Source organism: Miniopterus schreibersii, assembly GCF_964146895.1.
Source record: "Miniopterus schreibersii genome assembly, chromosome: 2".
Classification (NCBI taxonomy): Eukaryota; Metazoa; Chordata; class Mammalia; order Chiroptera; family Miniopteridae; genus Miniopterus; species Miniopterus schreibersii.
The window spans coordinates 176,143,741-176,195,861 of NC_138102.1; the positions used below are offsets into that span (position 1 = coordinate 176,143,741).

Genomic DNA, 52,121 nt, shown 5'->3' on the forward strand with positions numbered 1-52,121 from the left:
TAGGGACCTGGCAGCTGAGTTGCCTTTGCTTTGGGAAGAGCTGCTTCTGAAATCTGCCGGGATGACACCCCTTGGCCTGAGTTACCTGTCCAGAGAGAGTCTGAAACGTCCCTGCCTCAGGAAACAATAGGGCCACCTCCTGCCCCCCAAGTCAAGATGCTCAAAGTAGAAACTTGACTCTCTTGCCACCTCTGTCCAGGTAGCACCTGCTTCTCTGAACCTCAGCTTCCTTCAAGCAAGTAATTTATCACGAGGTTAAACTTTTATTTTACTTTGGATGCCATACATTTAATAAGAGAGGCAACTTTCACTATAGTGTGGGAAAGTAACGCAATTTTCTTCAGTATTTACTCCCAAGGTGTATTCTGAATGTAAGGCCCAATCCCATTTGCAAATTTACAACTAAAACTTTTCCAGATGAAAGGGAAGCTTTATTCAGGGCTAAAAGTATAACGTTAAACAGACATTCATTGTATAGTTTTCAAAAACAAAGAACTCCTGCCCTGGCTGGTGTTGCTCAGTGGTTGGAGCATCGGCCCACGTACCAAAGGGCCATGGGTTCAATTCCCAGTTCAGGGCACATACCTGGGTTGCAGGTTTGCTCCCCACCCCTGGTCAGGGCACGTCCTGGAGGCAGCCAGTTGATGTGGCTTTCTCACATCCATGTTTCTTTCTCTCTCTCTTTCCCCTCCCTCCCTTCCTCCCTCCCTTCCACGGCCTCTGAAAAAGCAATGGGAAAAAAATATCCTCAGGTGAAGATTAACAACAACAAAAAAACTCCTACGCATGCATTAAATATTAATATTAGTCAATTAATATTGAATATTACATTTAGATCTGGACATCACACAAGAAGACTTTAGACCAGGGTTTTCCATTGTTAGTGGTTTTGCAAGATGTTAGTAATCCCGTGGAGGGATATATTTGGCTACATTTCAACAAAAGCCAACCATTGTAGCTTAAATAGATAGGGTTTTGTTTTGATTTCATATGACGATAATTTCAGTGTGGTAGGCAATCCAGGACAAGCTCAGAGTAGGGATGTTTCCATAGATGCAGGATCCTGCTTTCTTTCCTCTCACCCAGACTTAGACTGGTGGCAATTTGGCTGCTATAGCTCCAGACATCACACCCTTATTCCAAGTAGGAAGAAAAAGGGGCTAAGGAAAATTTCCTGAAATGGCTTTCTCCTTGAATCAGTAAAAGAAAACTACCCTGGAGGCCTCCCAACACCTTAACACCCCCATACAGACTTCTCTTTACATTCCTATGAGCATTTATGAGCCACATGACTATCCCTAGCAGTATAGAAACCAGGATAGTGGGGGTGTTGGCTTCCCAACCATGATAGTACAGGGGGGCAAGGAAGAGGGGATGAATGTATGTCAGCTTAACCAACTCAATTTGCCTACTGCAATATGTTATATATATTTGTATTTCTATTTTTTTATGTCCTTCTGTTTGTTAATAATAAAAGTATTTTTATTAAAAAAGTAATTTTAAGTTTATTATTGTGATAACTTAATCATCAGTGAAATCATCCCTTTAACCCAAGGGTGGGGAACCTTTTTTCTGGGATGGGCCATTTGGATATTTATAACATCATTGAAGGGCCATACAAAATTATCAACTTAAAAATCAGCTATGAAAAAAGCTCCTAGATTTATTGAATTTCAAGTCCCACCTGCAGTTTCCTTGGCAGGGCCAGACCAAATGATTTCAAGTGCTGTGTACGGCCCGCGGGCCAGAGGTTCCCCACTCCTGCTTTTAACCCAATGAAAATGTCAGTATTTAAATAAATGTCATTGGTTTAGAATCACCCTTTCAACATACCCTCTACAGTAGGCATTGGCAAACAACGGCACAGACCAAACCAGCCCACCAACTGTTGTAAATAAAGTTTTATTGGAACACAGCCACACGTATTCATTTATGGCTGTTTTTGTGCTACTACAGCAGAGGCGAGCGGTTACAATAGAGACCAGGTGACCTGCACACCTAAAATATTTACTGTCTGGCCATCCACAGAAAAGGTTTGCCAACCTCTGATTGCTAGGATATGCCCTGGGGAGAAGTGAGCTCATCCTGCAGGATCTCAGGCTCCTCTTGAGGGCCTTCAGGGCTGATTGGAGCATTTTTAATGAAGACAACATCCCCATTATGGTCCTGGTAAGGCCAACATCGCCAGCTACAGAGACTGATCTGGCCTCTGTGTCTTCTGCTCTGGGCCACAGGTTTGCCTTAGTTTTAAAGAAACTCTTTCTAGTTTTCCTTTAAAAATAAGATAACACGTACAAATAACCTACTTGGAGAGGAAAATCATTTAGCAAAATACTGATTCTTTTGTATTCAGTTTTTTAAAACAATAAGCAATGAACTCACTGGCCCAGGGATCACCATCATAGCCTAACCAATAATAAATTATCCTGCTTTTATAGACTTTGCAAACAAACATTTTTTAAGAAAAAATAAATCTCTTCTAAACCAGGGCAAATAGGACATGTCCAATAAAGCTACAGAGAGTTCTAGAATCTGGGTTTTTCTCCCTCCCGCTTCTTTAAGAGCAGGGTGCCTCCACCCCTCTTGCTGGGTTGTAATTCATCCCAACAGCCTCGAGGGCTTAATTAATGGCCACCCTTTTCTAATGGAACAGTTAATCTCTCCAATATTAACTGTGACGGGTCTCAAGTTCTGGCTTTGGACAAAAATCCAACAAACTGGGATATGAATGTCCAAGAGGCTGAGCTGTCTCTGCCAACCGCACAAGGTAAAAACTCAGGGGAGACGCAGACACCCCCCGGCCTTCCCCTGCCTGCCCTAGTTTCTGAGCTGCTGACCGCAGGGCCGGCTTTGCAATGGGTCAGCAGTTGTGGTGGGCTTGGCCTGCCACGCTGCTAATTATATAAGCTATACTTACCTAGAAAGTATGGGTGGTTTCTTATGAATCTGGCTACTATGATTACAAACTTAATTCCCAAAAGTAACCCAAAATGTGGGTTCCTCCCTTTTTGTTTACCCTTGTCCCTGCCTTCTCCCAAAAGCATGCAAATATACGCAGAACAGAAAACAGGAAAGATTTTTGAACGAAAGACAATCCTTTTTTTCTTTTTCTTTTTTTGCTCACCTACGTTGTGTTTTACACGCAGTAGCTCATGTTATTGCCCTGTGGTCTGCCCGAAGGCCTTGTAAGGTCGTGACTTATTTCGCTGATGAGGAAACTGAGAGGTTAAGTGACTTGTCCAAGGTCCCAGAGATAAGTGGCTGAGCGAGGCTTGAGGGTAGGCTCGTCCTAGTCCAAAAGCCACTTTGGAGTCATTAGCTGACAAACTCAAGGACTATGAGCCAACCTATTAACCATCTTGGGCTCTGGCCTTTCAGCCAGCCTGGTGTGCCCATGCCCAGGGCCCAGGACGGTAAAGGCAGTTATCCTGAATTCATAAAAAAGAGCCAGGAGTCCAAGAACGCAGCTATGAGGGCCTGAAGCTGGAGCAGGTCAGGAAAACCTTAAGAGAATTCAGGACCCAGGCCTCACTACCTCCAAAGCCATGCCTTTCCCGTCAGCCCTGATGTGTCCAATCAGCTTCTGTTCTCAACAGCCTCACCATCACTTACAAGGCTATTAATTATATTGATCCAGGAGCAGATCAGTTTGACCTCAACACCTGGGCCAGACCAGGTCCTTTTCGATCTGTTTTTCGCTGGTTTTGTATATTTACCCCCAGCTTCCCTGTGCTTTGCCTCTACCCGCTTTTATCTACGGCTCTCTCTGGGGAGACACTCCTGAGGCACTGACTCGGTTTGCCCATTCGCACAGAGAGCCAGAAGTTCCCAGGAGTTTACATCCTGTCAAGCAACCCATAGGCCGTGGCTGACTGGTTGGGGGTACGGATCCCCGACTCCGTTGCCTTGAGGAGGGACAAACTCTCAAGATGCAATTTACGCTCCAGGTTCCCACTGAGAGCAGAACTCTGCCTGAAGCTGCGCCCTTGGCCCACTTCTTTCCCTTCTCTGACCTACTTTCCTCACTCCCTTCCCCATTTCCCCCGGAGCAGCACACTCTTAATCAATCCTTTGTGCGCAGATCTTCATGCTTCTGGTGCTTCTGGGGAACGGTCCTAAGGCAGCAGCGGGTTAGGATGACTTCCTGTGACCTTGCAGCAGGCCCCCGCCCCCGACAGTCTCCTAAGGGCCATCCCGCTGGACCTCCTCTTTTGTTCCTGACCTGCCCCAGCTTCAGCCCATTCTCTTCCAATTCTCTACCTTTGGATCTATCTTTTCTTCATGGTTAGGAAAGGAGTGATAGTCACATACAAAACAGTAAAGAAAAAGCCCGAATCCAAACCAGGTCTGTGTGATTCCAACTTCACACCTTAAGTTTTGTCTTTGCAGCTGATCTCTGGGATCCTGACCGTAGAATATCTTCCAAAAACTGTAATTGGGATTCACCCCATGGAACTTCCCCAGCTCAGACTCCCTTAAGGCTTCCTATCTGACCACTTAGAACCCAATGTGTGGCCCTGTCTGGCCCATCCATTGTGTCCCCAAATGGAAGACGTGATATCTTTGAACTTCATTCATGCATGCACACAGGCTAGAAAATATTTACTGAATGCATTCTCTATACCAGGCTCTATTTGAAACACTAGGGATACATGAGTATTGGGTTGGGGAAGGAAGGGAGGGACATTAAAGGCTCTTACTCTCTTTCTTGGTTTTAATTTTCTTTAAGGCCTTTTCCCAAACTCCACCAAAAGTTAAAAACAGTGTAACATAAAAACAATGGACTTGGGAAGGGAAAGGGGGAAAAAAGGGGCCCAAGTTTTAAAATACTCCAAGCAAAACACTAGCTCTGTGAGACTGGATAGATTCTTGTAAGGCGACTCTTCAACAGTGGTTCTCAGCCTGGGTGCAGCCAGGAGATATTTGGCAATGTCTGGAGACATTTGTTCACTGTCACAACTGGGGGATGGGGTCCTACTCTAGTAGACAGAGGCAAGAGATGCAGCGAAGTACCCAACCTTGCACAGAGCAGCCTCCCACGGCAAAGAAACCATTTGGCCCAAAATATCAATAGTGCTGAGGCTGAGAAACCTTACTTTATAACAATAGCTCCAAACCCATGAGGCTGGTGTAGAAACAAATGAACAACTCCTTCCCCCTCCATTTGAGTCCCCCCACTTTTCCTCCCTCTCTCCCCTGTAGCACGGAACAGCAACACATTCTCAGATCTGGGGTTTTGCTGGGAAACCTGAGGCCTGACCTAACTCTCCCCCCTCCCCAGCACACCTCACCCCAAGAGAATTGCCTACATTCACAAGGCAACTTTTCTCACTTCAAAGGAGATATTCTGTTCTCTCTGCAGTGACAGAGATTAAATAGGTGCTTATCCTCCTAGCATATGTTGGGAGGCTAAGGCCTCTTTTCTTGTTTTAAGAAGATGGAAGCCACAAAAAGATCATATAGCAAGTCTAATGGTAACCAGATTTCATCCTGTGTTTTACTGTAAAAACCAAGCTGCAGGCCTTTGCCTGCATGGAAAGCACTGGCAAGACCCAGCCCAGGTAAACTGGACTAGGAGCCTCTGGGGCTGATTGCACTTTGCCCTTTTCACAAGCTACAGCATTCTTAGCAAATGTCACTTCCTTCGCAACATTAATTAGAACTCACCCAGACTAGGAAATTGTGGGCATGGACTCAGCCATTCTTAATTAGAGTCTCAGCTGAGTCACTCCTGCACGGTCCAATATGGTAGCCTCTGGCCACAAATGGCAATTTAAATTTCAGTTAATTAAAATGTTTAAGAAACTAGAAATTCGGTACCTTAATCACACTCACCACATCTCAAGTGCTCATAGCCCCTGTGGCTAGTGATGGCCGTATTGGACAATCTAAATACAGGATTTTCCCACCATCACAGGAAGCTGGGCAGCCCTGCAGAATGATGTTGGGAAAACACTTCATTTCCCTGAGTCCTCATTTCTTCAGTGGTAAAATGGGGACCATGTTTGTTGACTAGCCCCTTTTCCAGAACTATTAGGAAGGTGAACCAGTGGAGTACATGTGCTTTGTAAAATGTAAACCAGGACGAAAATGTAAGGATTGTGGTAAGAGAGCCAATCATTTCCTTACCAAGGATGATCGGCTTTGCTTTATTGACAAGAAGCCAGAATGCTTCTCAGTACAGACGTTTTATTTCTGAATCCATCACTTACTGCTCAGGATGAACAGCTTCAAGGTGAGGAAGTTTTATGAGTACGTTTCCTTTCCTTTATAGCTAAGGTCTCTGGCTGTGTACACAGTAAACAGACTGATCCATTCAAGAGTCTTGCAGGTCAGGAATCTTCCCTTTGCCTTCTTATGAAGTGTTCGCTATGGCTTTGCATTTTTCTTCTTCCAAAAAAATCAGCCCAGCTCCTCCATCCTGAATGGGGTAGTCGAGCACACTGAGCCTCTGAGCTTGAGGGAGTCTTAGGATTTTTCTTATTTAGGATCAACAAAGCCTTCCAAATCAAACAGAAGGAATGATTCCCATTAAGCCCCGGCTCGTCTTTGGTGTTGTCTCTGCTGTCAGCTTGGACACACTCCTCCAAAAGAGCAAATCTCTGTTTTTACTTAGGCTTGTCCTGATCTGTTGTAAGTCATAACTCGATGAAAGCATTATAAAGCAATAAGAGTATGCATGTCAAGTAATTGCCTAAATTATGTCTGAGAGGGCTCAAAGCGTGCCAACGGGGCAGCTCAAGCAATCTAGAAGGTGCCATTGGAGCCTGGAAGGTTGAGCCGTTCCCAGGACTCTCGGGGGCCCTTGTGTTTTTCTAGTGGTAATAAGCTCAGCATTTGCATGAAGCTCTTCATGTTCTTTGGGGTGAAGATGCTTTTTCAACGTCAGCTGTTTAGCCGTAACATTCATTCCTCCTTGTGCAAGGAGACTGGAAAATGGAGTCATGGGACCGGGCAAGCAGGAGGTGTTGCCTTGTCACTCCTTCTCCATATCACGACTACCCCAGTGAACAAGGCAGACAAAAGTCCAGGCCTTGTGGAGCCTGTATTCTAGTGTGGAGGGGAAAAGGGCGAGGGAGAAAAGTAATAACAAACGATCAGAAATTTGTTGTATCAGAAATATATACGCGAAATGAGAAAAATATAATGGGACAGGAATTCTAGAGATGGGAGAACGAGTTGAAGTTTCACAAAACATGATCAGGAAAAGCCTCAAAAGTGGCAGTTCAGCAGGACCCGGAAGGAAACGGGGATGCAAGCCCTGGTGATGTCAGTAGGGAGTGCTCATCCGGCAAAGGAAGCTGGCAAGTGCAAAGGCCCTGGGGCAGAGGCACGCCTGGCCTCTGGGAGGAAAGCGGAGCAGATGAGAGCAGCTGAGGCAGAGTGAATGGGGGGGGGGCACAGCTGGAGATGAGGTCACAGAGGAGACATTCAGACAGATGTTCTAGGACCTCCTTCAGTATTCTCCTCGACATGACAAGGAACTCTTTGGAGAGTTTTGAGCAGAGGAGTGAAACCATCTGACTTGTTATTAAAGGATCTTTCTGGAGTCTCTGTTGAGAGTAGACAGGTGAGGGGAAGGCAAAGCCAGAATGAAAGCAGTTTATGATCAGCCAACCTCCCAGGCTTTTCCCTGACCCCTATTTTCCGTCAGCAGTTCACTGCCCTTGTCTCTAGTGCCTGCAACACTCACGCCTAATCAGCGCTCTGCTCAGTGGGCAGCTCATAGGCCGCGAGGGATTGTGCCACTGGATTCGCTCTGTTCGTCCAGCTCCCCTCGGAGCCTCATGAAACCAGAGCTCATCATTGTTGGAAGGAACCTGGACAATTACTTGGCTCAACTGTTCATTTTTTAAAGTTGTGAAATGGATCATACATAGAGAACAGTGCAAATGAGAATGATAAAGTGCTTACGACCTACTCTTCAGGATCCCTTAGGTACCCAGTGTCCCTTCCCAGTGTCATGCCCCTCCCTTCACCTTCACTCCCGCCCAGAAGTAACTACCATTCCACCTGTTGCTAATCACTCCCCAGCCTTATTTTGTAGGTCTCCCGCGTACCCATGAAGATCTAAATAATGTTTACTTTCGAAAAATGTTTAGTTTGGGGAAATGGGGTAGAGGCACAACCTATGTGTGTCCCTGCTAGCTAGAGACCCACAGAAGACCAACTGAGCAGAGTCTCTAGGTCATCACCTGGCTTCGGTCTCCCTGAGGTTTTACAAGTACTCCTTTTGGGGACGACACCGGGCAAGGTCACAAGCGAGTCACCAGAAACCTAGAACTCACTTCAGGAACACCACAGCTTGTCTGGCAAGGCTGTGGTGTGGGCCAAGAACTAGACCTATAGAAGGGGTGTAGTTATGGAGAGTGGGCTGCTCTGAATCTCCATGGTCTAGGTCCAGCTTTCTAGGTCAGGTCAAAGCAGAACATTTCTGCAGCTGATGTCAGTGTCCTCAGCTTAACCAGGAACAAGGCAAGGAGCAGAGAGCAGGGCTTTTCTCGGCCTATTGTCAAGACAAGCCAGGTATAGTTCAGAGTCCAGACCACACCCTCCTGGGAGTCCTGTCCTCAGGTGAGGTAGGAACTCGGCGTTGACGACCCTCGGTGGGTCTGCCTTTGCTCACATCTGGTGGGCTGCCCTTCGTGGGTAGACACCACTGCCTTCCTGGGCACCCGTTCCCTCTCCTCCTGGGAATCCCCCCCCATCCTCTCTTCTTTGGACTCTGCTATGTTCTGTATCCATGTCTTCTTCATTCTTCATTTATTCTTTCATTTTTTTGAAGTATACCCTCCACTTTGAGACCTTGACTATCTGAAAACGTCTCCATTCTACCCTCAACTATAATTAATAATTTGGCTAGGTACACAATTGTCACTTGGATATCGCTTACCTTTAGAGTTTTGGGAGATGCTGTTGTTGGAAAAACCTAAAGCTATTCTGATAACTGAACCTTTGTATGTAGTCTGTTTGTCCCTTCCAGAAACTCATAGAAGCTTTTATTTGGTTTCCACTATTCAGAAATTTCATAGTAATTCTTTATGTATATATTTTTTCGTCTCATGTGCACTAAGTGACAACTCTTTCAATCACTTAACCCATATCCTTCCATCCTGGGAAGTTTTCTTAAATTATTTCCTAGATTGCTTCTGCTCTTCCCTTGGCTTCTCTGATCTCTCTGTCTGGAATTAGACCAGTCCTCTCATATTGTTATAATGTTTTTCCTATTTTAATTTTTGTTTTTGCTCAACTTTTTGTAATATTTCTTCACATTTATCTTGCAGTCCTTCTATAGAGATGTTTATTGCTGTTCTCGTGTTTTTAATTTTAGAAACTCATTTTCTTCTCTCTGTATTTCACAGCATCTTTTCCTCATTTTATTCATGGTTTATCTTGTCTCTCTTGAAAACATCCACGAAAGATGTTTTGGCATTTCGTCTCCATCATGTCTGTCCCTCTCTGCTGCATTTCCTCTGCTTATTTGTTGTTGTCCTATATTTCAGAGTAGGGCCTGTCCTAATGTCTGGTAGTGCTGGTTGCTTGCTATGAACCAGAAGACTTACTGGAAGCTCTCAGCAGAGCAGTAGAGCTCATCAGCATGGACTTTATCAGACTGTGTGTCAGGAAATCCCCTTGTCAGTATCTTTTAGTCTTTCTTCTTGGCTGGGGATTAGAGTCCCCAGAAGCGACACTACCCATCTCAGGCCTGAAGGGGAAGATCCGACAGAATTCTGGGATCAAATGGGGAAGAGGGATGGAGAGTTCTTCTATAGCATTCATTGTACAGGCACTTCAGTCCCTTTGCTGTGGTTTCTACCCTGCATGCCTGGTATCCCTTAGTCCAGCGATCTCCAGCTTTACCCCTCCATAAACTAAGCTTTCAGACTTACCATTTTTTAGTTGCAAAACCATTTAAGGTAAATGATACTAGATCAGTAACAAATTCTGAAATTTCCATGGCTTAACTGAATACATTCACTTCATACTCCTGCAAAGTCTATTGTCCGTGTTCCTACTTAGTAGGCAGCTCCCAAGCAGTCATTCAGGGCCCAGTTTCTTTCCATCTTGTGACTCCACCAGGTCTCACACATTGCTCAATTCAGGTCTTGGAGGCAGAAAGAAAGAGGGATTGTGCATGTAAAGTTGTTATGGACCAAGCCTGAAAGTGGTGCATATCACTGTGCTCACACCGCAGTGTGGACTCGGTCACATGGCCATACCTAACCGCAAAGGAGCCTGGGAAATGTATCAAGCTGTGTGCGCGGAAGGAAGAGGAAGTGGGCTTTGGGGAGCACACAGCAATCACTACTCCAAAGACCCTGGCATATTGCTTAACCTCCATGAGTCTTAATGTTTTAACCTATAAAACAGTAAAATTGGAACAATACTGCTTGCCTCACAGTGTTTTTGAGAAGATTACATTTGTGAACTGCTTGGTCTGGTCCCAGGCATACAATAAACCTGCATGGAATAATTTTTATTATTATAATATACTTTCTTACCTTTCATTCATTCATTTTCTAAAAAATGGAGATCATGAGCGGTCAAATCTTTTATCTTTCAAGAAGAAATTCTTAAAGCAGAAGGCAGGATACAGAAGAATCAGAAACAAAGAAGGAGGAGAAGACCTGCAAAGTGAATGTCAAGTCCATTTAATTTCTATGTTAAACATTTTCTGAACACCTATTACACACCAAGCATTGCGTTAGAGTCCCAGAGATACCAAGATAAATAAGGCCCCGCCCTTAAGGCCACCACACTGTCTGAGAATCAAAAAGCTAAACTTCATCACTCTCTTGGAAGCTTTGGGCTATTTTTCAAGAGAAAGCTTGAGGATGTCCCAGAGAATAAAATAACCTGAAATAATTTTCCAGCTTAGTGGGCAAAACTTGAATTAGTCAAACTTATCAACCATCTCCATGTTGCTAAGCCCCGCGGCTAAGTTTCGGTCTTGATCTTCCTTGACTTGCAGCTGATCACGACCTCACCCTTGAAACAGCGTCTTCACGAGGCTTCTAGGACAACACACACCCAGGTTTTGCTTTTAATTCATCGGCTTTTCCTTATTAGTCATTTGTACTGGTTCTTCATTCTGCAGGGCTCAGTCTTAGCATCTCTTCTCAATGCACCCCTTTCCCTTAGGGACCTCACACAGGGCTAACAGCTTTCAATACCATCTATAAATTGAAGACTTCCAAAATTATGCATCCTGAATTTCAGATTCAAATATCCAATTGTCTACTCAGCTTCTGTGCCTGGGAGCCTAGCTGTTGAACTGCTGGTTTCCCCTGTTCCCATACCTGCTCGTTCCACAGCATTTCCCCATTTCATCAATTAGCAGCATCCTTCTGTTGTTCAGTCCACAAACTTAGGAGTCACCCTTGACTCCTCTCTCTCACACTTCGTTCAGCCCACAGTAAATACTATTGGCTCCACTTTCAAAATATAACTGAACCCAAATATTTTATACTCTTATTACCACTGCCCTGATCCAAGGCACCATCATCTCATGGGTTATCTCATTAGACTCCTAATTTTTCTTCCTTCTTTTTACCAGAGCATTTATCACTGCGTGTCATAATTATTGTCTGTCTCTGCCACTACAATGTAAGTTGCAAGAAGAGAAATACGTTTTTGTCTGTTGTGTTCACTGTTGTATCCCCAATAGCTAGAACATTGTATGGCACTTAGTAGGTGTTCAATATTTTTTGAGTAAATGAAGAAAAGACTGTAGACACTATTTTTAATATGCCTGCCTCAATTTACAATGGCCCCTTTCATCTTGAAAGAAATCAAGGAGCTTAATATGATATGAACAGTTCTGCAGCCTTCATCTCTTTTAGAGTGTGATCATAGTTGCCAGAGCGGGAGCTGGGGCTGGCCCCAGGCAGAAAGACGAGACCTCAGGAAAATGGCACTGGTTGAGTTATCTGGGCCCAGTAGAAATGCTACAGCCTGATGGTTTTAAAACACGCAAGTCAGCACAATGCCCCCTCCTCCTCCGCGACTCCCTCACAGGCAAAGTTAGCAGCCATTTCTTCTAGGAATCCCTGGCACTTCACTCACTGAACTTAGAAGATTCTATGGTTCATGTAGTAGACAATGCTGTTAATTCCCTTTATAGCCCCAGCACCTAGCTCAAGTGATTAACTCATCTTTGTTTTCCTGCAACTGTCCCAATTTTAAAACTGAGAGGTTTGCATCCAGAGAACCCTTCAGCCCTGGATAAATCAAGATGTTGGGTCACCCTATACTTAGCACAGCACCTGTTGCCTGGTAGACCACAATAAGCAAATGTTGGATGGAACTAATTGTGTTGCAGTTATCTGTCCATGTGCCCATTCCCACCCCAGTGTCTGGCATATGGCACAATGTTTCCTAAAACATGTTTCAGAGACCCCCTAGTTCTGTATGATATCAACAAAGGTCATTGCTGTAGCCAATGCAGGCCGGTGCCACACCCAGATCTCCCTTCCAGAGATGATGCATCCATCCCCTAGATAATCTGACTGTTGAATATTAACAACTCACAGTGATCCCCTTCACAACAACAATCACCTCAGCCTGCGGGAGGCTTGTTGCCTGGGGATTTCACAGACTTTTTTGCCTTTCTTCCCAAAGGGTTGTGGCGGTGAAAACTGTCTGATACTGGAGTAAAAAGCTCATCCCACTTTCTTAAAGATGAGACAACACCGTAGTGTCACTCACACTCTGGAGCTCCCCAGGAGCTAGATTTCAGCTGAACCTACATCTTTGTGAAGCTGCTTCTCTCACTTCCTTACAAATTTCCCCTAAGAGACATCCCTTAATAAATCACTTGCAAAATACTCCCTGTCTTTGATTCTGCTTCTAATGAGCCAAACATAAAACAATTTATTACTTAGAGTTATCTCAGGAAAATACAGATTCTGGAGTTGGGTCACCCACCTCATTGCTGCTGACAATGAGGACCCCCGCCTCTACTGGCCAGTGGAGAGAGATGGTCCTTGCTGTGCACGATAAATGCTAGGATTCTCCCCTGAACGTGGATAGAATACAGGTGTAAGGAGATGCACTGGCTTGTCTATATGTATCTCTACAAGGGAAAGATACAAGGAAAATGGTCATTATACAGATAGTGGAGTTTTGGGTAGTTGTTGAGTGCCTTTGATACACTAAAGAAAGAGAACATCATGGGTTCAGATGGCTTCCTTGTAAATTCAAACCAAAGTGTGAAATTCAATGGGCTAATGACTTTGGGAAAAATAATTTCAAGAGATTCTCCTATCCTATAGCCAGAGAGCCAATTGAGCCAAAACCAGACTCCAGACTAATTGTAATAGTAGAACTTGAAAGAAGGTTGGATTCTAATCCTTACAAAGCCTTCTAATGCCACAGTTGGGCTCTGACAGAGAAAAAGTGTGACCCTGAGGCCTGGGGTAAGGCTATGAGGGTAGATATACTCGAGAGTCTTGAACTACCAGTTTTTCTTGAACTCTCTGGGCCTGCAGAAGTGAGCCACTCCCTCTTGTTAGAAGACAGAGCCTCTTCTTCCCACCTAGCCTGAACTGAAGGTTGCACAAATAAGGCAGGTGCTTGATAAGACAATGCTTGCCCTTCTCAGGATCTGACTCCATTTCCCTTCCTAGCTACCAGTCCCATAATTAGGGTCAAGTCTCAGCTTGACCTGACTGACAAAGTGCTTGGCCTACTAAGGCAGATGAGGGGCTTCATAGCAACCGAATGACAGACATGGGTAAATGTACCAGCAGGAATTAGGAAAGAATGTCAGAGATGAATCACAAAGGTATTGGATCAAGGAGAACTGCATAAACTTGGGTAGGGGGAGTTTATCAGTATCGGGGCACTTTATTTAACACTAATCCCCAATAATTTTTGGAATACACTGATTGTTGTTAAAATACCTGACCTGGGGGCCAGTCTGATAAATTGCTGAGATGGATGTTGGAAACTTAGAAGAAACAACTGTCAATAGTAAATGAAGTTAATAACAGATCTGCTGGGCAGATTGTGCAGGAAGAGATCCAAGAGCCCATGAAAATGGGTCTACTGAATGGGAACAAAGAATTTATTAGCTGTCCCTGTTCCTCAGGAGAGCCCATAAAACATTCTGTTTACCAAGGCAATTAAGAATATGTTGGCCAGGGGAGCGCCAGCATTGTTCGGAAGCTCAGCATTGGCTGTCCTTTAGGCCGAGCTGATGATAGGAGTTACCTCGTAGCAATGGGATGGCAGAGGCCAGGAAACAGCGCTTAACTTCAGAAACCACGTAGACAGAACTAAAGAAACGAAGAGCAAGGTGGGAATGGCAGCCTGGGAGGCCTGACCTTTAAGAATATACAGAGAGCCCGGCCGGGCGTGGCTCAGCGGTTGAGCATCGACCTAGGATCCTGGCGATTGGGGTCGATTCCCGGTCAGGGCACATGCCCGGGTTGTGGGCTCGATCAATGACTCTCTCATCATTGATGTTTCTATCTCTCTCTCCCTCTCCTGTCCTCTCTCTGAAATCAATAAAGATATATATATATATAAAAGATATATATATATATAAAAAAATATACAGAGATAGCTAACAGAACACAGTGTTTCTAAGGGCAAGGCAGACAGACAGCCAACAAGAAATTAAATGAATGCTTTACTATAAGACTGCTCAAAGCTTACAATAGGTTAAGGTATACTTGTGATCCTCTAAGACAGGTGTCTCAAACTTATATGACCAGGGAATCCTTTTTTTTTTTTTTTTTTTTTAATATATCTTTATTGATTTCAGAGAGAGGAAAGGAGAGGGAGAGAGAGAGAGAAACATCAATGATGAGAGGGTCATTGATCGAGCCAGCAACCGAGCATGTGCCCTGACTGGGAATCGAACCCCGATCGCCTGGATCCTAGGTTGACCTGCTGAGCCACGCCCGGCTGGGCAGGAATCCTTTTTTTTTAAGAACCCTTCCTGGGATTGGTATTTTACAAAATAATAATGCTACACAGCTCACTGTTCAAAATATTTATGGGGTGAATGCACATATGTACGCATAATCGGTTCCTTAGTACAACTTCATATAGTCATTGGACATATCTAGGGCTCCAAAGCATTATTCCAATGCCTACATCCTAGGAGGAAAAAAAAAATGAGGAAAATATTGATCTAGTAATGAAAGAATAAAAACTTTGCTAACAGACTGGCCGGACCACAAACTCAAACAGCCCAGGAGCAGTCAGCATTTGATATGACAGCAAACCGTTCACCCTCTCCCACCCCAGAAAAAGCTGACAAAGGCAGGACATCAAGAAAAATGACTTTGGGGAAATTAATGGAACAATGTATAGAGAAGAGAAGAGAGTCAATAATGAAATTGGTCCAATTTAAACATCCCAGGCCAAGACCACAAGGTAAAAAACTTATTTTCAGTTACATTCAATGCTGAAAATAAGTCCCTCTGATTTATTTAGCATTCCAGAAGATAAAGAACAATAAACTACTACTTCAAGCGCATTACGTTATCGTCAGTTATAGGCTTCGGGGACTCAGAGCTGGGCACGATGCAATCAAGAGCACACAGTGAGCTTTGTCCCTTCCAGCTGACTGCCTCCGTGATCCCACCGCCGCATCAACAAAAAGGCTCCAACCGTCATCACAGGTAATTTCCCTTCCATCAGCAGGCAAGCCCTAAATAGAGGGGATAAGTCCAGCATCAGCATTCGTTCCGAAAGAAAGATCCACTTTTGCCCAGCATCTGTTTTCTGCCTCGGGCTCTGTTGTTCGAACTCTTCAGGAACAATCTCTACTCTGTTCCTTTGGAAGGTGTCTCGTTCACTGTGCTCCAAACCCTGCTGGCAGGACACCGTGACTCACACTTGGGAGCGCCAGTTGCTCCCTTTCCAGTCCCACTGTTAACCAGATGTAGGCTTCAGCTCACGCTCAGACGACTGCTCTAGGCCCGATTAGTCGCCCAACCTAAATCTCTTGCCATTTAATTTTTCCTTTATACCTCTCCTGCCCTGTCCTGTTTAAAAGCCACCAGCAATCTAGTGTGCCATGACTGAAGATCCATTTGATAGGATCCAAGAGGTGGTGAGGATATTTTGAGGTTTGGAGTTAGACAGACCTCAGGCCCAATCTGGGAGGCCAGCTGAGTCTTCTTGGGAAAGTGACTTCACCTCCTTGGGCCTTAGATGCCTCATCTGAAAATGGGAATAAGCTTTGATGTTGTAGGACTTTGTGCATCGTGAGAATGTACGCAGGGTGTGTGGCACCATGTGTAGCATATAGTAGGCGCTCTCTAAGAGGCAGCTTAAACACACACACACACAGGGCGGGCAAAGGTAGGTTTGCAGTTGTTAGTAGGCAAAACAGAGTTTACTCTTGTATTATGATTATTAATTATCATATTATTTTCCATACGAACAACTGTACCAACAGCTCCATCAGCTTCCAACAATATGGGCATCAACTCTCAATGAAATTTTAAATATGTGCCCTTTAGTCAAATTATCAGGGACTCAAATATGTTATAGATGCTGCTGAAACTGCAAGCATGGTCTGAAAGTCCTTTCCAGCTCTAACGTTTCCTTTCTTCTTTTTTTTTTTTTTTCTTTTTTTAAATATATCTTTATTGATTTCAGAGAGAGGAAAGGAGAGGGAGAGAGAGAGAGATAGAAACACCAATGATGAGAGAGTCATTGATCAGCTGCAGCCCGCAACCCGGGCATGTGCCCTGACCGGGAATCGAACCCTGATCGCCTGGATCCTAGGTCGATGCTCAACCGCTGAGCCACGCACAGCCGGGCACGTTTCCTTTCTTATTGGAATATAAGATGCTTTTTCCCCCAAAAGACTCCCAAAGTCACAGAACAGAAAATTAAAGCTAAGCTGTCCTCTGACATGAAAGAAGAGACTTCAGGCGAGTATAAAAGTGGGAACTAGAAAAAGAATAAAGTTCACAAGACCATTTTTTTGAGTCGTCAGAATGGACATTCCATCGGTTTAATATGAAGAGTCAGCTCTACTTAAGTCCCAGAATGTCTCCTGAGCGTCCACCATGAGCCAGGCCCCATGGTCAGCCCCGGACACCCCAGGGGAGCACTGAGACTTGAAGCAAGGGACTTACAGGGTCAGACCTGCGTTTGGGAGCGGTCACTGGAGGGAGGGGGGTTGAGTGGAGGAAAAAGACAAGGCGGGGGAAGGTTAGGAGATGGTTGAAAACGTCCAGGCAAAATCCTCTGAGGCCTGAGCTGGCTGGGCGAGAGGGAGTGGGGTGCGCGGGAAAGAGCCGCAGACTCGGGGGCTGGTCCAAAGGCACGAGCGATGGGTTTACGCTCCTACCAGCGAGGGAGCATCCGTGACAGACGGGGTGGGGGGACTAGGTGCCTCTCAGAAGCCAGTCCTATCCCCGGGGCCAGCTGAAGATTGGGGTTTTCCTTGAATCGTCCTCAGAAATCTGCGCAGGAGAAAAACAAGAGGCCGGACAAGAAGATGCATGTCTGAGGTAAAGGGAAAAACATGTTTGGTCCCAAGGGGGGGGAGGAAAGAGGAGGAATGTTCTGGAGCAATCTGCCCTGAGGTGAGGACTGGTTTGGGAGGCTGCCAGGGTCGGCAGCGAGATGTTAATGAGGGTTATCAGCTGTCCCTGACACACAGGCAGGCGGCATCCTGGCAGCCGGGAGCTGGAACCAGCCAAACCGCGGGTGAGTGTGTGTGAGTGTGTGAGTGTGTGAGTGTGTGTGTGTGTGTGTGTGTGCATGTTCCAGAAGAAATAGTAGGCTTACTGTATGCAGATGTCCTCAGAAAGCAAATGGTCATGGTGCAACCTGTGAACACCCACCTTTGGGGGGGGCGCTGGACAGTTCTCAGTGGGGCCCATTTCCATAAAGTTGCTTCATTCCACTTTCATCTCTGGCAGAAAGGGGGGCCCTTTTGCCCTCCCACAAACACACACAGCCGAACACACACAGTCACACAGACAGCAGCCCCAGAGGCCTTCTCTGCATTGAGGGCCTGTCTTTTTTTCTTGCCAATCCATCTTTGCACACCAGGGCTTATATTTAAGCCATCCGTCTTAAGTAAACTATTCCCATAAATGGTGCTCGTAGAATATGCTAAGATCCAGATAGCAAATGGAGGCGGCCCAAGGGCATCGCTCAAGCAGTATTTTGGCTTTTTACCCCATTGGACACCAGGAATCCACTTGGTGTCCTAGGTGGCCTGAAAAAGATTTGACTTCTGGAAATCTTGGTAGCAAAGACAGCAAAAGCATTAACTTTGCAATCGGGTGGGCTTTGGCTGAGCGGTGGCTTTTCCACTGGCCCAGGGCCTCTGACTTCATCTCTCTGCTTTGGTTTCCCCATCCGTAACATGGCAATAATCACCAGGAGTAGGATGACCATTCTCCCCATTTTCCAGATGGGGAAAGCTGAGATAGAAGAATTGTCCCAGATGGAGCAACTAGTAATAGCACAGCTTGAATCTGAACCCAGGTGGTCTGTCCCCTCCGTGTATTGCCTACTGTGCTTACACAAAATTCCTTCTTTAGCCCTCAAAATGACTCTGCAGATGAGAACTTGGATAAAATACTTAACTCCCTCAGTCTCCATTGGCTCAAGAGAAGCTAGGGTTTTGTTCCTGCATCCTCGCAGGATCTTACAGGTAATAACCAAGAAACGCAGCTAATAGGGTGAGCTGGGCGAGCGCCTGGGCAGTCGAGGGCACAGCCGTCAGAGCCTGTAGTCAGTGCAGTGGTAATAGTAACTGTGTTGCTAGCATCACAACACCCATTGTACTCTAATTATTTGTTTTGGTGCTTGTGATTTCCTCGAACTACATATATGTTCCATGAGGACAGAAATGCTCTTTCTTATTTGCCCTCGCACTCGCAGCCTTTGGCAGCCTGACACAGACCTGGAACATACTGTGCTTCGATGTTATGAATGAATAAATGGCTTTAATACTGCCTTTCTCTTGGACTGCTGTAAGGATTAAGTGAGGTAATGTGTGTAAAACAGCTCGTACAACGTTTGGCTTGAGAAGTCCACCCAATTAGTGTTAGATCTTTCCCCTTCGCGAGGAGAACACATCCTCTGAGACAAACACTCTGGAATCACATGGTCCAGAGGGTAACAAGCAGAATGTCTGGGCTCCTCCGATGAACACAAACATCCCAGCCAGAACCCAGGCGCCACGTGATGTGGGCAGGTGAGCTGAAGAGGGGCACCAGCCGGGCCCCGCCTTGGTGGGCAGCCCCTCCCTGCATCCCGGAGAACCAAGCCGCGGGCGTGTCTGAAAGTCTCGAGAGCAGGACAGGGAAGGCACTTGATGTTCTGATCGGTTACGGCGCCCGGTGAGGGCCGCGCACGGCACACACAGGCCGCTCTCACCTACCGGGTACCAGGAAAGGGTTTGGCAGCGATGAAGGAAAGCGCAGCCAGTCTACCCACGAGCCAGCGTGCTGCATCCATAAAGGGATGATTCAGCTGAGCGCATTTGGAAACAGAAACTGCCAACAATGTTCAGAAACTCTGAACAGAAATAGTTGTTCAGAAACGAAATAGAAATGTAACGAACAGTTGGGCAAAAACGTCTCTTGCTCGAAACTGCTCAGAAAATAGCTAAAAGCAAGACAACAGGCAGTTCGTTGTCTTGGCTCTACTAACTGTGACCTGAGACAAGGCAACTAACACCTCTGAGCTTCCCATATCCCCATCTGCGAAATAAAGAATACTCACTTCGTCCAGGTCTGAGGAGTTTAAGGAAGCAATCTGTATAAAGGCACTGACGACGGGTGCATCTGCTACCATCACCACCGCCTAGAGGCAGCACCCTGGTTAGAGGGTCCACACCCCCTGGAGTCAGTGCGCTCCTATCTCCCCTCTTAAGTGGCTCTAGTGGTTGTATTATTGTGTTTTGCTGTCACTTGTCTATTAATATAATTTACCCAGGGCTCGTAATAGGACAAGTGGCAAATAAGAACTCAGAGGTGGAAGGGACCTGGATCGTCCTCAAATGAGATAAGCCACTCCAGAAATAAATGACAGGGCATTGGCTGGGTTTGGGGGGTGGAGAAGAGAAGGGGGTGATATGGACCAAGGAGACTGGAAGAGGGCGACAAATAAGAAAAGAGGCAACAGAGAGCAACAGAGAGAGCTGAAGGCCAGAACTGGCCCAAATGAGAGAGAGGAAGCCGGGGAACAGCTCACAGTCACCCCCTTCATTGATTCTCTCCCAGGGGCTGCCCACCCCACTGCCCGACGGAAGGCCAGGCGGAGGCAGAGGCAGCAGCCAATGAGAAGCGAGCTAATGCATGACTGACAGCCCTGGACTATCTCGGCAAGTGGAGAAGCAGATAGCTGCGGGCGATAGACGTGAACCTAGGCTGGGAACAGGGGGCTGGCTAGACATCCACACCACAGGAGTCGCCTGCTCCGGTCAGGTCGCTCTGGGCAGGAGACAGAGAGCGGGCCTCTGGTGAGACTGGATGAGCCAACCTCTAGACTTGCCTTTCTCCAACCCTTGAAATAATTTCTATGTTTCGAGCAACTTAAAAAGTGTATGTACAGCTCATGGTGCAGTAGTTTAATCAGTGACTTGAAGATATCACAACCCAATAATAATTTGTCAATGCCCTTTTGAGCAGAGAATGTTTTCGGCAAGCCTGTTTGTTTTTGCTTACCAATTAGCCTAATCTTTTTCTGTGGTTTCTCCCTCCCCATAAAAAACAGCAACTCTAATGCTGGTCAGTAGTGCTTTTTGCTTACTATTTAAATTTTTTAATTTATGCCAATAGGACTAAAAATCTTGTAATAAATTTCTACTATCCAAGACGCTAGTAAAATCTGGTGTATGGTATATGGCATGTGCAAGAGTAGTGTGGGGTTTTTTCCTTATTTAAAACCAAAAGTTAATTTTTAAACTCAACTTTATTGAAAAAATAGGCAATTAAACTTAACTTACATTTCTTGAAACTAACCTTTCTTTCTTTTTGTAAATTTTTAAACTTCATCAGAAGAACACAATACATTTCCGCCAAATAATTGGCTTAAGAAAAAATGGAGTTTAATTTTTTTGAAAGTAGGCTTTATATATTTAATTGAAATAAAAGGTGTAAATTATATTAACAAGTGCTATTTAAACTATGAAAATGCATTGATACTGTTGAATAGTAAAGCTATGGAAATTATAAACCAAAGAAATATGAATAAAGATAGAGCCTAAGACAATTTATAGAAGACCTTGAAAAAAACCAACTTCTTACTAACATTATCAGGCTTAACTGTAGGCCTAGTTGTTCCAAAATAATTATAGATACATGTTCGTTTCTTGATTTCTGATAAGCCTCTGTGTGCATAAAATTTTTATGTTGGAAATCAAAAATAAACTTTAACTTTGTAATGTGATACTTGTGTTATTATTATTATTATTTTGTTTTACCGCACAAATACTCAGTTCTTGGTCCAACTTGCAATAAGTACACACAGATTTTATTTCCAGCTGAAGTGAGACCATTTCTGTCCTGGCTGTTCATGAATGTTAAACAAGGAAAGGCTTGGTCACACATGTAGAAAGCTGAAGACTGTAGCAAATGGCCCTTGCAAGGCTGGACACTCTTTTTCACAGAAACCAGAGCTTGAAAGGGACTAATCAGTAAACCTCCTCTTGAGTTTACTATCTGGCTGCCCCTCACTGTCTTCCTCCTCTCAAAGCCAAGTTCTCAGGCTGAGCAGAAGAGTCAGAGAAAGGGCCTTTCACCTCGTCATACACATGTGTTGAAAGGGAAGGAAATACTATTCACTTGGACCTGCCAGTCTTCAAGGTGGTTTATGACAAGACTTGAGGCAAACTGATATCCTTCCTCTCTCTCAAGCCCAAAGAGAGTGGAAACATGGCCAGGTTTCCTTTTGAAACATGACTTTTCCCCCCAGAATATTGTTACTTAAAGTCAAAACATTTTTTCTAAACCTTGCAGAAACGTCTTCCCCTGGCCCATGTGAGGAAAATTGTCTTCAAGACAGGCTAATTTCTGCAGCCAATTTTCACCTTCAAAGTTCTCAGCAAATCTGGCCAACTATTTTTTGGAAAGTACCCCTGTCATTCACCTTTAAGCTCAGACATCAGTTGAGAAGTTTCCCCTGCTAAACCACCAAATTTCTGTATGTAGAAGGCTCTGATGGAGCCAACCACTGATGGGCCACTATCAAAACAGCCACCAGCACAGTTTCTCTAAGATAGACTTTCTGTTTCTAGATATAAAAACAAAATATTAAATATAGAAGGGTTTTTGCTTGTTTCAGGCAATTATTTTTGGTAACAGTAAATATTTTCTTGAATTTCACTATCATTTACAGATCTTGCAAATACCACATCATGACATTTATTGGTGAAATCTGTTGACTCATCAACTTGGATAGAGAACCTATTGTGTTTCAGTTTATTACACAAACCTCCTTATCATCAAGAGACCTGTCATCAGCATGTTGACAATTAAATGGCTTGAAAGTGGAACCTTTTCCATTTCTCCTCCTACATCTTATCCTACCATTTTACTCATTTTAACTTTACTAGCATTTTAGGTTTTCACCAACTGTGTGACTTTTCCTTTGGGGGGCAATAAGTTCTACTATTAAGTAATTTGCTTCCTGGACCTGAATGTGACTTTTTTAACTAAAGGTTTACCCTGTTTGTTTTGAGATTTCAATAGCCATTTAAAATCACCTGCACCTTTCCACATCAAAGGGCTGTGATTTGTCGGTCAAAGTCATATTTGCTGAAGGTGTCACTGCATGTGTGTCGTTTGCCCCAGCTCCTGCATGGTGGAATAGGACGGCACAGATCACCAGCCGTGCAAATCCAGTGATGAGTAGCTTTCACCACAAAGAGGGGCTTTCATGGTGTGGCCCGTGCTGTAGAAGTTCAGTGACGTGACTCAGGAGATCGTAATTCATCGTTACTAAGCTTATCAGCTTTGTCCATACCTGTAGGGCTGGGAAAGTTCACATGGAAAAACAAACATGAAGACGAGCCAGGAACACTCGAGGGGAATGAACCCTACCAGATGCTGGAACATACTATAAAGCCAGTATCATTAAAACAACACAGGACTGGCCCATGCATCGACAAACAGACCAGTGGACTAGAGTCAGAAACCCAGAAATAGACTCAAGTACATTTGGAAATTTCGTATATGATAAGAGTGGCCTCTCGAATCATTGGTGCAAAAATTGGACTTTTAAGTAAATAGTGCAGGACAACTAAGGAGTCAAGAGGTTGGGCTCACTGAAGCTAGAAGGTGAGGGGGAGCCCCCCGCAGAGCCGGGGAGAGGTTGCGCTGGCTGGTGCTGTGCCTCTGAGAGGGCCGTGGGCCTGATGCCCAAGGAAGCGGGAGGCCGAAGCCTGCTGCCAGGGTGGCTGGGACAGGGCGACAAGAAATGAGTCCTTCCTGCCTCCACCTTCCAATCTCCTCTGCAAAGGCAGCTGGTAAAGGGGAGAATGTAGTGAGCAAAGTCCCAGCACCAGCATCGGGGAGCAGAGTATCGGAAGGTGGGCTTGGGGCCGAGCCCAGTGGCCAGAATCGTGTAAATGCTGAGCACTTGTTCAGTGAGCAGGGGGCACCCTACACTCTGCTGAGAGGGAGAGCGAAGGCAGGGTGGCAGGGCTCCTGAATCTCCACCTTCCTTAACAGCAAGTTAAGGCAATGTTCAAAAGTGACGTCAAGAACAGAAATGTAAACATGACACTTACAAAAACAATATGAAACAGCTAAAAACGGTCCAAGGACTGGGATATAGGTGGGGAAGAGTGGGAGAAGGGTTTAGCTTTCTAAATTATAGACACATATTTGACTTTGATTTTTAAAAAATTAAAGCTTAAATAAAACTTGAAGAGGAAAAGAGTCCAGATCTATCGTGGCATTTATAATTTGGAAAAATAAATTTAATACTGTAAAATCAATAATATAAGGTTCCTATTGGGAAAGTAAATTGGAAAACTATTGTTTGGGTAATACAGACTCCTGAAAGTAAAAATAGAAAATCCCTTTTGTTTTGAATCACGTGAGAGACGAAGAAGAAATTAGATTGTGGGCAGCGAGAGGGCAGATTGTGTGTCTGTTTTACTCACCAATTATACCCATATTTTATGAACTAATAGATGAAAGTGAACAGAAGAGCTCGCAACAGAAAGAGAGGCCACTCACACCTGCATTGACCACAAAGAATCTTGAGGGCTTACCAAGTAAAATTAACATCCCCTGCGCCCAAATTGCTGGTTTCAGACAGGTAAGCAGAGCCTTACAATGCCATGTGGTTAAGGCTCTTTCAATGATGGGAACAGAATTGTGACCCAGAGAAGGTGGAGAATTTCACTCTGCCTGGGAGTGGCTGAGGGTGACCTTGAGGGTTGAGGGGTCATTGTTGGTCTGAGTTTTATAGACGCCTACGAGTTTACCAGGTAAGGAAAACAGAGGGAAGGAGTAGGAGAGGACACAGACAGGGGACAGGCCTTGATGTAGACAAGGGAGAGGCAACTGTCTCGCGATGGTGGAGAGTCTGAGATGCATGGTGGCAACGAGGCTGGAGAGGGAGGTGGATTACCCGGCAAGTGCTTTGGGTCTTATTTCTTGGACAATGGAAAGCAAACAGGGGCAGAATTTGAATTCTTAGAGAGGATCAGGTTTGAATCTTAGAGAGGATCATTCTGGCAGCAGTGTGGAAGGAGTACCCAGAGTGAAAGAGAACAGACACTGGGCATCAGAAGTAACAATAAGAAGAGCTAATGGGCCTTCGAAACTTACAATGTGCCCAGCTCTGTGCTCGGGCTTCGCCTGCCCTGTCTCACTTCCTCTGAATATTACTCTGCGAAGTGGGATTTTTTTATCCCAATTGTACAGACAGGGATGCTGAGAAATAAGAGACCGGGCTTTTACTTAAGGGAAAGACAAATTCCCTAACCAGGAAGCCTGTGATACATTTTCTTCCTGGGCAGGAACCAGTCCACACTTGGGGCTGGCCTGATTCCAGCAGGTGTGATCACCTGGCAGAACAGGAGGCACTTGGGCAGCAATAAGGGCTGCTCCTGACAAGTGCAGAATGACATCTGTTGAGGGGGAAGTAAGGTTAATGCCTAAATATGGTTATTAAAGAGAAGTTCAGGGACATGACGTCAGAAGACATCCAACCAGTCTCCCACATCCAGTCCTCCCCAAAGCCTGTCCACTCTAGCCCTGGGTGACTTCATTTGGCCATAAAGAGTTATTAATCACACCTCCCCTCAATAAGTTACCATTTGTTGCCCCAGAATGATGCATGGCACACTACATGTTCAATGAATGTTATTTTCTTCTGCCCATTCCCCTTTTCACTGGAATACCCTCCTCTTGTCTCTTATTTAATAAACTCAACATCTTTTGCCCTTTGCAAAGTGCCTTCTCCCAATTTCAATAATGGCTTCATCTACTCAACCACTGGCCAAGAGAGAAGTCTCAATGTCATTGTCAGTGCTCCTCGTCTTCATACTTAGTCACCAAGTTCCATCTTGACCTTAGTTCTTGATGCTTTTCCATCCATTTTCTCTTCTCGTCTGACCACCTCTGACTTACTTGGTCATCTAAAGAGGCTTCTCATGGTTGTCCAAACACCAGTTTTGCCCTCACCAAAATAGTCCCTCACAGTCTCTGTTATGGGTTGAGTTGCATCCCCCCCAAATATATTGAAGTCCCAACCCCCAGTATTTGTGAATGTGACCTTATTTGGAAATAGAGTCTTTGCAGATGATCGAATTAAGATGAGGTCTTTTGGGCAGGTCCTAATCCAGGATGACTGCATCCTATGGAAAGGGGCAATTTGGACACAGAGTCAAACACCCTCATAGGGAGACTGCCACGTGAAAAATAAAGGCAGAGGTGCAACGATGTGTCTATAAGCCAAGGAACACCAAAGATTACCAGCAAGCCACCAGAAGCTGGGGGAAAGACATGGAACTCGTTCTCTCCCATTCCTTCAGAAGGAACCAACCCTGCTGACACCTGGATCTCAAACTTTTAGCCTCCAGGACTATGAGATGAAATTCTGTTGTTTAAGCCCCTCAGTTTGTGGTACTTTATTAGGGCAGCCCTGGCAAACTAATACAGCCTCCAAGGCATTTTCATAAATGCCCATCTGCTCACACCAATCTCTGCTTAAAATCCTCCCACAATAATGAAAAGAATGGGTTTTACTATTGAGCACCTACTGCGGGCCAGGGGCTCCATCTCTATTGTATCTAATCCGTAAGCATCCTTTGAAACAAGGCATTACCATTTGTAATTCTGCAGTCAAAGAAAAGCAATCTTATAAAAAGCTGTCACTTTCCCAAGTTCCCATAGGTAATAAGCAGAACTGAATTTTGACTCTTGATCTCGTTGAGTCCCAAAGTTATGCCAGCATTTTGTGTTACATCCTAATAGGGATCAGCCAACTTCTTTTGTAAAGGGCCAAATAGTCAATATTTTAGGCTTTGCAGGACATATGGTCTCTGTTGTGACTACGCAATTCTGTCATTCATAGCTTGAAAGCAGCCCTAGACGATATGTAAATGAATGGGCATAAACATGTTCCAATAAATCTTTTTAGTTTGTTTTTTATATTTTTTAAATTTAGCTTTCTTGTTGAACAATAAATATTTGTTTACTAAAACAAGATGTGGGTCAGATTTGGGCCTCTGGTCATAGTTTGCCAACCCCTACCCTACAACATTGTCTTTAGGCGATAATCTTTGATAAAGTAATTATTAATATTCATAGTGTGCTTGCTGTATGCCAGGATTTGTGCATGTATTCATTTATTTAAATTCCCACTATTCTCTCTATTTTAGAGGTTAAGAACTTGCCAAGATCACACAAATAGTGACAGAGCCAGGAGTCTAGGCTGGGTAGTCAAGCTCCAAAGTCCACGATCTCACTCAGTGTCCACAGGGCCTTCACACCGCCCCAGCTACATATTTGCTCTAGCCTCAGCCTCCTTCCCTCACCCAGCACCCTGCACTCCTTTCCAGTCCCATGGTGAAGAAGGGGAAATGAAGGAAGGAGGGGGGCTAGCTCCACCCACCCAAGGTGAAGAAGGGGAAATGAAGGAAGGAGGGGGCTAGCTCCACCCACCCAAGGTGAAGGAGGGGAAATGAAGGAAGGAGGGGGCTAGCTCCACCCACCCAAGGTGAAGGAGGGGAAATGAAGGAAGGAGGGGGGCTAGCTCCACCCACCCAAGGTGAAGGAGGGGAAATGAAGGAAGGAGGGGGGCTAGCTCCACCCACCCAAGGTGAAGGAGGGGAAATGAAGGAAGGAGGGGGGCTAGCTCCACCCACCCAAGGTGAAGGAGGGGAAATGAAGGAAGGAGGGGGGCTAGCTCCACCCACCCAAGGTGAAGGAGGGGAAATGAAGGAAGGAGGGGGGCTAGCTCCACCCACCCAAGGTGAAGAAGGGGAAATGAAGGAAGGAGGGGGGCTAGCTCCACCCACCCAAGGTGAAGAAGGGGAAATGAAGGAAGGAGGGGGGCTAGCTCCACCCACCCAAGGTGAAGGAGGGGAAATGAAGGAAGGAGGGGGGCTAGCTCCACCCACCCAAGGTGAAGGAGGGGAAATGAAGGAAGGAGGGGGGCTAGCTCCACCCACCCAAGGTGAAGAAGGGGAAATGAAGGAAGGAGGGGGGCTAGCTCCACCCACCCAAGGTGAAGGAGGGGAAATGAAGGAAGGAGGGGGGCTAGCTCCACCCACCCAAGGTGAAGGAGGGGAAATGAAGGAAGGAGGGGGGCTAGCTCCACCCGTCTCTGGAATCCATGCTAGGACAGGCCAAAGCCCTGGTTTGCCCGGAGTCCCTGCTGCCAGTGGGAGGGGAATGCAGAGCTGGGAGTAGGTGCCTTCTCCTGGTGGTCGTGAGAATCTAGGGAGGCTATGTACAGTATTCAAAAAAAATTTTTTTATATCTTTATTGATTTTAGAGAGAGGAAAGGAGAGGGAGAGAGAGAGATAGAAACATCAATGATGAGAGTCATTGATCGGCTGCCTAGCCTGCAACCCGGGCATGTGCCCGGACCCGGAATCGAACCCCGATCGCCTGGATCCTAGGTCGACGCTCAGCCTCTGAGCCATGCCCGGCCGGGCTCAAAGTAAAATCCCCACGGTGCCTGGCAAGGTGCCTAGGCCTGCTTTGCCATTCGGGGGACTCGGAGCTGGTGACGCTACTGGCCTCCCAACAACTGTGCTCTGCTTTTTCTTTTTTACTAAAAGTACCTCGGTTTTGTTTGGGATGGCAGCTTGGGGTGACTGTCAAATCCAGCTCTGGCAACGACACAGAGACGGAAGTGTGTTGGGGGTGCGGGGAAAGCTGTGTTTTTCTGAAATAAACAAGCACCCCTTTTTCCCAGCCGTTTTCTTCTCCCCTCCGCCTAGAATGTGGCCCAAGGGCTGGAGGTGGGTCAGCTGCCTCCCAGCCGCAGGAGGAGGCACTGCCCTGAAGCTGGTGGGCAAAGGCCGAAGCTCGGGGCACAAGGGAGTGGCGCGGCCCCGTCCCCACTGTGCCACCCTACTGCCCAGCGTTTGCTGTGGGAGAGCCACCCTTTCTTTGGTTAAGCCTCCCTAACCTCAAGGGCCGGTCAGAACACCAGACACAGCGTCCGCAAACATGATTTCTAGAACATACTAGGTGCTCAGCAAATGTCTGATGAATCAGTCAATGAGCAAATGACTGTATTAACACTAGAAGGCAGAAGCGTTAGATCGTAGAGGGCAGTTGCCTTAGGGAAGAACAATATTTATAGCTCACTTGCTAAGCACCTACTATGTGCTGTGCATTCTCTCAGCAGTTGTCACACCTGTCAGAGGTTGGTGCTGCCATTTCCACTTCACTGATCAGGAGCCAAAGCTCAGGGAGGCTGAGCCCCACCCAGGGAGTCACAGCCAGTATGTGGTGGGGCTAGAATTTGAATCCAGATCTGGGAGATGCTGAAACTTGTGTTCTTTCTCTTAGGTCAAGTTACTGTCACGATGAACTGACCACTGGGCGCTTGGGCCAGGGCTAGTGGAAGATTAGAGAAATGTGGGCTGGAACCCCAGCCCCACAACCACCAAGCTGGATAGCATGGACAAGACTTTCCTCTGTGTCTCAGTGTCCTCATTTGTAAAAAAGGGTAACAACAGTCCCTTCACAGGTCGTACTAATCGTGACATGTGTAGATAAATGTTCAGTGAAGTGTTAATAAAGGCTCAAAAATTATTGCTTATCAGCATTATTGTTATCATCACCCTCCCCCCCCCCAAAAAAAAAATCCTGTAAGAATCCATGGCAGGAATAAGGGCCAGCCCTGGATGGAAGTTTCTGGAGGAGGGGTCTGGGTGCGTCAGGCTCGCAGCCGTTGAAGCCAGTGTGACTTTTTAACTCTGGAGACCTGCTCCCAACTTCTCACTGTGTCCCTTAGCATCCCCTTCCAAGCACAGAGCCCCACAGGCCTCAGAAATGCCTGTGAGATTTCTCTTTTCTCCCTTGAAGTTCTGATAATTGGCTGGCTTCATTGTCGTCCCCAGCTGAGGGAGTGTCCCTTGGAGCCTGCAGGCTTACCCCTTAATCCCGAGCAGGTGTCAGACAAAGCCCACTGGGTGGGGAACACTGGCTCCAGGCCGGGCCCCACCTCAGCACCGGGAGCAGCCGGGAGGTGGCCGAGTCTGGGTGGATTTGCATCTGAGATGCTAATCTGCCCAACTGAAGCTTTCGCATCTGCCTTGGCACAGACGCGGGCACAAGGAATCTATAGACTCAGTTACAGCTCTGAGCAGGTGGGGTGGGGTCCGGGGCGTTGAATGCAGGTAGGGCCAGGTGCCTCCCCTGACAAAGCTGGCTGGCAAGTCTCACCGATGCCCTGGGCCGCTCAGGAAACAATGTCAGCGTGGGAAAGAGCGGGCAGGAAATTGCTCTGTAAAGTGGGCCATTGCCATCGGAGCTCTGTTTGAATGCCAGCTCTTATGCTTATTAATTGTGGGACTTTAACTACATTACTTAATCTCTCTTAGATGCCATTTTTCTTCATCTGTAAAATGAGAAAAACAGTAGTACCTGCTGTTGTTATGCGTATTTGAGGAGATGATTTAATATCGTTTTCAGCACAGTCTTTGGAAAATTTTTAGTGCTTAATAAATATTAGCTGTGATAATCACATGGCATCTAGAGTATGTACTATGAGAGCGCTAAAAGCTTCTGAACAATCGATTAAAAACTGCTGAGTGCTCTGGGGGGAATACTGGGCTGTGGCTGGACTTTATATATATATTCTGTGGCTCATTTAGGTCCTGGAAAAGTGTTAGGATGAATGGGCATGGTATTGTTTTGTGATAAGAACATACCTAGTTCTTCAAGTACAAGTTTTGTCAGTTCCTACTAACTGCTCAGCACTGCTTGCTGTTCTGAATAAATAAAATGATGCAACATAATCCCTGCTTTCAAAGAGCTTTCGACCTAATTGGAGAAATGGTATAAACAGAGATAAAAGTAATATAAAAAATGTGAAGAGCCTAAAACAAGGTATGCAGCTAAATGCTAATGTGGGTAGTAGGGACAATCATGCCTGGGATTATTCAGAAGAGAGAGGTATCCAGGAGGGAGGGAGGGAGGGAGGGAGGGATGGATGGATGGATGGATGGATGGATGGATGGATGGATGGATATCGAGGGTCTGGCTGGCCCCTCCCAAGGGGCCTGAAATCACTAAAACTTGATGTTGACAAGGAAAAGTGATAGGTGGTCCTTGTATTGCACTTACTACATGCCACATGCTAGTCTAGGCACTGCACATATGTTTCCACTTTAATCTCCACGGCTCCATGCACTTGGTCCTGTTAGTATCCCCATTTTAGGGATGAGCAAGTAGGGTACAAAGAAGTGGAGTAATTTGACCCAGGACACACAGCTAGTAAGTGGCAGAGCTGGATTTTCAACTTAGTCTCATTCCAAAAACTGCTCTTAAATACTATGTTCCACTTCCTTTCAGAAAAAAGGAAACCAAATTGTATTAGTTACATGTAAGTAATAGTAGATGCTATAACAAACAATCCCAAGTCCTCAGCAGACTAAGAGAGCACTTGATCACCTGTCACATAACAATTCAATGGAGGTGTTCATCAGGCATCTCCCACACAGTGATTCAGGGACCCAGGCTCTTCACACCTTGTGATGCCACCATTCCCAAGAGGCCAGGAGTCCTCTTCTGGATCTCTCCTGGAAGAGGTGTCTGCACACAGAGGGTTTCATGGCCAGGCCTGTAAGCAGCACCCCTCATTTCCACTCACATTCAATATTCAGTCACACAGCCATTCCTAACTGCAAGGGAGGCTGAGAAATACAGTCCAGCCAGGCCTCCAGGGAGAACATGAAGCTTGGTGAGCACTCACAGTCTCTGCCACACAGGGCAAGACCCAAATCATTCATCCAAGTGCAAAAGGAATGGAGAGACTAGCTCCAAAGGCCAAACCCAAATGCACAGCCGCAGCCTCCAGGACCCACGTTGCTCCAATAGCCTTGGCCCTGATTCTACAAGGGGTCGAAGGTCCCTGAATAGCTAAAGGTACAGATAGGACTCAGCAGTCTGAAGCACAGAGCTCCAGACAATGACTAAGGGCTTAGGAGCACCAGAAGCAGAGACTCTTCCTTCCACGTGCTCCTCTGCAAAAACAAAAACAAAAACTGACCAGATTCAGCAAGATCTCTGCCAGTGAGTTGGTGAGTCAGAGGCCTCTGTCTGGAGCTTGGCAGGACCCCAGGGCCCTGCCAGGGTGCTTTAACGATAGAATCGTCTAGACCATGGCTGGATTCAGGATGGGGCTCATGTCTGGAGGGGATGACTAGGATGCCAGGCAGAGGGATTAGGTAAGGTCCTATAATTGAATCATTGTGAGAGAGAGAAGCGGGATGAGACTATAGACACCCTGACCCCCATCCTGGATTCCACGTCCTGGTAAGCTGCACCACTGTTCACCAAGCGGCCTGAGTCAGAAATGTGGGCATCACTGCTGATTCTCCACCCGATCACAAGCCCAATGGACTCAAATTGCCTTCAAATATCTCCATTCTACACCCCCCTTCCCTGCCCCGACTCAGACACCTCCCCTTTCCCATCTGGGCTAATAGACATAGAACTTGACTGTCTCCCCTCCTTCCAATGTTATGAGGTCCTCCAGCAAATGTTTATTGAGCTTTTAGGATATTTGCCTTCCCAGTATCCTTTCTCACCTTCTGCCTTACCAGCTGAATCCCAATTTGTTCAGGAAAGTAAGTTGCACAGTTTAAAAACCTCACCTTTCAGCCCCCTCTGCAACTAGAGGTGACCGTGTGAGAGTTCTGGACAATGAGAAGTCAGCAGATATCTCTGGAGAGGGTTTCTTTCTCTGAATGGCGGGGGAAGTTTCCGAGAAAAATCTCTTCTCCATTTCCCCTTGGCCCTCCCTCCTAGAATGCGGACACAGCACCTGGAGACGCAGCACCTCCTTCCTGCCCCGAGGAAGGGCGCCCTGCGCCACGTGCCAAGGGCGGGCGGCCGGCAGCTAGGGAGCCTGCTCCTGGATGGCTTTCTCCAGCGGCCGCACGCCGCCTAAGCTGCCCACTTCTGCATAGTTTGTTAGGTGGGTGTATCGGTTTCCTCTTGTTGCTGTAACAAATTATCAGAAGCTTAGTGACTTCAAATGACACATTCATTCTCCTACAGTCCTGGAGGACAGAAGTACAAAGTCAGTTTCACGGGATTTAAAGTCAAGGTGTTGGCAGGGCTGGTTCTCTCTGTTTGCACTGAGGGAAGAATCCACGTCCTTGCCCTTTTCGGCTTCCAGTGGCCACCTGTGTTCCTCCACCTTCAAGTGCATCACTCCAACCTGTCCTTTGTCATCGCACCATCTTCTCTCTTACTCCTGTCGCCTCTCTCTTTAAGGACCCTTGTGAGTACATTGGGTCACATCACGGACCTCAGGATAATCCAGGATCACCTCCCCATCTCAAGATCCTTAGCTCCATCATATCTGCAAAGTCCCTTTTGCTTTTTAAGGTAACATATTCACAGCTCCCAGGTATTAGGATGAAGACATCTTTGAGGGCCATTATTCAGCCTAAGACAATAGGAAAAACAAACCCTTTGCTTGTATAAACTACTATTTGGTGATTGTCTGGTACAGCTGAGGGCAATCCAAGCTGACACGAGCATCTCCCAGGTCCAGAGGTACCGCAGCAGTAGCTGAGTGCGTGTCCCTAGCTGAGAGCCCATCGGGCTGCGTTTACAACTATTGATTTGCTTATTTGATGCCCTTGAGAGGCTGTGATGCCCTTGAGAGGGTGGGGAGTGTGGAACTCATGCTTTTCCGTCATCCCAGCGCCAATCCAGGGCCTGACACATGGTGGTCCTCAAAAAAGGTGGGACAAACGAACTCAGGACCTTGGGGATCATGACTCAAACCACTGAGTCCTAAAAACAGGAGTCAGAGTTGACTCCAAGCATCACAGAATGGGAAAATGAGGACTGTTGGTTTACCAACATTCTGTCCCAAAAGTCCCCCAAAGAGGTTCCATAGAACAGATGCTCTATGGAAACAAAAGGGGCCTGGAGGGTGTGGGTGGGGCCTGAAACAGGGCGGAAAGCCCGCAAAAGCCTGCCTCTGCAAGTTTCACAACTCGGAGACTCTCCATAATGAAGAAACCTGTTTAACTTTAGCTCAGCATTTCCCAAACTTATCGGACTATGATATTCATTTATCATGGAGCACACAGTAATCTCCTATAGGCCTAGGGTTCCATGGAACACCTTTTGGGAAACACTGCTCAACCTTCCCAGGACTGGCTTGGGAGCTAGGGCGGGCCAGTGCCTGCAGGTGGATTCAGCAGTGGATCAGGCTAAAAGTCTATAGTTTGCCCAGTGTGGGAGCTGCCATTGTCAGGAAGCGCTCTGGGGTAGAGCACGACCTCAAGGGGCAAGGGCATTAGTCCTGGCAGAGGGGGAGGTGAAGCTTCCCCACTAACCCCCGAAGGCTGCCTGGCTTGTTGCAAATGGCCCAGGCGCAGAGGCAGTGAGCCCTGAGGAACAGGGTAAACAGGGCCACGCAAAGGCATCTTTCTTGCGTGGCCCTGGCTGGGCAAACCCCAGCTGTGCCCTGATCGCAAGTCAGCTGTCCACTCCCAGCCACCTCTAGCCAAACGGCAGCCGTTGTGTTTTAGGACCTGATATCCTCCTGCACGGAGACCAGCCTGGGCAGGGCTTCCTTCGCTCTGTCACAGACCCATGTGAGCCACCAGCTCCTCTGCATCTGATCCCCCGACGGTGAGAGTTACTGCTCCTTCGCTCAGCCGCTAGCTCTGAGCTCCAGGCTCAGGGAGGTCCCCAGCCCTTTCATCCCAGCCTCAGGCCCCTTCTGATCTCCTGCCCAGGGGCTTTGAGGATCACAGGACTTGTGTCCATGGGAAAACGGTGAGCACGATGTTGAAGATCCTCTGTCTGTAGTTTTCACGTTGATATCTGCAGCTCAACTCATTCAGTTTCGAATGGCAACCTGGGAGTTCATCAGGGATGCCTGGTGTCACCCACTCTTAGGGCACAGGGCGGCTTTTACATGTTTCATATTGGACTCGTTTCAAAGAATTCATTTCTATTTCTTACAAATAATTTTTTTTAAATTTTAAACCACATTCTCTAAGTCAAGATCGTCATATTACATGTGGGAAACTGCTGACCAGAGAAAGAAAGTGCTCAGGATTGCGAAGCAAATTAAAGGCTTCCTTGGAAAGGGACTCCAGGTCCCTTGGTTCCTAATTCCCGTCACGCGGGGCAGTTCCCAGCATGGGCGGCACAGACCAGAATAGAGCATTTGATGCAAAATCTTTATGGGACTTTTTAAAAAAGAAATTTCAAATAGTTACTAGAAACCGTAGTAGAAAACAGACTTAAAAATAAATTTGGATGACCATAAGAGCATACCTCTTAAAGGACACCCCCTAGGGACTCCATTTGGTAAGTTTACTCTGTTGGTCACCTATTCCGAAGGTTCCACTGGCTATAAAATAGATTTGCATTTAGGGGTCTCTTCCTCTCCCCCAAACCCCCCAAGCCCTATCCACTCTCTATTTCATCAGCTCCTTGGTCATTTTTAGCAACATCACTCTAGCCAAGGAAGGAAAAGTCTTCTTAATCCAGAGCAGGCTTAGAACAGCCATGTACATAAATATTGCAAAATCATTAAGCACTGCCCCACAAAGAACAGGTCACAACCAATTTACTTCCTGACCCAATCCCCACCTCCCACCAGCCCCAGCCCCAGACAAATCAACAACAACAACAACAAAAACTCCTTTTTCACAAGACATGTTAAAGAGAATAGGCAACTATAGGAAGTTTCAAGCACAGAAATCCTCAATTTGCCATTTTAAGGATTTGTGTCAGAAAAATCTGCCTGGGGCCCTGGCCTGGTAGCTCACTTGGTTAGAGCATCGTCCCGATACACCAAGGTTGAGGGTTCGATCCCCAGTCAAGGCACATACAAGAATCAACCAATGAATGCATAAATAAGTGGAACAACAGATCCATCTCTCTCTCTCTCCCACTCTTTCTCTCTAAAATCAATACATTAAAAAAAATAAATTAAAAAAACAAAGTTTGAATTACTTAAAAAAATAAAGGACTGCCTAAAATTTAAATAGATAATAGGACGGACCCTCCCATTGACTTCAATGGAGCATGAGCTTTCTCCTGTTCTTTCCCTACACCTATCTCCCCTTGATGACTCTTTCATTTGGGGTAAAATTCGAGGCTTACTCTCAGGGAAGTATGCTCTCTGATGCTGAATTATGACCATACTACAAAATGAAGAGATTTTTGTATTACGGTCATAAAACAGCTAAGACTCAGAATGATTAAGCAACTTGCCCTCGGTCACACAGCAAGTAAGTGGTGGACCCTGCATTCAGGCCCAGGATTTAGACTTCAGTGCTCATGTTTTCTCCACTGGGGCTTGAGCTTCTGTGACATGTGGCATTTAACAACATGAGCTGGCATTTATCGAGGTCTTGCTATGTGCAGGGCATGGTGCAAACTGCTGCCTTTGAAGAAGTACTGAGGTAAACCCACTCCAGCAGGGAACAGGGATGGCATTCAGGTTTTTAACCTACTTCTGTCTTCCAGTTGAGACAGGAAAAAAAGAATTGCCCATCTTTGGAACTTATCATTGACTCGTGTAAGACTCATAGGCCCAGAGAACTAACTGAGTGATCATCTTTGCAATCTGACCCATTGTATTTGCAGAAGAGAAATATGATCCTCTTAACTTTTCAGATGCCCCTTAGCAGCATGACCTCCTGTGCTCCTGCCAGGTCACAGAAATAGATGGCAATGTCACTATGATGTCCTCTGTCTGAGTATTGGATGTGGACTGTATCCTAGATAGTACCTATGGCAATCAGGTATGCTAGATGTTTTAGGAGTGTTCCAGACCTGGCATCTGCTCTATTATCCATAGAGGTGGCTCACCAAACCATGTGGTTGCCATATACAAACCCCCCATATCTGCCCAAATAGTTAACATGAATGTCGTGTCACCAAAGCCCAGAGTTTCAGTATGAGCTCGAGCTTGCCCCTGGAATTGCTTTAATTTATGACTATTTCAGAGAGGCTGGTTTTCAAGTTGCAGTCCATGATCTCAGAGATAGGCATGAGCCCTTTCTCTGTTTAACAGGTTGGTTTCAGGAATCCAAGATCCCAAAGATTGAAGTGTCACCTGTGCTTTGTAGGCAAATATCTGCTTAATCACTATTCCATTGCCCGAGGAAAGAACCATAAGCTATGCATGTGCTCCAAAGGAATTCGGTTTCCCAGTTGGCAATAAATATGTTTCTAAACTGGGCATGTTTAGGCATTTGACATCATATCACTCTGAAGATCTAGGAACAAGACAAAAGGTGGTTCTATGCCAGAGCAGAATGGTGGAGAAGCTGAGCACACCCCAAATTCTCTCATCTAAAAATACTCTGCCACCACCACTCCCATTTCACTACCTTAATCACCCAAAATACCAGCCACCATTAATGTCCAGGCCCTTTCCATGGGATCTGAGCCACCCTGGTATCCACTAGTGCTGGGGATTCCTCAGGCTTTAGGACCCAGGAGAGCCAGTTGGAGGGCAAAGGACTATATAAAGAGGCCGAGATCTAGCTCTATAGTCACAGGGGTCAGAAGAGGAGAAGCAGCTCGGCCTTCAGTGCTTCTCTAGCTCTAATCCTACTAGAGAACTTGCTAGAACTCTGTTCTCCTACACAGTCTTTCAACCATTTTTGGAGTCACTAGAGGATCTCAGGTGTGCTCATGAATGAGTCTTCCATTACCCTTTGGCTTCTGCTCCATCAGGAGTATTTGCTGCCCCAAGCTCTGCTGCTCACAAAGCCACCTCTGGACATTCTCACTGCTAGCCTTGCTCTCCTAGTGTTGCCAGAGTCTCTTAAAATAACCCCTTCCACTTTATTCTCAGCACTCATTTCCTGAGGACACAATCAAGGGCATCTCAGTGCTGGGTGAGACAAGTGAGCCATACACTCATGCTGTCCTAAACGCCATCCACCGTCGCACTAGTTCTATGCCCCTGAAACAGACCTCTGTGCCTCTTCTCTTAAGCTGAATTCTTACCCAGAAGGTTTCTTGGTTCCCCACAGTCCTTCCATACTCATCCAATTAATGTGGTCATTATCTAATGCAATCACCATAGCAACCCTGCATGGTAAATTATTCCTATATTAAGCCAACACTTACATCCCTGGTGTTTCTCCAAGACACACCAGCCTGGTAAAATGGGACCAAGTTAATAGGAATAAACTAGATCTCTCGGAAAAAATCTCAGCAGTGCAGTGTTCAGGAATCCCAGCCTTCTGCCGCCTTTGGCTAGCTTCATTCCCAAAGGGGCTCCCTCCTTGCAGTGGCTAAAGTAGGCACTGTGACCGACAGCTCCAAATTGATAGCCATGCATAGCAGGAAGACTGAGAATATAAGCTTATTCACTCAGTAGCGCTAGAGTAAAAGTCCTGGCAAGATCTGGTTCTGGCCCTGTCTCTGCTGCATGATCTCAGGTGTTCCTGAGAGTTCTCTGTGGCAAAGGGGCCCCTTCTCTCGTGCTCACAAACAAGCTTCCTCTTTTTCTAATTACCAGTCTTCTACTGCTCTTAAACTCAACTTAGAGGACCAGCTTTATTAAATATAATGTCAGGGAGGGATATTAGTTATCACTTCCACCTCCAATGCCATCTTTCACTCATGCTTCCCACATCCATCCAAGCTATTAATGCCCTTGATGGACATCAAAGTCGCCAATGAGCCAACATCAGCCATCAAGAAATCATAACAAGCCTAGCCAGGGTTCTTAGGGTTGCCAGTGACAGGCACCCAAGTCAATGTGAGCATGCACAAGAGGACATTATTAGGTCTCATGACTAGAAAAAATCTCGGTAGTGCAGTGTTCAGGAATCCGAGCCTTCTGCCGCCTTTGGCTAGCTTCATTCCCAAGCGGGCTCCCTCCTTGCAGTGGCTAAAGCAGGCACCGTGACTGACAGCTCCAAATTGATAGCCATGCATAGCAGAAGACTGAGAATACAAGCTTATTCACTGAGTAGTGCCGGAGTAGAAGTCCTGGCAAGATCTCTGACTGCCCCAGCTTGGGTGACATACTTTCCCTGAACTAATCACTGTGACCAGATGAATATAAACTTAAGTTGACCAAGCCGAAGTCATATGCCCACCTATGTGTGGGAGAATATCGGCTTCAACTGAACTAAATGGAATAGTGTCCCCAGAGGAAAGAAAGACTCTGTCGCCAAAATGAGGAGAATTCCAGGAAGGCTAAAGTAACAGAAACCCAAATAGACTGTATTCTGAGATCTTACATCTCTTAGCTCTTTTAGGTTTGCTCAGGGACTGCAATAAAAACAGATCTGCAAACATGGGGGTGAGGACATCAATTGACCCTGGTGTGACAATCAGGAGAAACAAAGTAGGGACAGCTGTTGATTCCAACTCAAAGTGGCCTGGACAAGTCCCTTTCTCTATGTGAGTCTCGCAAACAGATTGGTCTAAATCATTGTCCATAACCGCAGGTCCCTGAGCCCACTGAAACTTCATTATTGCTCCATGATCTAGCTTCAACATAACATATTGGAACCGTGGAGTCTGGTTATATATCATTTGAGCCCTGACTCCTGCCATGCCCCGGCCAGCACCCTCCTCTGGACTCTTCCATTACAGAAGCCATTGAGTTATCCTTTCTGCACGCACCATTATGACCTGGCTTTTCTGTCGCTTACAACCAAAAGAATCCTAAGTGTACTAAACAGGGAGCGGCTCTCCCACGCACTATCTTGAGAAATGTGACAACACAGTTGTTTAGTGACAGCATTCAAATGACTAGAAATGTCTGTCCTGGGTAAAGTCCCAGCTGGGACAGGGAATGTTGGCACCTACGCTACACACTTGAGGAAATCAGTACATGCAAATGTGTGTGGCAGTAAATATCCTATCTTTAGTGCCACAGATTATTGACAACTGATCAGACCCCCAATCTCCATTCCCCAAAGAGAAAATGAACTTCGAAACATATCCAACTCCTGTTGCCCAGCAAGATAGAGTGGGCCAATTTCTTTCCCAGGATATCAGGGAAGCCAGTGCCATGAGATTCCATCTGATCTGCAAAGTAGTGGGTCCTGTGAACCATAATGTGCTGATCAGATTTCAGAGAACCAACCAACCGCCAAGCCAAAATAAGGAGATTTATATGGGCTTCTATGAATCAGTTATCTTTCTGATTAGTATTTTGTTTCTCCTTAAGGATTAATTCTCTCTGTACATGGGTGAGTACTGGTAATGCACATGAATTGCTCACCTTATGAGGAAATTTGTATGAAGCTAAATACTTGGGGCTTTCATGATATTGTGAAACCCTAATCCCCCAAATGAACAATTGAGATCTTACATGCGGCTTAGAAGATAAAGCACTTCAAAGACCTTCTTGGAGGTATGAGGGCCTTGGACCTGTTCACTTTTGGGTTAGGGGTATGACTCACCTTTGGGGCTTGGAGGATCTGAATCCAATTTGTCTAACTACAGAACCAGAGCCTCTTCACCATTGCTCTTTCGTGCCTAATACAGTTCCTAGAACAAACTAGGAAGCCAACATAATATTTTTAGTTTTTTCCTTGTGCTTTAAAAGAAACCCTAAAGTTAAAAGATCTATTTCCTGGCACTCAGGCCAATCCAATATATTAGCCTTTAGAAAACAAAATTTAAACAATAAAAGGAATTCATTAGTTAATGTAACTGAATGGCTCAGGATGAGAAAGCTTCAGGTAAAGCTTGATTCAGCACTCATATTTTTGAGATCAGGACTTGATTTCTTTATACGCATTTTTTTAAGCTTAATATTAGTCTCTTTTCTTTGTTGTTGGCTCCATTCTCAAGCAGTTTCTCCCTCATCATGTCAAGATGACTGGCAATAGCTCTCAGAGCTACAGGATTCTTTATTCATAACTGGCGGAAATAGAGTCTGTGTCTCAGCATTTCCAGCAAAAGTTCTAAGGTTCCTTCTGATTGGTTCCTTCTGAACCAATCATGACGGTAAGGGAGAGTGCAACCTGCTGATTGGTCAAGCCAGAGTCCATCTGTGGAGCTAGGGAGAATGTCAGTTTCACCCAGACCACATGACCAGAGAACTCGGGGTACAGTAGGTAAGAGAAATTGGGGGTGGTGGGTGGCAATCCCCGAAAGTCCATTACAGCTCTCATCTCCCACATGAAGCAACAGAAAACCAGAGAGGTTACATCACTCATCCAGAATCACACAGTGAGCTAAGTGGGAGGGGAAACTAGACCTCCACCCACTGCCCTAAAGAGCCTTGTCCTCCCCTTGCTACATTAAACTTACTCCCAACCAAAACTGTACAGATGTCGTCGTGTCTTTTGAGACTTGTAAAGTTTCTGGGGGGAAACTACCTTACCTGTAGGGGCACTCCATTCCTCAGGGGCAGGCTCAATGATTTTTAAAAACAAGCAAGAACGACAAAAAAAGACCCCCAGAACCAACGCGTAGACCCACTCTGCCAACCCAGCCAGAGTGAGCATCACGGGCTGCAGGGCAGGGGGAACGAAGGAGAAAGTCCTGCCTGGGCCCGAGGGCGGCATCACGCTGATTGTCTGCCTTTCCTCTGCTCCCAGTCCTCCTGTAGGCTGTTTGCATTTCATCATGGTCCTGGATGATTTAAGGAGCCCAATGAAAGCCCTTGGTTGTGGTCAGGACGGTCATGCTCCAGGGATAATGTGTATGGCCAAGAGTCACTGCACTATCAAAGGGGCTCCTTGGAAACGGGAAAGGCAGGGCTCTCCCGCCCCCCGCCCCCCAGCTTCTGCTGTTTTATTTATTTATTTTTTAACCCACTTGATGAATTGATTTCTTGTGCGTTTCCAAGTGTTTCATGCCCTCCTAGGAACTGACACTCTTCCTTTACAATTCTGCAGTTCTCCCTGAGCTTTGATCAGCTGTCAGAGTTGAAAGGAAAGGGTGAAGGACACTGGGTGAAGGACACCAGGCCCCTGGCCCGCCTTTTTCCCTCTGCCGTTCCCTCCAGACACATTTTGTTTTTCTCAAAGAAATCTCCTGATTGACTTGAAAGGCAGCTCTACATCCAGAAGATATAATACTGGTGGGGAGTGGGGGATGGAGGGGGAGGTTGGGAGGGGGGACTGGGATCTTTGGGCAGGGACAGATGTGGGACAGATGGGACCTGTGCCCACTATGTGAGCAGAACATGTGACTGTGAGGCAGGCCCTGGCCCAGGGGATTGTGACAGTAAGAACTCAGGGGTCTGGTCTCGTCTTTGCTGGCAAAGAAGTCAGGTTTGGACAGGTCAGAAGGTGAATGATGGCTGGTTATTTCTAGATAGTTCTGCGGTCAGAGAGAAGGTGACTAGTATCCAGGATACAGAGATCATCGTCACCCCTGCCTCTTACAATGGTTGGGATCCAGTAAGACCATACCCATGTAGGGCGCTTAGACAAGGCCAGGCGTAGCGTGCACACTCAAGAAATGTAGCTACAGCAGCATTTCAAGGACATTCTACTTGCTTCATTAACAGCATTAAGTCCATCGGAGCTTCCTCTTTTCAAGGTGAATAAATCAGAACCCAGATAAGATCTCACGGTTTCCCTCCCTCATTTTGCGTAGTGGCTTTTTAGGCACTAAGGCTGATACTGTTTTCTTTTCTGCTGTCCCATCACCATAGAACTTGGCTTTCTGACATCATAAAAGCCCTTTTGCCAAGACAACCAATTAAGCATCAGTAGATGGAGGAGCCTGCAACTCAAGGGTTCATTTTTTCCATTTATCTTCCAAGAGCAGTGACGGTTGCTTTCCAGAGCCACAGAGGTTCCATCTGTGTCAGACCCCCTAATAGAATGATTTACAGGTGTCTCTTTAGGGGTACGTTGCCCACTTTGTGGGTTCAGTATTGTTTAAAATCACGTTCTGGTTTCTTTCTGCCATTTGTCACACCTAGACCCTTTGTGTCCTCCCTCTAAGCTGTCATCGTGTGGTTACTCAGCAATTGCCAACTGGTTTTTCATATTAGCCCAAGAAAAACATCATTAGGAAGGGTGAGCTTGTGGCCAAATCCATTGCTTAATGGTCTGCAAAGCCAAACAGAAATAAATTGGAGGTATCTGAGCCGAAGGCCTCTCTCCTAGCAAGAAAAGTGAAACTTGACTCTTTCAACAGGAAACATGGTAGGGTTGCCACTGTTGCATTGCAGGGAGCTTTCCCTAAATAAATCGCTTATTGCTTATAGAAACCTACTGTTTCCCCCAGGTTTTCTTACAAAGATGCTATAGAAAGGAAGAGCATTTTCTCTACAAGGTCGAGTAATCATAGTTTCAGTTTTTATTAAAATTATTTTTCTCCATAGAACAGCTTCTTTGGTAAGTGGCTTTATTTCTTAGCAGGGTGGCAAAATTATGGGGAAGGGAGTTTAATGTCACCCAACTTTTCACTTCTACCTCAGGCACACTCACCCATTTTCCTGTCACCACTCTACCCCTATCTCCACCCACCCCCACAGCCTAGCTTTACTGTCATACAATTCCATGGACACATAAGCAGAAAAACAAGTTACTCACAAGGGTAAATTTCAGGCTGGCACCAAATATCTCAACAGCATAAGACAGAGGATCATAAATTTTGAAGAAAGAAAGGGTGATCCAACGAAAAAGTTGTCCAAATTCAAAGATATCAGCCAAGATAAAACATACCAAAATGAAAGAAAAGAAAAAATTACAGATAGCTTATGAGTCCTTTTTAAAAAAGAAAGAGTTGTCTATCAAATCTAGCCAACCACAAGATGAATCAAAATAAAGAACTCAGAAAAAGGAAAATCAGATGTTTTTAAAAGAATGTATGGCCAGCATTAACATACCAAATATATAGCTAGAGCTATTTAGCTACAATAATTTCGAACTTAAAATGTAAAAACAATCAAAAAAAGAATGCAAGCCTTAGCATCCTTTGGCTTGTAGACGCATCACTCGGATCTCTGCCTCCATCGCCATCTAGTCTTCTTCTCTGTGTCTCTCTAGTCCTCCCCTTTTCTTATAAGAACACCAGTCATTGCATTTAAGACCCATCCTAAATCCATAATGATTTCAAATTGAGATTGTCAACAAATTATGTTTGTAAATATATTTCCAAAGAACGTCATATTTTGAGGCTCTGGGCAGACATAAATTTTTGGCGGGGACACTTAAACCCACTATAAGCCCAAAATTACTCAACAGAGGACTCAAACCCATGAACCCAGGTTGATTAGCTAGCACAGGCTCGGCCCCTCTAGCTGAGGCAGCACAGCCCCTACTCATATTGCTCATGACAGCACAGACCCTTCAACTCCCACACTCCCTGCAAGTCCCTTCAACGCTCCCAGCAGGGGGTGCGCTACACCTCTTGGGCCTGTAGAGGTAATCCAGAAAGGAAAGCCTAGTGCTGCCAGATCATAGAGGAGATTCTTCTTGGAAGACACTGGCCTGAGGCACTTTGCAGTAAACTTGGGAAAGGGCTCTCCTGAGCCCAGGGACAGGAAGCTTCTCAAACCTTGGAATCTTTCTAAGCTTTGAAAACTGGATCTGGAAGCCAATGATAGTAACCTGGAACCACTTCAGTTTATGTCCAGTTCACTTAAAGTACATGGAAGGGCCACTTTCTCTGCAGAGAAACCTGCAGACTAAGGTTGGAAGAATGTCATTGTCAGGTGATGCAATGGACGTTTCAAAGGCAGTCCCCAAAGAGACTTAAACACACACACACTCTGCCTCTCCATCTGGTAAGTCATCTACTACCACAGGAGGAACCTGGAACCTGTGGTTCTTTACCTGCTTTGCACACCTGGGTAAGATTCACACACAGTTGAATCCAGACGTCTAGACTTCGGACACCTGACTTTGCGGGCAGGTCTCCTCAAGCTCAATTAGTAATAAAGCAGATGAACTCATGCCTACTACTCAGTTAGTTTCAACTCCATGGGGAGAAAAGGTTGTGACACTTCAGAAACCCCAAGAGTATCCCCCCAATAATAACTTGCCCAAAGTCAAGTGGCCGGGAAGTGTATAGATGCAAGACCTGAACCCCGAGTCTGAACTTTTAACTGCTACTCTACATTGCCACCAAGGAGGAAACTGAGGCCCGAGGAGGCGAGGCAAGAGACACATCACAAAGGGCCTTGTGGAAAGTGGGCGATGTTTGGATTTTATCACAAAGGCTGTAGGAAGCCACCCGTGTGGCTCAAGCAAGGAGAGGAGACACTCCCTCCTGCAGTAAATCTGTCCCACACCCCCACAGTTAAGACTCTGTGCTAGGATTTTCTTCCCAGTGAAAAAGTGTCTGTGAAAATACTATTGTTACTGTCCCTGAAAGCCATCCCTGACGTGTGAGGCTAAGGGATAGCAGTGCTTGCTGTTACTCTTTGTTCTTAAGGAGAACCGTATCTGGGCGAGTGGGTTGCTTTCATCTCTTTGACTTGCTCATTCCTGAGAAGTCAGGCAGGCCAGTGCGGCAGCCCAGGAACGCGCGTGGCCCACCTTGGCCCCGCCAATGCGCCCGGCGGCCCCGGCCTTGGCCGGCACCTGCTGGTCTCCCGGCCCACCAAGCTCAGGGTCAAGCCCTGGTGCACAGCTTGGTCATCAGCGTCCGCCTCCTCCTCATCATCAACAATTTCCTCGGCCACCTATGCAACCAGCCCCTCGGCGCGGCCAACCCCCAGTACTTTCACAGCAAGCCTGTGAGGTAGGGACTACTGTGATTTCCGTTTTACAGCTGAAGGAATTGAGGTGCGGAAAGTTTAAGCAATTCGCTCAAAGGTAAACAGGTAGGAATTGGCAGAGCAGGAATTTGAACCTTTATTTGTTTGATGTCAGACTTCGAACTCTGAACCACAAGGCGACACTTCCCTCATAGGAGGTGTTTGTAGTTGGTGTCAAGGCCACCAGAGGCATCTTCTGTACAACGTTAGGGGTGTGGTTGGGGGTGGAGATAGCTTTGACTGGTAGGTGTAAGGGTTGAGCGCCCTGGTGCAGAGACATGTGTAAAAACCCCTACATACTGATACCTGAAAGACAGAAAATGTTCTCAAGGAGCTTCAAGGCTTAGCTCGCTCACAATATTGTTAAAACCTCAACCTAGTCATCTGATATACCAAATATGTAAGTAAGACAAACAAAAACATTTGCATTGGTATCTTTAAGCATAGTTTACACAACAGAAGCAGGGCAAATGGCTACCGATTCGAAGCAACTGAATGTTTATGGAACGTGTATTGTGCACTGGACACTGGACACAGAAATAAATGAGGCGCAACTGTTGCCCTAACAAGGCCTACTGAGCACTGTAGGGGCGGGGAGCTTAGAACAGGCTAGACCCCCCGTCCAGGTTTACTATATGCAATAGGAACGGGGTGCTCACTGGAGCACAGAAGCCTGAGCTGTTATTTATATTCAGAACTCAAGGAATGCTTCCCAGAGGTGGAGGTGTTAGAATTTGGCCTCGAAGGGTGAGAAGAGTCGGATTATAGGGAAGGGTACTCTGGAGAGGGGAATGGCTTGAAGAGCAAAATGTGAGCAGGGCCCAGATCACGGAGCGCCTTCCACACCAAAATGAGCTTGGACAAGATTCTGAGGGTTATGCTTCACCACTGGAAAGTTTTAGAAGCAATGAGAATAATCATCTGGTGAGTACTTTTGGAAGCACGCACTGATGTCGGGGTGGAGAGTAGACTGGAGGGCAGAGGCTAGAGGTGAGGGTAAGAGAATACTCAGGAGGCTACGTGATAGTCCAGGCTACGGGTGACAAGGGCCTAAATCCTTGTCGTGGCAGAAGAATGGAGAAGTGGGCTGGCACTGCACAGATATGTCCGGGGTCAAATAGACAACGTTTGGTGACTACCTGGACAGGGAGGGAAGAGAGTGGGAAGAGAAGATCCTAAGGCCTCTCATGTTTGTGAAAAGGTGGAGGGCTAATGATGCCATGAGTCAAGACAGGAGACCTGGAGAAATAAGGGTGGGGAGTGTGGAAGATAAGTTCTACAGCGGACATGCTGCATCTGAAGCATTGCAGGACAGACAGAAAATTGGAAAGCAGTTGAAAGAGAAGCCTGAGTCTCTGGAGAGCAAGACAGAAACGTGAGTCATCGGCATTTCATGGTAGTTGAAGGTCTGGGAGAAAGAAGTTCCCAGGAAGGGATGAAGGAACGCCAAGGCTTGTGTTAAATGCCACAGAGAGATTAGGCGTTAAGGTTCTGAGTCACCTGGAGATCTTGTTCAAATGAGACTGTGACTCAGTAGGCCCAGGCTAGGGCCCAAGATTCTGCATTCATAACAAGCTTCCAGGTGATACCTTGATCCTGGTCCATGGACCATGCTTTTTGAATTAGCAAGAGAGTAGAATGAAGACAGAGAGATCATAAAATTTAGCAATTAGGAGATCACTGGGGACTTTTGTGGGGTTTTAACAAAGTGGCAGAGGTAAAAGCCAGATAATAGATTTGGTGATGAGTGATTGGCAGACTGGGGGAAATCAAGGCAAGGATGGAGCCAGGCTCTTCCCAAGGTTCAGCAATGAAGAGATATAAGGCAGTGACTGTAAAGCAAGGAAAAGGCAGGGGAAGATTTTAGAGGAATGGGGAGAATTTGGGCCTGTTTGTTGGAAGGTGAGGGAGGCAGTGAAGAGGAGGTGACGATAGTTCTAGAGAAAGTGGGAGATCACGTTGTACTAAGTGGGTGATCTTTGTCTTCTTACGTCCTTCAAAGACACCTCTTCTCAGACAAAAAAGAAAGAGGGGAGGCTGGGCAAAGAAAGAGATTTCTGAGGAGGTGAAGTCATGGATTCATAACTAATGTCCTTTCTCAAAGACGTGAGAACTAAAGTTATCTGCTGAGAACAAAGAGCTGAATTGGTTTTGGAGGGTAGGAGAGAATAGTGATGAGTTGGAATGCCCTGTAAATGGGGAAAGAATAAGATGCTGATAAGAAAACACAAGATAAGACAGTATAATACACATGAAGTACCAGAAAAGGAATATTCATAACAACCCTATTTATATAATAATGCATTACATATGCGGTATTCTACTGAGCACGCAAGAATCAATTGTAGGACCCCAATGTGCAGAAAATGTTAGCGTTGGAAAGGATCTCTATTCTTGAAGCAGGATTGCCAAAGCCATAAAGCAAGCGCTGCACAGAAAGTATAAATGGCCACCTTGATCCCAGTGGAGCCTTCAGTGGCCATTGCTCCCAGCTCTGGGTGCAGGCCTTCTACGCCCCACAGACAGGAATTTCCCTGCACCTCCTCACTTTTTCTAATTTAATTCTGGTACCAGCCACACTGATTCCAGCCCATTCTACTCTTTTATAAGAAGCTGATCTTTCTTCACAGTGTTCCCTTTGAAAAGATCTATAAGGAATAGAGGCCTGTGAGATGGAACTTCGTAAGTGATACCATCTTCTTCTCTATCCGGGTGAAAAGAAAAGAGCACATCACTTTGGAAGGGTTTCTTTTGGGGTTTGGGAATGTATTACTTGAGGGGCCTCCCTTTGCCCATGTGAGACCCGAAGGCTGTCTCCCTGGCCCCAGAAAAACAGGAGAAAAGGAAGCATTTGTGGCTCTTCTCTGTGGTTTTCTGAAGCTTCGCAGCACTTTTGCTTCTCTTGGCAGCAGAGCTCTGGAGAAGGGGTTGATCGAATTGCATGAAGAGCCCCAGGAGTCTCCGGGAGGAAAGGGCCTGAGGCTGAGACTTCCAACTCCTTTTCCATGAAGTTCAAAGTTGGAAATCTGCCGGCACGGCCCTCACCAGAGAACATTGAAAAGGAAAAGTCACCAAGGACCTGCAAAGCCTCCAGATCTCTCTAGAACCTGACCACTTCTCACCGCCACCGCGACCACCCTGGCCTGACAGCAGCCTGCCTCTTCTGGATGACTGCGATCGCCTTTTCATTGGACACCTGCACTCTGTGGCCAAGGCTGCGGCAGGGTGACGCTTTTACAGCCTTAAAACTCAAGTCTGGTCACTCTCCTGCTCACATCTCTCCAGTATCTTCCCCCTCACTCAGAGAAAAGGCCCCTTATAACCGTCCACAAGGTCCTAGATGAGCGGATCTCATCGACTGGTTTAGTTCCTCTCCAGCTACCCTCCCTGTTCCATTTGCTGGAGCCGCACTCTCTCCTTGTTCAAGCAGGCCAGGCACACTCCAGACTCAGGGCCTGGGCACTCTCTGTTCCCTCTGCCTGGAATGTTCTTCCCTCCAGTATGCAAATGGTTCTTCCCCTCACCTTCAGTTTTTGTTCCAATGCCATCGTCCTCCTAAGGCCTTCACTTACAGCCTGTTATACTTGCAACCCCACCTTGCCCTTCATTTCCAGTCTACCATGCCTGTTTGCTCCCCAACACTTAGCACATTCTATGAACTAATAACCAGTTATTTGGCTTATTGGCTATGTCCCTTCACTGAATGTTGAATGTAAGCTCCTGGAAGCCAGGATTGCTGTCTGTTTTGTTCACTTCTGTATTCTTGGTGGGCAATGCCTGGTATATATTAGGCACTTGATAAATATTACTTTAATCACTATCCCCGGGACTCAAGCCCAGTGTAAGAGCCTAAAGCATGCATTGCAAGCCCACATGCATGCAGGGGCTAGGCAGGCAGTGACCAAGAAAGTTGCAAAAGATGGGAAGTGGGATACACTGGCGAGTCCCTGCCAGTCAGATGCTCAGTCTCAGCTGATTGTTGCTGGGGAAACTTGTAGGCATAAGAGGGCCAGATCTTCACATTTTTTCCCCAGAAAAACCCAAAATATGGTTTTTATATGAAATATCAAGATTTTGTTCTTGATGACTAGGGGTCTGGCCTAAGAGCTCAAGGAAAATGGCCTCACCCTGTCAAGCATGTGGCTGAGGCCAGAAGGCCCTCCAGACAGGGCCACTTGCTCAAGTGAGGGAAGAAGATTAGAGATGTCTTTCAGGGTTGCCCACCCTCTGCACACTAGTGTCCTCATCTATAAATGAGGGAGTAAAAAGAGATCGTCTCTACAGCCTTTCCTATTCTGGGAGTACTGATCGGGCACCCTCCACCCGCCCCCGTCAGGGAGGCAGAGGCTGACCCCCCAGGACCTGTCCCCAAGGAGCTCACAGCTTGGTATGGAAAACTGGAAACCATGGTGAGCTTAAGCCACAGAACAAGAAATATGTGCTCAGTGCAAAGTAGAGGCGGGGCTTGAAACTAGCTGTCACCTTTGGGTTCAGAGAAGATCACTGTGAGACAGGATGGTCTGGAAGAGCTTCCAGAAAGAAGTGGACTCGAGACTCTGTTTTGATCTAGGTAGAGGGCCTAGGATCTGGATAGCAGGGCACTAGGCCAATTCCAAACCACCAAGCCATTTTCGTTCATTTAACAAATGCGTGTTGAGCCCCTGCTTACTCTCCCCTTCCTGGAAAAGTGAACAAGTCCCTCAGCCTTCTGGACAAATACCCAGTTTCTCTTTCAAGGAATCCCAGTTTCAGTCCTGTCACATTTCGATATTAGCTTCAATAATAACTTGGCCTCGCTTTCTGCACAAAGCCTTCCCAACCTCTCCAGTTGGCCCCACAGCCTCATGCTTACTCCTAGTGTGACATGAATGTCCTACCTGCCTATTTGTTGGTCTCTGCTGCTAAGTGAACATCTCTTTGAGGACAGAGACCATTTCTTACTTGTCTCTTTATCCCCATAGTCTAACAATATGCTTGGGAGTCAACATATTTGTGATGGGGAGAGAGACAAAGAAAATGCTCACTTTCTATCTCATTCTACCACCCCTCTTTCATCAGGAAAATTCTCACTTTGGTCATTTAGCACATTCCCCTTCTTTTCTAAGAGTTATTTTAAGCCTCCTAGTTAAGTTCCTGGAAATTATGGCTCAGGTCAGGATATTCAGTGCGGTACAAATAGAAAAAATAAGAACAAATAAATGTTTACATCAGAGAAAGAGCTGAAGACATGGGAAGGTCCCAAAGGTGGGAAGAAGGGAGAAAGAGAGAAGAGTCCCCCCCATGGCTAGGGTTTAGCAGAGGCTTTGGCAAAAGGTCAGAGCAAGTATTGAAGGAAAGGGGCTTAGGACAGCTGTGAAGCTTAGAAGACACTAAAAGTGATGGAAATGGTAAAAGAGGATTTTAAGAAATGTTGCTGAGAGTTAGGAATTGCATGTCCTGTAATATTATTCAAAAGATTGAAGCCAAGGCTCCTTATGACTTTGATCAAATTTAGCTTTAAATCCTAGCTCTAGAAATTCTCTCTCTCTTCTCTCTCCCTCCCTCCCTCTCTCTCTCCCTCCACCCCCTCAGAGACCTAGCCTTTCCCCTGATAATCAGTAACCCCCGAGGCAGCAGAAGACAACAGCCCACACAGTCAGAACCTCTGGCAGGCTATAGATAACATCTTGACCTAAATTAAGTTTCGGCTCCTGAGCCCTAAGGTGGAACAGATCCCCTGGCTACTTTTCCCATGAAATCAGACAGAGGGACACCAGAACAGACCTCAGAACTGTCCTTGAGTCCTGAAAAATGATTTTATTACTCTTATCTCATCTTCAACCAATCAGCTCCCAGCAAGACCCTGAACCCCCTATCCCACGGTGTCTTGTGATTTTGTCCCATATAATCTGGAACCTGTACACCGTGGGGGAGTTGGAGCTTTTGAGCACTAGTTTCCTGGGTGGCGCCACTCATCAATTAAATAGCCAACATTTCTCCACTGCAGTTCTCCATGACTAGTGTTTGGCTCTGATAGTGCCAGACAGACAAACTCTTTCTGTTCAATAACAAGATGCCAAAAGAGATTGAAATAGCCTTTAAGAAATGTTGGTTGTTAAACTGTTCTGTATCGATTGAGATACCATGCAAAAACTAGGCAATGGATGCTTCCAGCTTATCTCTGGGTAAGGAACATATGTTTGGAGAATAGGTGCATGAATGAGAAATTTCCAGGTGGTCTAGTGCACAGCAAGCCTTGGTTTACATGAACCAATGAAGCTTATTCCAAGCTGCTAGGCAGCGTTTAAGAAGTCAGGCTCTGGAAATGAGTTTCCTGGGTTCGTATGCTACTAGCTGGGTAATTCATGTAAGTGGCTTAACTTTTTTGAGGCTCCATCATTTATTAAGGGAATAAGAGTGCCTACTGGATAGGGCAGATGATATGAGTTAACCCATGCAAAGCTCTTAGAATAGGCATTGATGGGTAGTAAGCACTTCATAAATGTTAGTTTTTATTATTTGTGTATGGTTGTCATTATTGTCCCATCACAGTCTCCATAAACACAGGCCCTATAACTTCTAAAAATTCCTTGCTCACTGTCCCCTATGCCAATATTGACTGTGGTGAGGCCCATTCAAGCCTTGTTTCCTTCTAAGTGCCCCAGCAGGGCTGTCTAGACCATTCACTGGGACATGATCTTTTCTGTAGGGTATTGTTCATCTTGCTTCTCCAAGGAGGCTGAGAGCTCCTTTAAGAACACAAGAATCATACTTTTGGGGGTTCTTCTCCCCAGCCCCAAGAAACCCAG

General features: G+C 46.1%; 1 long non-coding RNA gene across 1 annotated transcript; it reads right to left on the bottom strand.

The window, feature by feature from the left end:
• Window positions 1–6,093: 6,093 nt before the first annotated feature.
• Window positions 6,094–19,868, bottom strand: LOC308552393. Its single transcript, XR_013998126.1, has 5 exons — window positions 19,717–19,868; window positions 15,495–15,664; window positions 12,928–13,075; window positions 10,503–10,628; window positions 6,094–7,050 (listed from the first exon to the last, which is right to left on the bottom strand). It is a non-coding gene; the product is annotated as an uncharacterized lncRNA (long non-coding RNA).
• Window positions 19,869–52,121: the final 32,253 nt, after the last annotated feature.